The 57,529-nt window shown below is 44.8% G+C and overlaps 3 protein-coding genes across 6 annotated transcripts; 2 read left to right on the forward strand and 1 right to left on the reverse strand.

Moving 5' to 3' along the window:
* Positions 1-18,243: 18,243 nt before the first annotated feature.
* Positions 18,244-26,117, reverse strand: LOC143485181 (perforin-1-like). Of its 2 annotated transcripts, XM_076984486.1 has the most exons (7): positions 25,975-26,117; positions 25,048-25,119; positions 24,368-24,412; positions 23,366-24,159; positions 21,957-22,029; positions 21,145-21,715; positions 18,244-20,829 (listed from the first exon to the last, which is right to left on the reverse strand). In XM_076984486.1, exons 6-7 carry the CDS (start codon positions 21,678-21,680, stop codon positions 19,809-19,811), a joined length of 1,557 nt encoding a protein of 518 aa, XP_076840601.1. In that variant the 5' UTR covers positions 21,681-21,715; positions 21,957-22,029; positions 23,366-24,159; positions 24,368-24,412; positions 25,048-25,119; positions 25,975-26,117; the 3' UTR covers positions 18,244-19,808. The 2 variants fall into 2 exon arrangements, with proteins under 2 accessions (XP_076840601.1, XP_076840602.1); XM_076984487.1 differs by lacking the exons at positions 23,366-24,159; positions 24,368-24,412; positions 25,048-25,119; positions 25,975-26,117 and having other exon boundaries at positions 18,244-19,599; positions 19,989-20,829; positions 21,957-22,735.
* Positions 26,118-30,866: 4,749 nt separating this feature from the next.
* LOC143485182 (uncharacterized) lies at positions 30,867-33,640 on the forward strand. Of its 2 annotated transcripts, XM_076984488.1 has the most exons (8): positions 30,873-31,265; positions 31,759-31,820; positions 32,138-32,296; positions 32,414-32,488; positions 32,660-32,767; positions 32,885-32,959; positions 33,083-33,238; positions 33,362-33,640. In XM_076984488.1, exons 1-8 carry the CDS (start codon positions 31,046-31,048, stop codon positions 33,410-33,412), a joined length of 906 nt encoding a protein of 301 aa, XP_076840603.1. In that variant the 5' UTR covers positions 30,873-31,045; the 3' UTR covers positions 33,413-33,640. The 2 variants fall into 2 exon arrangements, with proteins under 2 accessions (XP_076840604.1, XP_076840603.1); XM_076984489.1 differs by lacking the exon at positions 32,660-32,767 and having other exon boundaries at positions 30,867-31,265.
* Positions 33,641-35,306: 1,666 nt separating this feature from the next.
* On the forward strand, positions 35,307-55,617 carry cspp1a (centrosome and spindle pole associated protein 1a). Of its 2 annotated transcripts, none has more exons than XM_076984074.1 (27): positions 35,307-35,877; positions 35,997-36,075; positions 36,187-36,290; positions 37,530-37,873; positions 38,022-38,117; positions 39,157-39,233; positions 39,306-39,402; positions 40,287-40,344; positions 40,542-40,846; positions 41,272-41,387; positions 42,428-42,515; positions 43,022-43,124; positions 44,004-44,151; positions 44,344-44,487; positions 44,612-44,724; positions 44,821-44,970; positions 48,236-48,403; positions 49,963-50,124; positions 50,360-50,426; positions 50,573-50,699; positions 51,031-51,161; positions 51,453-51,590; positions 51,890-51,930; positions 52,044-52,107; positions 52,811-52,884; positions 53,003-53,141; positions 53,265-55,617. In XM_076984074.1, exons 1-27 carry the CDS (start codon positions 35,791-35,793, stop codon positions 53,459-53,461), a joined length of 3,417 nt encoding a protein of 1,138 aa, XP_076840189.1. In that variant the 5' UTR covers positions 35,307-35,790; the 3' UTR covers positions 53,462-55,617. The 2 variants fall into 2 exon arrangements, with proteins under 2 accessions (XP_076840189.1, XP_076840190.1); XM_076984075.1 differs by having other exon boundaries at positions 48,236-48,379.
* Positions 55,618-57,529: the final 1,912 nt, after the last annotated feature.

The following is a 57,529-nucleotide window of genomic DNA, read 5'->3' on the forward strand; positions in this document are numbered from 1 at the left end:
GGAAACACTTCATAATTCTCAGCTCACACATATCACCTGTACATGAAAACCTATGACAGACACACATACACCCCCACGCAAGCAAACACCCACAGACACACGCACTCGTACGTGAACACACACTTTAGGGCTTCAGCTGTTCTATAACCTGACTGGTGAGATAAGGAATGGAATGTGAGAGGGGCAGACGGGCTCAGAATAGAGCGGTGCATACCGTCCCTCTCGTGGTAGCCAGGGGAGGGCACAAGCACACGCACACGCGTGTGCATTTCACACGCGCTCCCGCCAGCCCCTCCCACTCACCATGTGCGAGCTCTCTGCACCTAATGGGATGTGTTCGTACTAAACGCATGCACGTTCCCCAAGGTGGATCCTGCGTCCGAGCCACCCTCGCGCGTTAAGACGTGTCCAACCCGATGCCACTCGCTCGGCCCAAGTGGTAGACGAAGTGGCTTCTGGCAGCTTGGTGTTCATTATATAAGCATAGAGAGGGGGATATAACTGGAGACTTGTGGTGGGTCAGGTGCCCCACTCACCCTCTGCATTGCTCAGTGTGGCTGTTAATGAATGAATGACCAATTCACTTAAAAATATGTCAGTCAGTGTAAAGTCACTTTAGGGGCTTTGGAAGCCTGCGTGCAGATCATAACAAAAAAAGCCAATGATTGGCTACAAGTCAAGTGTTGCGGACAAATGGAGACCAAATACGGGTTTATCACTTGATTTAGATAAACCTGAACTTTGTTGAGACGGACTTTATTAAGACTTATTCGAGCTGAATCCTCTGGATCTTTACCAGCCTTCATCTGGCTCCACTTCCTGTTGCTCATCTTCCTCATCCTCTTCCTCAATTGCTCCTTTTTATTCCTCCTCTCCTACTGCTGTCGGGTGATCACTCTCTCCACTGACACGTTTTTAGAAGCTCCGGAGGGGTCAGCCGTGTTTCGGGAACACCTAGCACAGAGCCGAACACACACACACACACGCACACACACACGTACACACACGCACGCACATGCACACACCCTGGTGGAAAAATCCGGGTTAGCTGTTTGGAGGTGTCAGCACGGTGTGCGTGCGTGTCCGTCCGCTCTGTCCCCGCCACCGCGTCTATTTTTAAAAGCAGCGTTGGGACGAGCCGCAAGAGGAGGGCAGCGAAGAGGTCTTGCGTTCGCAAGTGTTTTAAGAGCGATATAAGACAGTGTTTTGAGTTGCTTGTGTGTGTTTGAGTTGTTTGTGTGTTGTTTCTGAGAATTAAATAGGTGTTCTAGTCTGAGCCAATTTGTCCATTGCATGCTTGTGTTTGCACGTGTGTGTGTGTGTGTGTGTGTGTGTGTGTGTGTGTGTGTGTGTGTGTGTTCGAGGTGAAGGTGACAGAGGCATTGCGTCTCTGTTGTGTGCTATTTGTTAAACCCTTCCCCTGTCGTCAGTACTGAAACCAACACGCATAGCTAATGCAGACATCCAAAGGAGACACTTCAAATACAGCAAACTCTGTCTCCATTTCCTTTATCTAATTTTTCTGCTTCAGTACTACACACACACACACACACACACACACACACACACACATATTCTTATGGCAACCCAGTGAGAACAGTGACCAATTTCCCTAAAGGCAAAATTATTAGCTAATGCTAATTTAAAAGCGATTTGAGCGGGAGCCCTCAAGGGCAAAGACAGCATGTAGAGCTAAATAAAATGAGCTCAGCGCGCTGCTGCAGGCTTCCTTGTAAAGTAAAGAAAGGCAGACCAAAGGGGGGGGGGGGGGGGGGGGGGGGGGGAGGGGCTTATAACAGATTTAAGCGGGAGATTGAGGGAGGTCAGGGGGAGTTAATTCTGCCAGTGTTGTTTCCTCTGGCTCCATTAGCAGTATTGACAGATCGGTGATAAATTCATTGTGTTCTCAAGTTTGTCTGCATCCATGGGTTCCGAGTCCTTCTGCAGGCATTCTGCTCGATGTACAGACTTCCTTTAACACACTGCTGAGCTTCCAGAACACACACGCGCACACACACACACACACATTCACACAGTAGCACTTACACACACGTTCACACAAACACACCTTCTCACATGCTTGTTCTCTCTCTCACACACACACACACACACACATACACACTCTTTCACACTATCTCCTCTCACACAAACACACACACACACACTTGCTCTCTCACCCACACCAACAGACACACACGCACACACACTCTCCCCCCTCTCACACACACTTAACGGCTTTCTGATCTTCGCTCGCTCAGAGCAGCTCAGGGCAGAGCTGAGAGAATTTAGGGGTGATCAGACAGAACAAGCAGGATGTAGTGGGAGCCATTGGGATGGAGGATAAGCCCTTTACCGCACCTCCCTGCTCACCTCACATCTGGCTGGGCCCAGGACCTGCACTCACACCACAGCATCACACCAGCACTTCCTCAAGCTCAAAGTCATGTGTTAACCACCACTGCCCTAGCTGGGCTTTGGCTCTTAACGCGCTGGCCTGGTCCTTCACGTGAGCCCTACACCTCTCTTCATAACACCCTTCTCCGTCTGCATGTCTGCACGATGCCTCCAAACTTTGTCACGGGTCATTTGTTGCCAGTGTTTATTTGCTATATCTAGAGAAGACATGGCTGCCCATTGTTTGTTATGGTTCTCATGGGAAAAGCTAACGGCTAAAAGTCTATGTCTAGTCCCCCTGTCACTGTGGTAACTAGCTTTAAGAGCTAACAGTGGGCTAATAATACACAGAAGAAGTGGTTAGCAACCAACTTTAACAGCCTTAATCAGCATGTTTTCTTGCCCTCACTGATGTCCCTTCTGACTAGTCTGTCCTCTCATGTCCCTTCTGACCAGTCTGTCCTCTCATGTCCTTTACAGGTTGTGGACTGGTGGCTGATGCTCCCGGGTTCCAGCGCTCCTGTGCAGCCTATCCCAGAATGCTTTGCTAAAGCTGGTAAAATGGAACCAAATCAACTGTTCTATGGATTTGGTCCCCTTCAACCAGCTGTAGCTGTGCATTAATCACTCCCAAAATGGACAGGGAAGTGTAAAGAGAAGACCCGCAACCACACACACACACACACACACACACATCGCACACACCTTAGCATCCGCCTCACAACCCCTGTCAGACTGTCCTGGGAGAGCTCCTGTATGGATTTGCTGATCCAGGCATGAAAGGCAGCGCCGATAGATTTGGACTCCCTGCTTATGATACCTGATAACACTATTAAGCCCTTTAAGGGTTATTAAAACCCACATTACCCACGTCACACCTCTCGCTATTTATATGCTATAATCTCTGATTATGTATTCAACCCAAATCTCTGTCGCTGGGAGGCGGGCCCACGGTGCTCTTTGGCTGGCCATTGATTTCTTGTCTCCGGTGAAAGAAAGAGAAGGGAAGGGGTGGCTGTGTGGAATGTGGGGAGGGCGGGGGTGGGGGGGGGGGGGGGGGGGGGGCTGAGGGGCGGGGCTGCGTGGGGTTTGTGGGGAGGTCTCGTGAATAAGTAAAGCCACTGCTCCTTCCCTTTTCCCCTCCCCCGTCCCTGCGCTTGTCGTGATGCGCCGTGATCAATAAAAGCTCATCCTGAGGTCCATAAAGTGCTGAAGTGGTTTTTCCTGTGAAAGTGTGGGAGAGGTGGGGGGGGGGGAGGATGCGCTGACAGACAGGCGGAAGACCGGGGCGGGAAGACCGGGGCGGGAAGACCCGGGGCAGGAAGACCCGGGGCTGCAGACGTGTGCAGCCGGACGCAGGGGCACATGCTGAAGTAGTTAGGCAACAACCCCAATGCCACTCTAATCCGAATCACAACAGCCTAAGCTACAACTCCGGAGGGCAGCGACATAATACCGGAAGATACTTGCCACGGTTTACACCCGCCACAATTTACGCCACGTTCGCCGCTTCGCTGTTGCCTTGTTCCCAGCCTCTTCCGTCAGCCATCGTTAAGACGCGTGGTCCGCTGATGGTGACGGATGTCTCGACGTGGGAGGGACGTCTTATCACACACACCCTCCGGGTGCTCCATCAGCTGTGAGCACAGTGATAGATGGACCACAACAGTCGGCCTCCACCTAAGCCCTGATGTCGGAGGAGGACAGTGAGACCATTTGGTCTGGATGAGAAATGGTGATCTGTGCCTTCTCTTGAAGTCTATGTACAAATTCCAGTACAAAACGACCCTATCAGGGAAGATTATAGGGAAAGATATAATCCTTCCAATTTTTAGACAAAGACATGTACTGATACTGGTGCTCTGACGAGTTGAATCATCATTTGACGTGCTTGTGTTCTGCTGGGTCTGAAAAACTGAGGATCAGTTCATTTAACGGACATATTACTGCATGGGATTAGTGTCTTTGTTTCATACAACACATGTGACTGACCTGTGATGAAATGACCTTTGATCTGTCAACAACATGTGCTCAGGAACACACACACTCTCTCTCTCTCACACACACACACTTGACTGTTTGCTCAGTTCGCCTCACACTTCACAGCTTCATTTGCACACACACAAACACACACTCAACACCTACACATACATGTAAAGAAATTACATCCATAAATAGACAATACATTCACGGCACAGAATCTAGCTCATGTCCTCAATAACTTCATACCTTGGATCACTAGTGATCTGCCATTTCATTTCCACCAACAGCACCAGATTTCTTTGTTAAAAATGTTTAGCCCAGTCTGTTAGATTACAACGAAAATATCAAATATAACAAAATTGTTTATTCTTTTTTTATTGTCAGTAAAAAAACATTTTTTTATGTTTTACACTCATGCATGAGATCCTGTGTATTAGGTGTGAGTCACTAGTACTGTAATAGTATTGTATGCGAACACTCGCGTGCTGAAGGTTTAGAGCTACAACCAGGGAGCTTTAAAGATGCGTTCACTTCTCATCACACGGATGTTCCAACAGAATCATGAAAACTGGATCACTTCAACTGCTTTTTTGCAATTTCACAGACAATCATTAAACTGCTTTCCACCAATTTAACAGACATGCTGTATGAATGAAAAATTATTTTATCTGTAACCAGTTCATGTTTTTCCCTTTTTGTTCACTGTTGTTACTGCAGCCTAAAGCTCCCAGCTGGCTGTGCGGTTCAGAATATTCATTTCCACTTTCTTTCCCTGAAATCCCTGATTGTGGCTGCGGGTCTTAAGCTGGTATTCCTAGACAGGCTCCTGTAATATCACTCATTCAGTCAGGCTGCTGTTCACTGAGTCAGCTTCCTCCGAAAGGACGAGATGACGTCTGCAAGCGCCGCTCAATAGACAAGACATACTGCACATGTTTCACCCTAACCCCTAGAATACAGCCAGACACCGCACACACACACACACACACACACACACACACACACACGGATTTATGTTGCAGGTGACTTTGGGAGCACTGTGCCAACCCACATAAAACAATAGTAGACATTTTAATATTGAGATGGAGAGTGAAGCTGGTTACCGTGGGGGTGGAACACACACAAACACAGCCAAGATGGTGAGGTGGAGAGTCCCACCTTGTACCTCACACTGCACTGATTCACCCCCCCCTCCCCCTGATGCCATGGTCCAATAAGCTGAAAGAGGGACGCTCACACAGGGTGTCCCCCTCTCACATGTCCACCCGTCCTAGACTTAGCCGTCTCTCTCCATTATAAATGTAAGAAATAACTTGGTATTTGTCTCCATGAAGAAATGAACTACACTAGTACACATACATATTATAATACTTGCAGATAAGAATTCTGACATCCTAGGGTCAAACGTAAGAGCAACAAAATCAATCAGTTCATGTTGCACCTGCCTGTTATATTTAGGAGAAATAGTATCTCCTTAATAGTCATAAATAGTATCAGTTTCATGATCAGATAAATTGCACAGGAAGAATCCAGTTGCCATATATGTTATAACTGTACTGTAGCTAGAGAGAGAGAGAGAGAGAGAGAGAGAGAGAGAGACAGACAGAGAGTATCAAAACTGTTTAAATGTAATATTCGCTTGGCCTACACTGACACTGACCTGCTCTGTAAAAAAACAAAACATATTGATTTATTTTTGACCCCCGTAGTTGTAAGTCCTTTCTAAAAAGGAGAGAAATATGCAGTGACTCTATCTGCCGTGTTATAAATAACGTATGTTTCATATGTGATCGACTGTACAGTCATGCAGTGAGCAAAGTGGAAGTCAATGGAGGCTCACACAAAGAATGTCCTCTCTGTCACCTCAACCATCCACAGCATGAAACTTCACATTCCACATCCCTACTCACACACTCTCTCACACACACACACAGCCCTGTGAAGAAATACGGGTTTATATACAAACTATCAATAATCTATCAACTTCTGCAACTATCAAAAAAAAACAAAACAAAAACAACAAAAAAATCTTCTTAACATCTCTTGTTCTGTTTAAGTGCAGTATTATAACTATTACAAATGTGTTTGTTAGTATTTTCTCTCATTATAAAGTGCTTTGCTAAAGCTGGCTAATGGGAAATACTTAAAATCCTTAAATTCAATAAATTCATTACACATCAGTGTGAACAATTAATTCAGTTTGGGGGCATCTCATCATGTCAAGTGATATGATTTCGTGGAACAGTTTGAAGTTTGGAGGTAAGATTGTAGAAAATCATGAATTGTTATTCTGTCTGAATGTGATGAAAATGTATACTTTGATAGTATTTTAGTATTTCAGGTAAAAAAAATCTAGAATGCTGTACATCTACAAATTACATTTTTTATCACTCAGGATTGAAACAAGACACAAAATGTATTTTTGTGTATTTTTAATGCATGCAATTAAATACTCTGTTCATAAGTGAAAGTAGGTGTACTGAAAAACAGCAGTGCACTGCCTTCCTGAGCCAGGATGAACATCTCGATATATCCAACATCTCGATACAGTACCAATGCTCCTGTACAGCTGCTCCAAATTAGACACTCAACATCATGGAGAAAAACATTTAATTGTAAAGGTTTCAAGATCCAATCAAACCAGTGTGTTTGTCTGCCACACTCACTATGGTGTGCTGGTCTCCAAGTCATTTGCATCATATGTGGTTCAACACATTCATGACTACCAGATCAAAAGTCAAAAGAAGGGGCTTAACAAAAGCCAGTTCACACCAGATTCAACCGGTCTGCAACCCTGTTAATATTGCCCCAGTTGTATGAATTCCAGTAAATGACCACAGAATAAATAAATAAATAAAAGCAGGAGGATGCTGAGGAGATATGCTGAAGGTGCTCAGTGTGGAATGGTCAGATGTTTTAGCCATAACCTCAGTGGCAGGTATTATACGTTTAAATCAGGCCATTTGAAATCAGAGTTTCACCATGGCAACTTCATAACTCAGCCCCAGTAACAATCAATAATGCAGAGGAACATTTCACACTGTTTTCTAACCTTTGTATAGTTACAGCAATTACAGCAATATTGCCATAGATGGAAGAGTCAATGCCAGTGACACTTTACTGAAGAAATGTGTCAGCACTATCGCTTTCTTTAGTCTAAGACATTCCTTGAGAGATTTCTTATTGTCATTTTTCCATAGAAATTGTGTTTCGGTTTATTTTGGATGATCAAAGGCCTACAACGCCATATGTATTATGACAAGGAGTCATAGTTCAGAATTCAGAAATTGCATGCTCTTTGGTCTCCATTTCTTTATTTTTTGTTTACTGTTTTGTATAGACCTACTCTTTTTTTTATGTTTTTCTATTACCGTTAAAATTATAGAAATCTCACATGCATTCGCATGTTCATTAATTTGTCGCAATTTGTCAGTTGGTTAATACGCACCTTCAAAATGTTTCCCTCATTATAATAACATAAATTACTAATAAGGCTAATGTACTGACTAATGCCTGCACAGCATCACTGCGAGCAGATGACTTCCACCGTTAAAACAGGAACGCAGAGAGCGACCGTGTAGGGTTCTACACAGAAGGGCGTGAACTCGAACGTAGAGCTGCGTGTCCGTCAGTAAACAGTTGACCTCCGCAATGGCGCCGTCTTTATCACCGTTTCCTTTGACTTGCTGGTTATATTACTGCAATTAACCTCACTTAGCCTGGGAACGTGGCCCTTCATGATTGCGAGGCTAATTCATTAGCCCCCTTTTTGTGCGACGGTGTAACCGACTGTTAATTGGAGTCCATGTGAATTAATTGGCCAGTGGCTTAAAGTGAAAATTAACGAGGAGATTGAGGCGATGCAGGCAGAGCACTAAACGCAAAGCAGCGCTCATGGCTGAGGTACTAAAACGCTTCTGCCGCAGGGCTTTATCAGCAAAGTAACTTGCACTGTTCACACACGCAACAGGAAGTGAAATTTCAGAGAACTGTTGCTTTAAAAATGCGGAAAACACATCCTACTGCTAATTTATACAGCGATTCGGCACAGTTCTGGTGATAACCCATAATTCTTTGGCATAAATTCACGTGGAGAAATTGCTAAATTTCCTGCTAGTACTGGACACTACAAATAAAATGGATACAAGACAAATGATGATGGTAAGACCCTGTAATGGCACATGGGCACATGATGACACAGGATAACACAGAATGACACAGGATGACACAGGATGACACAAGATGACACAGGATGACACAGCAAGACAGGTTAAAACACAGTATGACATAGGATGTCCTTTGAGCTCTGTTATAGGCTCAAAACTCCCACTGGACACACAGATAATGAGCATCAACTATACCAGAGAGGACAGTACAGTATTCAACAATTCACATCCCTCCACATTTGCATGCCTGCGTAAATGCACACACACACACACACACACACACACACACACACACACACACACACACACACACACACACACACACACACACGCACACACACACACACACACACACACACACACACACACACACACACACGTACAAGCAATGTAAAGTACACTTTATATACAAGCCTGCCCATTCTCTCTTCACCTAATCTCTCTTTTCTTGTAATGACCAAATGCCAATGTTTTCAATTTTCAACAAAGAATTCCAATAAATAAATAAACAACATACACAAATAAAAAAGTGTTTCAACAGAAGGCAATATTATACAGATACACAAAAAATACACTCACTGGCCACTTTATTAGGTACACCTTACTAGTACCGGGTTGGACCTCCTTTTGCCTTCAGAACTGCTTTAATCTTTCGTGGCATAGATTCAACAAAGTACTGGAAACATTCATAAGAGAGTCTGGTCCAGTGAACTCATTGTTGTGTTCAAGAAACCAGTCTAAGATGATTCACACATTATGCCATGTGATTGGCTGATTCAACATTGGCGTTAATGAGCAGTTGGACAGGTGTACCTAATAAAGTGGTCAGTGATTGTTTATTTTCCATTACTTGACAGTTCACTTTCACTAATCACTAAAAGCAATGTTATTGACTAACATAATCAACTCACAAGATGGAAAAAAAATCTATCAATAAATAAATCTGTAAGACAATGAAGAAAACGTAGAGAAAGCATGCCTAAAGAAAAGGCCTGCAACTACAAACATGGGTTAATATTTATAGTGATGGATAACCAAAGACTGTCAAGTGTCTTTTCCGTACAGTACACATACTAAAATACACTTCAAATGATCTTTCTGTGTAAATCAAACAATGTCACTTACAGCAGATTAATGAAGCATGTGAGATACCAGCTTGATGTGTTACTGTAAGACACACAAGCAGCAGAGTGCATACTAGTACCATGCTTAGAAGTGTTTGTGAAGTGGTGCCCTATACACTATCCCCTTAATAAAATATCTGGATCACTACATAGAGCACTATTATAGGGAACAGAATTTGTGAAACAGTTTCTTCAGTTAACCTACTGCTCACATTTGTAACAGGCCTGTGATGTGTGAGATGTCACCATCATCCTCATCCCTCCATCCTCTATCACTCTATCCTCCATCCCTCTATCCTCCATCCCTCTATCCTCAAGCAAACAACACAGAACACCATGGATATTCTTTGCCTGTCTAGGCTACATTATTTGTATCTACTTACTGAGGTGCATTGTGGGATTTGTTTTTGTAGTGCACTGAATATAACCACACTTTGTTGTCAGGCACCACTACGAGGTGGCAGAATCCTAAAGTAGTGCACTACATTGCAAATAGGGAGAAGGCAATGTCCATTTTAGAGGACACACAACTAAAGCTGTTATAAAGCTGTTATAAAGCTCCTAACAATGATCAGAACATTATGTCTCTCTCTCTCTCTTTCTCTCTCTCTCTCTCTCTCTCTCTCAGAGACACACACAGATACACACAAACAAATGGCATCTCTAGATTCTAAACCCAAAGCACCATGCCATGTCTTTCAGCCGACCATTGTGAGCACAGCCTCCCTAGAGACCCATGAGAGAGAGAGAGATAGGTAGATAGATGAGAGAGAGAGAGATAAAGTGAATGAGAGTCCAGTACAGACAGATTAAGATGTGAAGTGAGTGAACTCTGCAGTAGTCAAGCCCTCTGCACTATGTCCAACACATAGATAAAGAGAAAAGGGAAGGGGTGTGTGTGTGTGTGTGTGCCCGTGTGGTGTGCCCGTGTGTGTGTGTGTGTGTCCGTGTGCCTGTGTGTGTGTGTGTGTGTGTGTGTGTGTGTGTGTGTGCGTGCGTGTGTGTGTCCGTGTGCCTGTGTGTGTGTGCATGTGTGTGTGTGTGTGCGTGTGTGTGTGTGTGTGTGTGTGCGTGTGTGTGTGTGTGTGTGTTGGGAGGGCGTGGCTGTAGGAGATCTCCTCAGCGATGGACATTCCTCTGCAGAGCCTGAAGAGAGTGTGGAAGACATGCAAACACCACACCCACAAAGTCAAATAAACACACAGTGCCACTGCTAATGAGTGATTAACACACACGACCAGCACTGAGGGAACATTAGCAACAGCTGCAATAAAAATCACAAGTTTGCATATTACAATGATGATTATTCTGATGTATTCTGGGTAGCATGCAGGTGGAGCAGTGTAGCGTGTGGAGTGGGAGAAGATGAAGTAGAGGTGGAGGACCTGTGTGTTGGGGACGAATCAGCTTCAATACGCTTCAAAATGCTGCTCACAAGCTAAATCCTCACATTTTAATCTGAACTTTGAGGCGTATGCAAGGTTAAGTGCCTTGTCTTGCGTTTAAACACATCTTGTTGGCAAAAAATATTTATGCTAAATTAAAATTAAACTGGGTCTGCCTGCATCAATAAGCCTGTGTGATGTAGTGTAGCCACCAGTTCAGTGAGAATCCCTGAAAATCAGCATCATCCTGGGTCAGACCTACCACACAGTTCACGTAGCACACAGTTCACCTACCACACAGTTCACCTAGCACACAGTTCACCTACCACACAGTTCATCTAGCACACAGAGAACAGCTACGCTTGGTACCACCGGGCAATGGACTCACTGTGAAGTAGTAGATTAGCAATGATTCTTAATTTCAGTTCAAATCTCTCTCTCACTGTCTCTCACTCTCTGTCTCTCTTTCTCTCTCTCTCCCTCTTTCATTTGAGTGACCCAGAGAGATGAGGTGAGCAGACAGGCACTCTGAGAGGGAGAGAGGAATTAACCAAGCACAAACCTTTGTACCCCAATCTCCCCAAGCATGGCAGTCCTTTGGCACAGTTCTCCTTCACACACCAACTGCTGTGCATTAACACACACACACACACACACACACACACACACACACACACACACACACACACACACAACTTTGACTTAAATAATGTGCCCTTCAGGACATTTACATCTGTCTTTACTCCTGAAGACAAACAGCATGCATACGTGTGCATATATATCAGTCATTTGCATAATAATTTACCCTTACATTTAAAGATCATTTGCATATATTTATTGTTTATAAAGTCAAAAAACTGCAGTCAGAGGGAGACTGTGAGACTATCCAGTGAGAGTAAACTGTGGAGATTAAACCTGACAGTTACTAAGGTATTGAGATCAAGTAACAGAGCAAAGTGAGTGAGCAGCTGAGAACTTCATCTCCAGCGCTGGGTGCACACACACTGCTGAAAGCTGTGCAGATACACCTAGCCTTGATATGTCGAGCACATAGAAGCTGTGGCAGAAATGTATCAAATGGAGCGAAGAGAGAGAGAGAGAGAGAGAGAGAGGAAACTGAATAAGGTGAGAAGAGAAGGTGTGTATAACATGGGGCATCACTGCAGTCTTTCACATAGTCACACTAGTTGGCTGTCTGTGTGGAGGTGTGCAGACAGTGACCAATCAGAGGTGTTCTCCATCACAGGCTCCAGGAGAGGATGATGGGGCCTGTTTCTTACTATGTACTGTGGCACAAAAAAATCTGATACGCTGTCATGTCTGGCCCCTGACAATCATGTCTGTACCTTGGTTTTCCTCCATGTTTTTGTTCTCCACATGCTGTTTTGTTTTGGTTTTAGTGTTCACACCTTCTCATTTAAGTCCCATGTGTCACGTTGAGGACCCCGGCCCCTCCCTTTTGGGCGTGTGTCAACGTTGTCCACGTGCATCGTCTGCATCAGTGGTTCTCCGTGGTTGTGGTTATGTCGTGTGATAATCCGTCTCACCTGTGACTCGTCTCGTAATCACTTGGGGCTAATGTGGTTTGTCTATTTAATGTGCGTTCGCGCAGTGTCCTGTGCTCGTCGTTGTCTAGAGTTTACACGTTGCTGTGTGCATGTTGTGTGTTCTTCGTGCGCGGTATTGCGCAATAAACGTTATTATTAAAAGTGACGAAAGAAAAAGGAGGATTCATGTCTCATCCTTCCCTGCTCCGCCGTGCGTCACACCATGTCCATTGTTATTGATTTTACCTGTTTCTGTAAGCCCATTTAGTGCATTATAGGTCTGTGCTTATATATGTACACACAATGAGAAAAACAAGTATTTGAACACCCTGTGACTTTGCAAGTTCTCCCACTTAGAAATCATGGAGGGATCTGAAATTTTCATCTTAAGTGCACGTCCACTGTAAGAGACATAATCTAAAAATAATAAAAATCCGGAAATGCCAATGTATGATTTTTTAAATTATTTCTTTGTGTGTAACTGCTGCAAATAAGTAACACACAAAGAAATTATTTTAAAGTCATACTTTGGCAGGAGTCACATTGTGCATAATGAAGTGGTTGTAGTGGTGACTGGATGGATGCATTTTTTAATCAAGCCAACTGTTGTTGTCTTTTATCACCTGCCGGTGCTTATTGGCAAACTCGCTCTATCGTTTATGAAAGAGCGTTTGTTCTCTTTTGAAAATTTTTGACCCAAACATGAAAATGACTAATGCAGTTAGCCTAGCTGCTAGGCCCTAGCATCACAGCTCGTAAACACGTCCACTCACAGAGATCCCTGAGGAGGGAAAGAGACAAAAAGGCCTTCGTATTCGCCTCTCTTTTATGTCCTGAGGTGAAATCTAAATGGGCCTGTTCCAGCTTTGGCTAAAATCTAACTCCGAGTTGTCTTTCTATTCTCTTTTCATTCACCCTATGTCTGGGCCTCGTGTTCTTTCTTACACTTCAGCATAAAACATTCAGTGTGTTGTGAATTTCCTGGTCAAAGGGGAGGAAGAGAAAAAGAGTCCTGATAGGAATAGGGAAGAAATCAATAGGAAGCTAAATTGAAGAATCTCTGGCCATTATTTTCCCAGTTTCCCTGTGTCACCTGTACAGTCAGGTTTAGTAGCCTACTGAGGTACAAGCATGTTCTCCCCACCCCACACACACACTCACACACCTCAGTCTTGCTCACAGGCTAATTATAACATACTGGCATATCCTCTCACCTAACCGAGACTGTGTTAGGCGGGATTACCTTCAAACATAATCAAGGCTGTGTTAAACTAGATTAGCCTAAGCCCTGACCAAGGCTGTCTAATGATGGACTGGTCTAACAGCTAACCAATACTGTGTTAGACTGGACTTATCTAACACCTAACCAAGGCTGTGTTAAACTGGATATGCTTAAACCATAACTAAGGCTGTCTAAGTCTGGACTAGTCTGACCCCTGTGATAAGGCAGCAGGCCAAAGCAACACAACTAGAACTGTTCTATTTACATCCAGAACCGTCTTCGGTATGAAACCAGAGCAATTACACAGCACTGAACAGCAACATTCGCCCCACATTAATCCTGCACTAACCAGGCTGAAGCATTGCTATTGTCATCAGCATGAGCATGGGCGCACATACACAGAAACACACACACACACACACACACACACACACACACACACACACACATACACACACACATATATATACATACACACATGTGAACATTTAATAGGCCATTGGAGTTTATAAGCTCCAGCTGAAACTGTATGCAGATAGACCTTCAGTGCAACAAATCAATACAACAGCCTGATCGTTGCTCCATGCTTGCTGCTCTCTCTCTCTCTCTCCCGCTGAGCTGGTCACTCTCGGGCAGCCCTGACTCAAAGCACAGGTCATCAGCTAGTCCTGCTAGTCCTGCTAGTCCTGCGCTTGTCTACACTCACTGAATTAGAAGCTGCACAGTTGTGCCTTTGGTTCCTGACTAGTGTGACAGACACCAGTTCAAAAGCGAGGGCCCTCATTTTGAACATGTTCTTCCTTGCTTTTGGACTGCTTTCATTAACTTTTTTAAAAGTCATTTTCGACAATTAAATACAATGGGATGCATTGTGAATGCAGCAGAATAAATAACATGTTTACTTTTACTACCACTTCTTCTTATTATCCATCCATTCTCACCCGCTTATCCGGGTCCGGGTCGTGGGGGCAGTAGCCTAAGCAAAGAAACCCAGATGTCCCTCTCGCCAGCCACCTCTTCTAGCACTTCTGGAGGAAAACCGAGGTGTTCCCAGGACAGCCGCGAGATATAATCTCTCCAGCGTGTCCTGGGTCTTCCCCGGGGTCTCCTCCCAGTTGGACATGCCCTGAGTACCTCACCAGGGAGGCGCCCAGGTGGCATCTGGACCACATGCCCGAACCTCCTCATCTGGCTCCTCTCTACATGGAGGAGCAGAGACTCCACACCGAGCCTCTCCTGGATGACCGTGCTCCGTACCTTATCTCTAATGAAGAGCCCGGACACCCTGTGGAGTAAATTTCAGCTGCTTGTATTTGTGATCTCATTCTTTCAGACACATTCTCCTTAACATTACAGAACACAGGAATATTCAATCTGTTGTACTAATTCTCAAAGAATTAGGTTTAGCCTCTTCTCAAAGCTAGTTTGAATTGCAAACTACACAGAATTTCATTTGTTTGTTATTAAGTGATAACTTCATGGCGACATGAAGCAATTGTAGACTGCCCTCTAGGGGTGAAATTATGCTTTTATGTTTTGTTTCAATGTCTTCAATTCCATATAATGCCCTTTCTGCCTATGCCCAGTAACACTATCATTACCTGATCTATGTGTACATGTGCAAAACAGAGGAAGACATTTCCCTGCTTTTAAACTACTAACATTGCTTTATAGCTGAAAACGCTTCATTGCTGTTGCACCCATGAGGTTTGACTGATCTACTGATAAAGGACAGTGTTACTGAAATGTTAGGGAATCTCATTAATGCAGGTTAATTCTAAACAGAGCTTTACTCATCAAAAACATGACAACAAAAGTTGCTTTTTACTTTTTGGTGAGTTAGGGTGTGTGTGTGTGTGTGTGTGTGTGTGTGTGTGTTGAATGTAGGACCATTGTCTAAATGAGCCTGGGAAAAGAAAGTGTAAATGGAATTTAGTGTGTGTGTGCTCTTATCCAGAGCAACTGGCAAAGTGGCATCTGTCCACAGATAATGTATCCTTAAATAAGACAAATAGGTGAGAGTCTAAAAAACTCTAAAGTAAATGATGATGCCTAGATGGATAATATACAACACAGTGATAAAATACTTCATATATATGCTTAATAATTTAAATACTCTTGGAAGAGATGAACATTCAGGCAGCGATTGAAGACACTGGGGGACTGCAGCCTCTGCAGGTTTGTATCACCACCTGGGTGTGAGGACACCTGAACTGATATGAGGACACCTGCCCTGATGTGAAGACATGTTTGTCTTTCATGCATCTTGAAAATTGGATGGACAAGTGGACCATTGTTAAGTGCTGATGGTCTCTAGGTGCAGTTTAGCATTTGACCACTGCCATCAGGTAGAGAGGGGCTGGGCTGCTCTTGGCTTTGTAAGCAGGCATCACAGTTTTAAACCAGACCAGGGGACGCTCCAGTGGGGTGACACGGGCAAACCTCAGGAAGACACAGACAAGCTGTGTTGGGGCATTCTAGATCAGGGACTGATGTATACAGCCATATATGAGTAGCAGTGTTGCAGAGCATGTGAAGGACTGGACAAGCACCAGGGTGGTCAATTTAGAGGGGAGTAGTCATGTTTTTAGAGGGGAGTAGTCATGTCTTTAGAGGGGAGTAGTCATGTCTTTAGAGGAGAGTAGTCATGTCTTTAGAGGAGAGTAGTCATGTCTTTAGAGGGGAGTAGTCATGTCTTTAGAGGGGAGTAGTCATGTCTTTAGAGGGGAGTAGTCATGTCTTTAGAGGGGAGTAGTCATGTCTTTAGAGGGGAGTAGTCATGTCTTTAGAGGAGAGTAGTCATGTTTTTAGAGGGGAGTAGTCATGTCTTTAGAGGGGAGTAGTCATGTTTTTAGAGGGGAGTAGTCATGTCTTTAGAGGGGAATAGTCATGTCTTTAGAGGGGAATAGTCATGTCTTTAGAGGGGAGTAGTCATGTCTTTAGAGGGGAATAGTCATGTCTTTAGAGGGGAGTAGTCATGTTTTTAGAGGGGAGTAGTCATGTCTTTAGAGGGGAGTAGTCATGTCTTTAGAGGGGAGTAAGTCATGTATTCAGGATGATGTACAGGAAAAGCCTGCATGGTCAGATCAGGTTTGCAAGATGAGCTGAGAATAGACCAAGAACATAAATAACAACAAATAGTTCTCAGAGGGTAAGATGGTTAGAACACAATGAGAACCTGTAATTTCAGGCATATGAGCTCCGTCTTGCTGGGATTTTCCTTCAGGTGGTTAGCTGCCATCCATGATAAGATGTTAGCCAGACATGCTGTGATGTGACTGGAAACCTGAAGGTAAGTCAGTGAGAATGCAAGGATTAGATAAGGGTTGTCAGCATAGCAGTGGTAGGAGAGGCCCTAGGATGATGTTACATCAAGAAGAGAACCGACAGAGTAAAGAGAGAAGAGGAAACATTTTGTAATGTTGTTTAAGGGGAACCAGAAGGCAAGAGCAAGGAAGTGCAGTTTTTGAAGGGAAGTCAGTAGTCATAATCGAGAGAGCAGTCCAAAGTAGAGAACCCATTATGAAACAAGGTTCTGGGGATTAAACCGTGAAGACAAAACATCACAACTAAGACCCATCAAAGACAGACATAGTGCCCAAGGACACCACACAAACCTGAAGTAACAAAACTGCTCTGGTCTAGACGTTCTTACAGCATGAGCCAAAACAAGCAAATGTAAGGTCTAAAGTATAACAAAACCATTAATATCCCATTGACACAAGCCCAGTATAATGAAGTAGAGAAAACTCTTAATGCTTTAGAACTGAAATGTCATTAATTTATCATTGGCACAGTTCATAGGTGTAATACAAACGCCAATATGACGTTAGAAATGCTGAGCCTACAAAATGTTAAAAGTTACAATACAGCAAGATTCCATTCTACATGTAGTGGTGAAAGTCATCAGTGAGATCCATGTTGTGTGTCTGACCACAAAGTGTGCTCTACCACATTATCCTGGTAATCCTTGTCATTGATTTGATGTTAATAGCCTCTCAATTCAAATGACATTTTGATTAGATGTCGAACAAAATGTCAGTTCACAGTTAGCCCTTCTGAATAACATTGATTTTTGCATGAATGACTTCTTAGATATGATCTGGTCTTCTTAATGATGTTGAGTCTTTTTTAAGACACTGCACATAACACATTACCTCGATATAATTGATACAATTAAGTTATTGATTAACAAATTTGTGTGTATATATATATATATATATATATATATATATATATATATATATATATATATATATATATATATATATATACTGTATATATATATATATAGATCATTTCAATGGATTAGAATTTTCATTATAGAATTATATATAATATTAATTTTCAAACAGATTTCTCTCACTTTATAATAATATAGTGATAATAAGAACTTGTAAATATTGTTAACATTTCCAAACAGGCCATTCACTAGTCCATGAAAATATATAGTCAATGAAGAAAATAAACACATTCACAGCTGTCTGTTCTATCCCTGCACACTTCCACTGTAGGTCTCAGCTGTGTTTCAGCACAATATGCGGCAGCCAATCAGAACAGAGTGCATTTATGTATCCATTTTAAAGTTGCAGTAATTCTAAGGGATAGGAGGTTAGAAAACAACTACAGTTGTTAATGGAACATAAAGCAACAGAAACATTGCAAGTGAACATTAAAGAAAAAAAAATTAAAGTAGAAGAAAATGCACACAGGCCCTTTAAGTGAAAATGACTTCTTTAAAGGGGCAGATGGGGTCAGGTGTTCTAATTAATTGTTGGGTTGCCCTGCCCAGGGGCTGGGTGCAGCAAAGGGACTTAAATAAGACATTCCTGATAGCTACACTAGTCTTATCCAAGAGCATTTGTCAAAGAGATATATGCCTGTTGCACCTAATGCTGCACCTAGATGCGCGTCAATGTGAAACATGTAATAAAGACAGTTGCTAAGCTATTAGCATAAACACTACTTGCAATTCCTGTCGACAAGCTAACCCATTATCTCCCACTGAGGTACAAAAAAGCAAAGATTATTTCACTGACAGTGAAACACATAAATTCTTTGAATACTGTCATCTAAACATAGCAACGTAAAAATAAAACAACAGTTACCTTGAACAAAGGAGTAAGTTCTGTTAGAGAAAAAAAATCTTGCTCTGCATATTATTCTGTTGCAATGTGTGCATAATGGTACAATATGGCCCAATAAAAAAGATATTTTAGAGGACCATAAGAGTAAAGACAACTGTACTAGAAGGGATTAAAAAGTCTTTCTGAAGACAGGCCAGTATCTGCTCTTAGTTAAGCAGATGCAAATGGAAGACAGGTATGCTAACAGTTCTGATACAGTACCTTCAGCAGGGGCAGAAGAAACACACAACCAAGAACTTTGCAAAGTTTACGCAACCACCATAATAGTCTTTTATTGTGCAATTGTCTTATATTGTACTATTTGAGCTAGAATAGTATGTAAAAGTGCTGTCACATGTTCTCCTGACTGGCATGAAGCAGAGGTCAAGAGTTAAAGGCCCTGACCACTGGGGTTGATGAGACTTGTAGTTTATTTTTTCCCACCATATAAACTATGGGTTTTTTTGGTTGGTTAGTTGTGCTGTCTAGGAGTGTAGAGGCCACACTACTGCTAGGACTGATGCACGACTGCTATTGCGTTTGCCTTCATTTTGTTTCAGATTTTTTTTATACTTGGTGGCACTTGAACATTGCATGGGAAGACGTCAAAACATCTCTCAGTATTTGACCCTCCAGGTCTTGCTCATCTATCCTGCAACAACAATCAACTCAATATTAGACAATGGTTTTAATTTGCAACATAATGTAATTTGAAAATAATTTGCAACATAATTATAAAAATACCTGTTGATTTACTCTTTATTCTAAGTAGACATTCCAATTAAAGTACATAATATTGTACTGTAATTGTAAAGGCAATTGTAATATGGTACTGTATTATAGAGGCAATAAGATTTGTTGCTATGGATAAGGCCAGTAGATATCACAGAGAGACCCAGTCAGGTGCGGATCACACTCCAGGTTGAAAGAAATCTCAAATCCCCCACGCTTCAGTCCGCAACTGTGCCTATGAAACCCTCTTCTCAGACTGACCCAGCAGCCACCGAGGTGGTCATCATGGTGAACATCTTTATCCCATACCTCCAGTTTAAGGCCATGGCCGGTGTAGACGTTTCCAAAATCATAATACTTGTTCCACCATGGACTGTTTGATCTGATCCAGTGGGTTTGCCTGTAGTTTCCGTTGTACCACAGTTTGACGTAGCCCTCTGTCCGGCCCACCGGGTCCCCTTTCAGACCCCAAGCTCGGATCACGGTCACCCCCAGTACTCCTCTGCGGGCACTGAGGGGGCAGCAGTTTGGAGAGATGTTTGGTTTACTCCAACCACACCCTGGAGCTGTCTGTTTTTTCAGCTGTCCGTTTTCCGTGATGTATCGTTCTATGGCGGTTTGGAGGTTTCTTCTCACATTTGCATCTTCCACCAGAAAATGCAGAGGAAACAGGGAATAGGATATGATCTCCGGAGTATTCCTGAGGCTGCCAAGCCAAGCAGAGAAGCCTTCAGAGTTGTTTCTTGTCAATGAAATCTCTCCTAGCCATCCATTCCCACCAGAAACCATGGTCATGTGGTTCATATAGCCCTCACTGAAGCCCGTCATGCTGTCTTGGTTCCGCAAGATATTCTCACACTTCTTCCCAGAGCTGGAGGCATCCACTATCCCGAGCCCTACGTTCAGACCGACACTGAGACAGTCCTTCACCTCACTGGTGGACACACTGTTTAGGGTTGTCAAGCACGTGCGGATTGAGGTCACCCTCTTATACCTGCCGCCAAGATTCACCTGCCGAATGTAGTGGGTCCCATATGTGTCAATAAAGCTGCGATATTGTTGCATGGCATCTGTTGTGTTGCTGTTGGGGAGAGAGAGAAGGTGCTTGCGAAACTCTGGACTGAGAGGCGGAACGTGGGAGACTCGGTAACTGAAAATAGAGACAAAGGAATTTAAAAAATCACAAACCTGTTTTACTGTTTTATAGGTTGTTGGTCTTTCCTGGTTTACTACATTATGTCTGTTGCATTTCTAAAAACTACTTAGTTAAACCAAGCTAAAAAAAATACATGAGAGCATGAGATAACTCTATGATTAGACTTATTGTTATAGAAATGTCCATCACGTCAAATTTGCACCACTCACACATACAGTACATGTACAAACATATGAGTGCTTGCAAAGGGCAAGACATCAAATAATACAACTGAGGCCACGTAACTGCGGGCAGCAGTTAACCCCTGACCTGTAGTAAGAGCAGCTGAGCTCATGGGAGGAGAAGTCAGTCTTGTCAACTTCGACTCTCGACCTTGCGAACCTCGACTCGGAGGACCTGCTGCCTGCCAGCTGCAGCTCCACCAGGCTCAGCAGGTCCAGGTCCACCTTCCAGTCGTTCTCGATGGATCTGCTGGAGCTCTCCAACAGAGAGCCCACGGAGGAGAACAGGGCACTGGAGATCTCCAGGCTGCACCTGCTGAAGGCGCGCCAGTCCACCACGGAGAGGGGAAGCTTCTGCATCTGTGAGCCCAGGTGTGTGTTCTCACACAGCGTGCAGGAGTTGGAGGGGGTCAGGAAGGTCTGGGTGTCAGTCACGTACGCCCCCTTGTGCTGAAGCGTTACCACGTCAAAGCCCTCGCCGACCAAGTTGTGACCAGGCACAAAGGGAGCAGTGAAGCACTCCTGTAATGTGCCAGGCCTACAGCCTAAAGAAGCGTAAGAAATAACTAGAACCTGAGCACTAACCCACCAGAGCTGCAACATCCAAATGGGCTTTTCAGCCATTTCTGTTTTTCTTGCTCATTCAGGTCGATCCCAATCTATCAGAGACAAATTATAATATCATTATTCATATGGGAGATTTGTGCAAAGAGAAAACAAACTTTACTTTTAAAAGCTTTTAACTTGCATATTAAAGATCTCAATGCAGCTCGTTTTAAAAGTTGCAACCTCAATAAAAAATCAAATCACTAAGAACAAGAACAAACATTTTTATGTTTGAAATTATTCACAGCATAACATCAAACTTATGCAACAAATGCAGAGGAATGTGCTTCTTACCTTCGATATTCACAACCTTCTGCCTTTCCTTCATTTCCTGCAGCTCGCAACGACAAGTTTATCTCTAGCACACCTTGTGAAGTCAGGTGGGCAGGTGTGACAAACAAGAGATTGGGTTCGTTTAATGGAGTACACTTAAACAATCCCATTACATCACAACACGAGAGGTCAAGGTACAGAATGCTTTTGAGACCGTTCTGGGAATTGCCTTCGCAAAAGCTGGTTATTCATTGCTCAGGAATAAGAGTCTTTACAAGGTTGCCAGTTTCCTGTTAAATTCGGGCGCATGCCTGAGCTGTCTGTTCTTACTCAGAATGGACAAACATGCTTTGAAGCCTTTTAGAAATGATACATTCTTAGTACCGGACTCACAGGCCTGAAGACACACTGTGGTTATGCAAGAACTGGGATGGGGGCTGTGGATCTCATCTGCATGTAATTAGAAACGAAGGTACTTCTTGTCATTTTTTATTATTCTTCACAGTTTACTTGCAACCCATAGTTCCTTATATCAACATAAATGTATGTACGTATATATGTCATCTTCAAGTTCAGGTGGGACAAGTTTACTTTTGCATATGTGTATGTAGAAATAATGTGTGTAACGGGTTGAAATTGAACACCATAGGGCAGTGAACCTCTATGACCAGACTTGGCAATCTCCACATCGATCTACGTGTGCCACTTCTAAATTCTGAGTTGTGATTTTAGCAGAGCTGATCTCAGGTCAGAATTCTGCACCATGGAACGAACCACCTTACTTGCATGCCTCAGCTGCCAAAGACCCATATGAAAAGAAAATTGGTTGGTAGATGTCATTTTGTGTTTTAATCCCCACTCCCGATTTGAGGACGTAAAAACGTAAACAAAACGTAAACAAACACTGTTTGGATCAAGCTTATGCAGGGATGCTAATATGCTGTTTGAAAAGCAAATATTCTTTCAGTGCATTCATATGTAAATCTGCCTATAGGGCTATAGGAGGTCATGCTTGCACCTTTACTCTGTAACATTATGGGATGGCCTACCTGGCCTACCTTTGCACAGGGTGATCATGGCCTGTGCACTGCTGTGCTATGGCAAACTGTCTCGAATTGATGTCTAAACCTTAGACTTGTCCGTCTCCCAAAAAGCACAGCGTGCTCTAAGCACTGCATAGACTGCAATATGCATTTTAATGTTCAGACAAAATAATGGAATGCAGAATGCCACAAGCAGAACCCGGAACAGGCATGAGAGGTGGAGACGGTGAGCTGCAAGCCACTCTAAATGTGCACTGCAATCGCCCTGAAGTGGTCTACACAAGGAATCTGGCTGTGTGAAACCACAGGAAGTGAAAACACGTAGTTCGTAAGGATCTGCACAGGGAAGAATGAATCACTATATAGGAAGCTGGCATGGAGGTTTACCCATCAAACACTGCATGTCTCATCAGGATCTTGGGGTGAATTCAACCTGCTGAGCAACAAATGAGAATTATTTTTCTTGGCTAAAAACCATAAATGATATGGAAGTAACCTGTAAAATTAAGTTGCTAAGTCAGTTAGAAAACTAGTTTCGCATATTAGCTTGTACCTAGTTATTCTAGATAGACTAGCAGAACTCCATGTATACTTCTTAATTAACACCATATTTGACTGATTCCTCACTGAAGTCCAAACGAGGACTCATTTCTGCAACCATCTCTCCTTTTGGTTTGTTGGGAGACTCACTCCAACACAGATCATCCCTCTGGCAGGCCGCCATTGTCATGGAAGAGAGGATGAGCACGATCACTGTATGCTCTGGGAACGGGGCAGAGCGCCTTCTAGTGGAGGGCCTGGGTGCTGATGGTCCTGGGCATGCTGTGAGTTCAGGGGGAGAGTGGAGCCAACAACTCGAGCCATTAAAGGCTGTGGCTGCTGTGGTCAAAACTTTGTAGTACAAGTGCACCATTCTTCTAATCCCTACTCACCCTGTGCTATATGAAAGTGATAATCCCCATGATGGCCACATCATGTAAAAAACTAAAAGTATCCTTAACTGTGATTTTTGGTACAAAGCGTTTTTACGGCTATACCTGGTGAATCATTTTAATAAAAAACACAGATCCACTTACTGTAGCTCCTCAGTGAGGAAGTGGTGTTCTAGCTGTACACACTGCACACAGTCCTCAAGAAAGTCCTCCAGATGGTCCTCAAGACAATCCTCAACATAGTTCTCACTGTAAGTTTAAAGTCATGTTACTGATTATAAATCACAAAACCGAGTCATATGTGAGAAGTAGTTGACAGTAGTTATGACTACTACAATGTAAATGAAACAATTTTAATGCTCTCAAAATCTCGTTTTAAGTCATTCACACAGCATACAAATTGAATACGAAATATTCCGTATTCAGAATATGGAGTGAAAACATATGGAGTGCAAACCGTTTGTTCATCAGGGCAATTCCCATGACGTAATACGTGGATGTTCTGGGAATAAAGGTGAGATAAAGGAAACTGTAATTCTTAGAATGCATTCACCACTAATGCCAAGTAGAGGAGTCTCTCTCTATCTCTTTCTCTCCCTCCTTCTCTCTCTCTCCCACTCTCTCTCTCATTTCTTACAACACATTGATTTTTCAACAATATGTTCAAACTGCAGGAATGTGTTAGGAGGGGTGTCCCGTCCCCCCCCCCCCACAATCTGTGTGTGGGTATGTTTTTGCTTTATCACACTATAAAGATAATTATAGAACTCATTTTATAGAGCTATTTTATATTGCAACTTATTTTATAGAGCCGACTTATAGAGCTATAAAAATAATAACTATGATAGCGACTCTGAATGAATGTTAAATGAAAGTTAAATGCACAGATGTCACATCTAGCTCTGCCAGCTGGGGTTACTAGTCGTATAAGCGAGAGACAGAAGCAGACTTGGTGAAGAAGCTTTAATGAGGATGTCCAATGAGAACGTCCAAGCGAGGATGTCCAATGAGAACGTCCAAGGCTGGGACAGGGCCTTAAAGTCTGAATGATACAGGAGATCTTCAAGATCAATGTCCTCCACACACTTCAGGAAACACAATGAGTCAAAACCAAAGGCACTAGCAAACTGAACTAACCTCACAAACAGAAGGCAGGTGCGCAGAAGGCATCTCCAGGGTGATAGTGGAGACACTGGTGACAGGGAACAGCTGATAGGAATGAAGGGTGAAATGAGCAGAGTGAATGTACTGTGCACTAATCACACAGTTTGGTAAGGGCCTTCATTTTTCTAAATCCTTATGTGACTAATGAGATTAATGCTTAAGTGATCTGCCATGTAAAATACATGGGACAATTCCTGTCTGACCTCTAGTGGTCAATTTAAGCAAATGCGGTGATTAATGCGTAAGCCAGGGGTGGCCAACCCGTCAGAGACCAAGAGCCACTTTTTTTACTGTTACAGCAAAGAGCCACATCATACACATGGGCACGCTTGAACATCACCCATCTTTTCCTCTCTCTCTCTCTCTCTCTCTCTCACACACACACACACACACACACACACACACACAAAGAGACCTCTGCTCAGATTAATTGTTAATGTCACACAGTGTGGGGGCAGTGATGGTTAGGGAACCGGTCTTGTGTTTTCGATACCCAGGCCTGAGGTGCTCTTGAGCAAGGCACCTAACCCCAACTGCTCCCCGGGGGCCTACTCTGTTAAAACGTCCTCTGGTCATCTTCATATTTTTGTTCATTTTTTTCCCTGCCATTTTGAGAGCAAACTTGCCACAAATTGTTTATTTAAATTATCTTGTCCTGACTGGGAAGCAGTGTTTTCATCTCACGCACATGCGACGAAAATATCGGGGTGAACTCAAGCTAAGCGAACAGCACATTAAAAAACAAACACAAACTTCGATATAAACATAAGGCGTGATATGCTTAGTTTTGAAGCCTCCCTCAGTCGTCTGCGGTGCCTTTGCTGCACCTCGTATGTGGTTTATTCAAAAACGTGAGACAGAAACGTCTCACCAACGAGACTCAAAGCAGTCACTTCATACCGTTAATCTCCCGTTTTCCACTACGCCGGTTTTAAAAGTATTACCAGCTCGTTAGGCTTGTAAACAAACCGCGCAGCACGAAGATGTAGCAGTGTATCGCCCTCAGAGCTGATGAGATAACTGGGCCACAGCACAGACCGTTAGCGCAGGTGAGAGCGCGGACGGCTGGTGAGCCGCAGGTTGGCCACTCCTGGCTATCTGTCTTATACAATGCATGGGACGAGTCCTGTCTGACCTCTAGTGGTCAATTTAAGCAATTACAGTTTGAATACTTGACTAAGAAATAACCTCACAGGGGCTGCATTTCAAACCATTAACATGTTATCATTACATTTCATAACTTGGGATATTCGTAGCATATTTCAAAGAGCGTGGATCTTTCCTATACATAAATGATTATCCAGTAATTCCAGCGAAACCTCCTTTTTTATGGGAAAGACAAAACCTGAAGATAAAACACTCCCTTATTGAACTCAATGCAGATATATTATATATGAGACATATTTTCCCAAATCAGTGCAATTCAGTCCCACATTCTTTGCATTTTACAGCCAAACCAAGAGGCATATATGTCATTTTATGTAAAACATTCATTTTCACACAATGTCACAATAAACAAATTCAAAAGGACTTTTTATTAAAATAAATATTAACACATGTAAATAACATATTAACTATTTCAAATATTTATAGCCCAAGAACTGATGACTCGTCTTTGAGTCAAACATTTTTCACACATCTTTCCAGCCTTTTTGATTCATCAGTTATATCTATAACAGTAAAACTACCATTACCTTTAAAACAGAACAATTAAAACAATGCAGGGACCTGACAATCCACACAAACCACAAAACATCTGGCTTTGGACTTGGTGATGGCTGGTGTCTTACAAGGACTTGGTGATGACCGGCGTTTTACAAGGACTTGGTGACTTCCAAAGAATTTCCATTTTACTTACCAGTCCCCACTTACACTCCTGCATTAAACCAGCAATTCATTCAATACATATCAATACATTATACATTATCATTACCATCAGTGTCCACCCTGTTTCACTCACAAGTAATTTAAAACATTCATATAATCTTAATACAATGACTAACACACAAAAACGTCTAATGCACTAGCAGCTCTCACAGTCTGAGTATTCCTCCCAAGAATACTGATGGTGGTCTCAATCACTTCTCACTATGCACACAAAAGAATCATGACTTGCTGCCAATTAAACGTGGGCTTTGCAGAACTTTATAGATACTTTTCCAGGAGCTTCAGGTCAGAAGCTGTAACCTTACCATCCTCCTTAAGGGAAACGTCCTAAAGTGGGCTGAGGCAGCAGAACGGGCCTTTGATACCCTGAAGAAGCTGCTCACTTCTGCCCCAAATCGTGCTCACACTGATCCCCCCAGGCTTTTTTAGTAGGAGTGTGATGCATCTGAGATCAGAGACAGGCACAGGCTCCTAAACTTCACCCCTTTTTGTAATTTTTCCTTCACTTAGCCCAGCTGAAGGAATATTGTAAACCTGTCTGACGGGTGAAAATGAGTCAGGTTACATGGGCTTTGTTTTTCACATGGCTTCACTTCACACTTACTGCCCACAGTAGAAAAACACCCAGGCCAAAACCCTGGCGACACCCAAAGTTCCCATTCTATCCGGTCCATTCTTCCTCCATGCATAATAGTGTCCACTACATAGGCAATCACAGAGATCACTCAGGACCAGACTCAGAAACCCTTCCCAGCTGATGAGGGAATGAAGGAGAGTGGGTGTCCTCTTGTCTGTTTTTCCTACAGCTTTGCAGGAACCACGGAAAAGCCACTACCACGGAAACTACCGTTCTTAATCCAAGCTGTGTTCCATTTCTCAGAATCAGGGAGTCAATCCAAGTGTCAGGTTTCACACATCTACCACTTTGAGCCACTCCTCAGGTTTAATCTGGACGTCAGTACCTTTGTCATTTTTTTGTTAGACACATGGCCAGGCCAGGGTGTGCCCAACATTCACTGGTCAATGCTTAAACTAGAGTTGTAGGACAACTATGCTGCCTACACTACTTGATGTACTAAATTCTTGTGCCCTTTCAGTGTGTTCTAGGCTTCCAGCCACCATTCTTCACCAGTCAAGTGAACCCTCAGATGTCACAGCCATTGATACTTGGGTGCAGAGTGCTCAGACATAGGAGACCTCCAGAGAGCTGTCCACTACTAAAAAGTTATGACTGACCATCACTGGAGACCAGTTCCTAATTTGCGATTGAATCAACTAGTGTGGCTTTCCAGAAAGGGTCTGTGGCTCAAGCTGCCCTCCATGAAGCTACACACAGGGTTTATAGGTCCTTTACCTGCGCTGGTTCTATCCTGTTCCAAGTTAATCTTACAATAAGTCTATCAAGAATAGAAAATTAGGTAGTAATGTCAGCTTCGCAATTTGAGTAGCCCAAAATAGACTGGGATTCAGCTGACTGAACAAATATCAGGAGTTTGAACAGTTTCAAAGACAGATGACATTTGTATTTGACGGGTCCCCTTTCTGAACTATTAGCTAGGCAGCATGCAGGCCATGCACATGGACTGGTGAGCAAGGTCAAAAAATATAGAAAACACTCGAATGGAGAGACGGTGAAAAGGAAGACCCATCTAAGTGTTTCACCAAGTTCACTACTTATATAAGGTTATAGCAAGAGTTAGGAAAGCATGCCCAAGACAATGGACAATGCCGAAGACCTGACTGTATCTGTAGTGCAAGTGTCTGTAGTAGCTACAAGTACATGAATAAAAGCACTACCAAAAGCCGTGGTAAACACCCACAGCATTAGTGGAACCAAGTAAAGAGTCCTGCCAAGTGTCCTGGCACTGTGTGATCATATTGTTGCAAGCTGAATCTTTGGGCAGTAGTATGTCGAGAGCATTCAGTACTCTGAGTGTGGAAACAATGCAGTGTCCTCCAAAATATGAACAGAAAAGCATGACAAATTCCTCCAGCGGGTAGGCGAGAGAGCCACAAGCTACAATTTGAAGCTTAACTACGACAAGTGTGACATTCGTCAGTCATCAGTGCTGTATGTTCGGCATCTCATCACAGCTGATGGTCTGAACCGTGACCTGTCACAGGTAGAAGCCTTTCAGCACCGCTGGTATCCCGTTTTCCACTACACCGGTTTTAAAAGTGTTCGTGGCTCGCTAGGCTTGTAAACAAACCGCGCACCACGAAGATGTAGCAGTCTGTCGCCCTCAGAGCTGATGAAGTAACCGGGCCACGGCACAGACCTCTGCTCAATCGGACCTGGACTCAGCTCGGTTCTAATGGCCCTAGTGTGAGTGGGTTGAAGAGCCGTGGGTTGGCCACTACTGATCTATATTAACAAATTCCTGAAAATGTGTTACATTTCAGTATTCGTTCTACAATATATCCAGGTTGTTCTGCTGTTGCTTTCTCAATGAGATGATCTGTGCTGTAAACACCATAGATCTTCCTTAAATATTCTTTCTCATCCTTAAAGATCCTTCATTACAGTAGGAAAACCAGGTCACGAAATACTTAATACACCAAATACTGCTTTAGTAACACTGAGAAAGTGGAGAACCTGTTACTGTACTGCAGCATCGTTTTGTCTATCAAATTGGTAAAAAAAAAAAAAACAGGTTGACAGTAGCTCATACCTCAGCAGCTAAAGTGACCATATTCTCCTCCAACTCCACAACAAGCTACTGAGGTAGGCTATCAACCAGTCAATATATTTTGGCACCATTTCATGACTGAATTATGCAGTACAGCTATTTACACTAACCTAGCTCTAGCTTAACCATTTCCACCGGTTTCGCTTGTTAGATATATTATATTTTTGAATCCCAAAGGTTTATATAATTTAAAATACTTACCGATAGATCAGGGCCATCTTCCATCCTGGCCACCGACGACCAAAAAGAGCGAGGCAATGGTTAACAATTTAGAAAAACTGGACTGGAGAGACATGATAGGTTCAAGTATTCGTTTTATTTTTTTTTAGAAGTTTTTCTGTTTGAGGGGAAATCATTTAATACTAAAAACTCTAGTTTTTAAATAGTTTTTAGTTCTAGTAAAATCAATTGATTATTTTTCTGATATAAATGTAATTTTTTAAGATTAACACACAAATGTGTAGGTGAATTATGTCGATATATTACACGTGTGTTAAGTATCCAGGATTGGCACAAAATGTGTAAAAGTACTTCCGACACAGTAGACGTGTAGAAAAAAATGACACATTGGTTCTTAAGAGTATACTCGACAGCCCTGATGAAAAGCCTGCAAGGCTATGGCTTCCAATACAGTTTGTATGTTGTTATATCAAGTATGGTTAAGAGAATGCTGGCTAGGCCTTTTTCAGAATATGCAATATCTTCGCACACGTAAGGAACGTCTCACAGGGTTGCCAACTCTCACGCATTGAGCGTGAGACACACGCATTTGACTGTCCTCACACGCTCTCACGCCACACATCCGATTTCTCACGCCGAATACTAAATTAATACTTAATTTGTGTCCATTTTACACCCCGCCCGGTAACAATTTACGTTCGCCAACCAGCTTCACATGCGTCAGTTCCAGTTTTCAAAGAAAGTCTCAAACGCAACGTTTCTATCTCGGTTTTATGAACATCATCTTATCGATTTGTCCATTTATTCCGTGAATAAAATATGATATTAACAAGCATAAATAGATTTGATTTGCGATGAATACTTTGAAAGCAGAAAACCTGATAAAAGTGCAAAATAGAGCTTATCAAACATACAGAACATATAGAATTGAACCACTACGAGCCAAAAAAGGTGATGATTAAGAAAGTGAAACGTTTGTTCATAATTTTCTCTTAAATGTGGGTGTAAATATATGTTTAAAAAATAATTGGAGACCTGACGTGGCATAATAATGCATTTTGATGCGCGATTATGACATAATGCAATATAACAGATTCTAGAACTGGTCAGGTACGGTGGAATCATTTTTTTAGTCCAGATGACATTTCTACGTTTTCGACAACCGAGCTCTTGTGTTATTAAATAGTCCTCGTTACACTTATACAAAACAGATTATGGGTCAGTCCAAATCCCAACATAAGAAAAGTGTTTCTTCTGAAGAGCATGAAAAGAAAAAGCCTAGGATATTGGGTCAATATAGGAAGAAGAAAAACGGCAAGAACCGAGACCACATCTCTGCCAGAATCTTCACGCAGCTTTTGCTGCTGTTCACTTGCTGCGGTCGGAAGGGTTTGAAGAAACGGAACACCACCTCAGATGCGGACATACATAAGGGTAACAATAATGACAGCCACTAATTTTCTGATTAGGGTTAGGCCGACAAAAGTTATATGTGTGTTCCCATTCAATGTGCATTAAAGTATTCTAGAAAGTATCTCAGCAACCACGGACGTAGTTTTGGGGGGGGACGGGGGGGACATGTCCCCCCCACTTTTTCAAAAGCCGGTTTTGGTCCCCCCCAGTTTTTACAGTTAAAACCAAATATTTAAGTAGCGACGAAGTCATGTCCCCCCCACTTTTTAACGGTTAAAAAAACAATATCCAAATAGCGACAAATCTAGCACTAGGATCATGCAGCTCCGAGCCCCCCCCCCCCCCGCTCAACAATTTTTGTTCACAGCGCTCAACAATTTTCATTCAACCCCCCCCCCCCCCCCCCCCCGCTCAACAGTTCGCCACCCCAGGTTGTGTCCCCCCCACTTATGAAATCAAAACTACGTCCATGTCAGCAACGCTAACATAACATTTTCTGTTGCTTTTAAAACAGACACCAGAAAAAAATATGTGAAAAAGGATGGCTTGACTACTGCGAGTGTTGATCCAGACACAGTAAGTAAAGTGTAACCAAGACAAATGAACACATATAAAGTCATGCTAAGACAAGGGACAAAACATGCAAAAAATAAGAGAACAGATTTTCTGTTAATGTACTAAATCATAATGTTCTTATGTGATCTTAAATGACATTAGCAAATTTCACTGACAACCTAATATAACCTCTCCTATATAGGTTAGCTGTTAAACATATTTTTAGTTTTTCATATAACAGTACTGAACCCAAAAGTATCTTGTTTGTTACAAATTACATAGCCTATTTATATGTAAAATCTATCAAAATGTAATTATGTTTCTAATCATATCTGCAGATGGTCCAGGCTTCTTCGAGAAAAATGGAACCTGCAGATGTTCATTTTAAGATCACAGCTCCTGGAAAGAGTCAAACTCTGTTGACTAATAAGACTGCAGTTTCCTGTGCCAATGACTGTGATAAGCTGATTGAGGAGGTGGAGGCCATGTTTGCTAAGGTGAGCAAAGCTACAGTGCAACAAGCCTAACATTTGCTTTCAATAAACAGAATGTTATTAAATATGCATTTCAAGTAGATGTAATTAAATACCACTCAACACTATTTTTACTCATAGACTAATAAGACTGCAGTTTCCTGTGCCAATGACTGGGATAAGCTGATTGAGGAGGTGGAGGCCATGTTTGCTAAGGTGAGCAAAGCTACAGTGCAACAAGCCTAACATTTGCTTTCAATAAACAGAATGTTATAAAATATGCATTTCAAGTAGATGTAATTAAATACCACTCAACACTATTTCTACTCATATCTGCATGAGCTGGCTTCTTCGAGAAAAATTGAACCTGCAGATGTTTATTTTCAGATCACAGCTCTTAGAAAGAGTCAAGCTTTGTTGACTAATAAGACTGCAGTTTCCTGTGCCAATGACTGGGATAAACTGATTGAGGAGGCGGAGGCCATGTTTGCTAAGGTGAGCAAAGCTACAGTGCAACAAGCCTAACATTTGCTTTCAATAAACAGAATGTTATTAAATATGCATTTCAAGTAGATGTAATTAAATACCACTCAACACTATTTTTACTCATAGACTAATAAGACTGCAGTTTCCTGTGCCAATGACTGTGATAAGCTGATTGAGGAGGTGGAGGCCATGTTAGCTATGGTGAGCAAAGCTACAGTGCAACAAGCATAACATTTGCTTTCAATAAACAGAATGTTATAAAATATGCATTTCAAGTAGATGTAATTAAATACCACTCAACACTATTTCTACTCATATCTGCAGGAGCTGGCTTCTTCGAGACAAATGGAACCTGCAGATGTGAATTTGCTGATCACAGCTCCTGGAAAGAGTCAAGCTCCATTGACTAATAAGACTGCAGTTTCCTGTGTCAATGACTGTGATAAGCTAATTGAGGAGGTGGAGGCCATGTTAGCTATGGTGAGCAAAGCTACAGTGCAACAAGCCTAACATTTGCTTTCAATAAACAGAATGTTATAAAATATGCATTTCAAGTAGATGTAATTAAATACCACTCAACACTATTTCTACTCATATCTGTAGGAGGACCTGAATTCTTCAAGCCAAATGGAACCTGCAGATGTGAATTTTTAGATCACAGCTCCTGAAAAGCGGAAGCAAATGAGCATTTACATTGTCACGTCCCCCCCTACTGGTTGCCTCCGTCCACAGCGGCAGTTGTCTGGTTGTTGTTGTGTTGTGTTTGTCTCTCAGGTGGGCGGAGCCCGCGATCCGTCTCACCTGAGGCTTGTTTGTTTGTCTATGTATGTCTTGTCTTTGTACAAGTTGACCGCTGGTCATTAAACTTTATTAAACTTTATTAACCTTTATAATATATAATATCAGCTTTGCGGCACAGCCAGGGACTGACACTCAAGAATTACTCCTACACTTCGCTTAAAGTGAGACTGAGAGGCTTGATAACTAACTTTTAGTCTCAGCTTTTAACTAAGAATTATTTTAGACATAAGTCAATTCTTAGCAGCATTCTTAGGAGTAATTCTAAGAAGTTTGATAAATACGGACCCAGAAATACAAACTTAACAGCAGATACTTTTCTCAAACGTGGGGACTGCTTTTACCTCTTTACCTTCAGACATCTATTTGAGGAGAAGCCCACAGTTACAGTCTACCATCTTAGAGAAGATCTGTGCAGTTTTCTGGGATCAATTTACAGGATTATAATAGTTAACAGACAGAGAAACCTGAATTCAGAGTCAATGTAAGAGTACAACAACTATAAGATTGATCAGAGCCAGAAGGAAATACATACATAAGCAAAAATGCATACAGCATCTCATTGTGAAAGAACTGGTGGTGCTTCACAAACTGGACGTGGCATCAGGCAGTCTCTACAGAGTCAGAATATCAGAGATGAGGGATAGGAGTGTGGTTGCCTTGACTGCAGGTAGGTAGCGAGTATGTCCTCTGGTGGCTAGTCAAAGGTAGTGCAGGTGCTTTAGTGACAGCAGCTTAGTCACAAAATTAGATGTAAAGTAGCAAAGACAAATTAAGTTAGAGTGCTTGGGAGGGTCAGGGTCTGTAAATGGGACTACAGGTGGATGAGCAACTGTACATATAATGCCAATCTATAGAATAAAAATGCACCGTGTGATCGGGTGTGTGGGTGGTAGGGAAAATGATCATAAAATGATGCAATGAGATGCACCTCAGTTGTGTCACTGAGACTGCTGCTCTCACCATGTTCATGTTAAAAAATAAAATAATACACAACAGATATACACTCCCAGTATACTTACTGGCAAGGGTTACAAATGTTTACACTCCCAATATACCTACTGGCAAGGGTTTCAAATGTTTACACTCCTAATAGACCTACTGGCAAGGGTTTCAAATGAAATGATCCATCTCAGATCATCAAGAATTCTAAATAACAATGTAAACTATACTCCTGCCAACAAACAACAATAAAGGTACAAGAATTTACCAAGAAAAACAGCAAACTGCAAAACACATGTACATTAACAGCATTTAGTAGAAGCTTTTATCCAGAGAAACATTTTTAAGTAACATAAAGCAAACCCTTCACATGTTTATTAAAGCTAATGTCATTTCCCTTCCATACTGTTCCAAAATTCTTTATTGACCTTTTACACAAAAGTGTATACCCAACAAAAGTATTTTTCAAAACTGTAAAATTTCATCACTTTTCATCAAATTTTCATCACTTTTCATCTTTCATCACTGCTTAGACACACTACATTGCACACATTAAACTGGCATTAAATGTTAGTTTACATAGAGAAGACACTATATTTACATATATATGTATATATACCCCCGTGACCCCGACTAGCGGGATTAAGCGGTTCAGATAATGGATGGATGGATGTATATATACATTACACATTACAGCCTAGTTGTTTGCAGCAATGTAATATTTTAGGAGACGTTCAAACGTTTACAATAAAATACTTTTATTTTGAAAGGCAACCGATTGCTAAAAAAAACTTCCCACCGCCGCTATTACGCCAGATAACCAGCGAACCTGGCGCGGCGGACGAAGCTGCTGCTTTCAAATCTATTTATAGGTCTTCGAATAATGGAGGTCGGGACACAATTACAGAATGTGTGACTTTCTTCGACGTGTTTATGATTGCTCGTTGTCGTTTTCTAGTAAGACGACGTAGTTTTCTAGTACGGCGCGAACGCTGATCTGTGGATTATCGAACGTCTAGCAACTTTAAGAAGAGTGGTTAGCTAGCGCACGCTAGCACAAGCCGCGAGCGCTGTGTTGTATGGCGCCGTTGCCTGGATACCCTGGTGACGCTCCGTGCTTTGGCGCCTGTGTTGTTGGAACTCTACCACTGATGTAACTCGCATGTTTACTCTCTCAATCTGAACGAAACTATATTTGATCGTACTTCAGGACGCGCATTGGGTACATAGATTTATCTTCTATCAAACAGCTTTTAAAATCATTTGCTAGCTCTTGATAAACCGGTGCCAGTATGGGTGCTTGGAAGACCGACAGCTTTGCCCAAGAGAAGGCAAAGATAGCACCAGAAAAGACTTTCATACCTTACATGGACATGAAGGTGATTTATCTCGTCTCGTCAGAGTTAAGCTTGTGTTTGGGCTGTGTGATTCATTTTTGATTGAGCTTAGCTAAGTAGGCTATTCAGGGAATCACCAAACCTACATTTGCTTTTCTCAGTCGACTTTGGATAAAAGTACTGAGAAGGAAAACACAGAGCGGCATAGCAGAGTCACATCACACCCTGAGCAGAATAAAGGCGAGTTAAAGCATGAACTGTCTTCTGTTGTTTCTCACATACCCGGCTTTCCCTGTTCGTGTTGGACGCCGCGTTAGTAACATGATGCTCTGTTTTTGTTCGGGCTCTCAGAGGAGGCCCGTGGTCTGAGTTTGCAGTTGGGAGAGGAGTATGAGCGCAAGAATCAGAGGCTCAAGGAGGAGCTGCGATACGACTACAGGCGCTATGTGGCAGAGGTATGTGTGTGAGGGAGGTGTGTGTGTGTGAGGGAGGTGTGTGTGTGTGAGAGGGAGGTGTATGTGTGTGTGAGGGAGGTGTATGTGTGTGTGAGGGAGGTGTGTGTGTGTGAGGTTTGCATGTGTGTTAGGTATGCATGTGTCTGAGGGAGGTGTGTGTCTGAGGTGACACAGCTGATTAGCAGATGAAATGTAAAATGTAAATGTGCCATATTTTGTCAATTGTGATTTTTACACCACAATCGAAATTTGTCCTCCGCTTTTAACCCATCTGTGCAGTTAGAACACACACACACACACACACTAGTGATTACTAGGGGGCTGTGGATCACACATGCCCAGAGCGGTGGTCAGTCCTAGCCCGGCGCCCGGGGAACAGTTGGGGTTAGGTGCCTTGCTCAAGGGCACCTCAGTCATTCATTCATTCATTCATTCATTCATGGCCTCAGGTCTGGGAATCGAACCCACGACCCTCCGGTCACAATACCAGTTCCCTAACCACCAGGCCATGACTGCCCCATAAACAGAAATGTGTAACTCCCAACCCTGTAGCTTTCTCTTATTAACCGTAATAAATGGCATGACTGACCTGTTACTTCAAATGAACTGGGAATTGCTTGCTTGGATATATTTACACTGTTCGAGATTTGGTGTCCGATTGCAATTGAATGAGTTGACATTTGGGTGCGTTACTCTACACTAGAAGGACATTCTTCCTTACTCGACTAGTGAACTAGTTATTATGACCGGGATTTTGGCATGCTTTGCTGTCTGTCTGATATAAAACTATTTTTATAGACATTTAATTACAAACCACTAATTTCTCATTTGTTTGTAAATGTTGGGCTTTATCAGTAATGTCATTGGTCTTAATTCAGCCCAAGAAAGTCATCATAGGGCAGGACATCAACCTTTTCTTACCTGATAGATTGATCTGGGAGTCTTTGTGTTTTGTAATGTATTACTAATGGGAATCTTCTGTGGATTTGTTAGGCTTGTTTATGTTCTGGCTTTGAGGAGAGGTTGTGGTACACTTATGAGGGAATCAGGGACTAGTGTTGTCAGAGTGCCAGAGGAGCCACAGAAACACTGAACGGGTTTGAGTGAACTTCACCTCCGTGAAGCACGTTTTACCTCCTTTGTGACGGACACACTTTGGCTGTTGACTGATCAAATCTCTATGGGTCTGATGGCTACAGTGTTCCCTCCCTCATGTTTGGCGTGTCTGTATGGCTCCAGGCTGTAGGTAAGGACCCTTTAAGCACCGCTCCGTCGAACCGCCCACGTGCTCCTCTAGAGCCCCGAGGCCGCAGGGACATCCCGAGCCCAGAGAGGGCGCCCTCCCTCGGGGGAGAGGCTGGTGCTGGGATGGTTGGCCGGAGGCCACCCAGGAGACACTGGGAGGAGAGACGTGAGGACGGGAGGGCCGGCCTCCACGCAGAGCGCTACAGCTCTGAGGAGGATCTGCATTCTGAGGAACCGGAGGAGCTTAAGCTCCTCAGGAGGAAGCACAGGCTTCAGCAGAATCCTCCACAAGCTGGAGAAAGAAGGAGACAGAGGAGGCCTCGTCGCAGAACTCACAGGTCCCTCACAACACCAGATGACACATTTACACATGACTAGTCCTCAAGTAGTCTTCTAATCTTGTAATTATTTGTAAGTCCCTGCATAAGACTTCATTAGCATCCCTAGAGTTTCTCTGGTTAAGCTCTTTGCTGTCCCACCAAACAGAGCTGCCCAAGAGACCAAACTGGCAGCAGCTTCTGCGGTTAATGAGGATGAGGAGGAGGATGGCCGAGGGACCCCTCTGATGGCACTTAACACCAGGTAATGAGCTCCAGCAATTACAGGCGTTGGGTCTTTGAAGTTTAGGTCTTAAATGAAAAAAGCTGAAGAGGCTGTTCATTCCAGCCGAGAGCTGCAACGCATACATAAATCTGCTCCTATTGATCTGTGTCTGCTGTGGGAGTGGTGGTGGGAGGCGGGGCTATGTCTGCTGTGGGAGTGGTGGTGGGAGGCGGGGCTATGTCTGCTGTGGGAGTGGTGGTGGGAGGCGGGGCTATGTCTGCTGTGGGAGTGGTGGTGGGAGGCGGGGCTATGTCTGCTGTGGGAGTGGTGATGGGAGGAGGGGCAATGTCTGCTGTGGGAGTGGTGATGGAAGGCGGGGCTATGTCTGCTGTGGGAGTGGTGATGGAAGGCGGGGCTATGTCTGCTGTGGGAGTGGTGATGGAAGGCGGGGCTATGTCTGCTGTGGGAGTGGTGGTGGGAGGCGGGGCTATGTCTGCTGTGGGAGTGGTGATGGGAGGCGGGGCTATGTCTTCTGTGGGAGTGGTGATGGAAGGCGGGGCAATGTCTGCTGTGGGAGTGGTGATGGAAGGCGGGGCTATGTCTGCTGTGGGAGTGGTGATGGAAGGCGGGGCTATGTCTGCTGTGGGAGTGGTGGTGGGAGGCGGGGCTATGTCTGCTGTGGGAGTGGTGATGGGAGGCGGGGCTATGTCTTCTGTGGGAGTGGTGATGGAAGGCGGGGCTATGTCTGCTGTGGGAGTGGTGATGGGAGGCCGGTTTGAACAGGAATTCCATTGATGTTCACTGTTTCTGTGAGTCCTTCAGTAAAACGGTTAACCTCAGTCAGGATGGGTAAGCTGGAGGAGTGTGTCAGCTCCCTGTAGTGAGATTCACTGGACAGTCTGGCACTGCAGCGCACTGATCTGATGAGACTGGAACCGACCCTGCAGGCCACTCTCAAATGGCTCTCTAGGTGCTGCAGGGAGGTGTTGTGATCTGATCGTGTGGATCTGAGCCATTTGTGTGTGAGGTGTGTATGGGAGTGGCTCGTGGTTTACCTGCCTCTGTGGCATCACTGCAGTTCACAGGCCCCACCCCCAGCTCAGACCAGAGCCAGCAACAAGAACATGGCTGACTTTGCCACGGGACTCATCATTGGTAAGACTAGAACCTTTAGTTCTTCACTAACATGACTGCATGACTGCTCAATACTACTTTTCCAATACCAAGGTACCGTTGAGGAGGAGGAGGCCGTGAAGAGGAGGAAGGAGCGGTACAGACAGGAGCTGCTGGAACAAATGGCTGAGCAGCGGAAGAATAAGATGAAGTGTGTGCATTTACGGACACAAAGACGCGCGCGTGTGTGTGTGTGTGTGTGCAGGGAGACCTGTGGTGTGTGTGTGTGCTGTGACGTGTGCAGGGAGGCATACGTTGTGTGACTGATCGTGTCTCATTTCACGTTAGCCCATAATAGACAGCCAGCAGCCTCACCCTGATCTAGGCTCTGAAACTCCAGCTCTGAAACCAGGGCTGAATCAGAAATGGCTTACTTAAGCAGTACGCAGTACACTTAAATGTAGTGCGTTCTTTCTGTAGCCGACTGGGCAGCATGCATACAACCTCGGACATACTACGTCCGTCATCTTACCCGTGTCATATGACACATGACGTCACACTTTCATAGTTCTCCAGTTGAATCATGGGATAGGACAGTGGGCTGAAATCGCATACTTCAAATGGCTCCAGATTCAGTAAGCCATCTGGGTACTTTTCACTTACTGTTTAATGCCTACTGTGCATTCGGACACACTACCCTTTATCTCGTACTGCTCTGGTGTATAGGGGGGGAAGTACGGCATTTTGGATGGAGCCCTTGTCTTAATGTTAATTTGTTCCTTTATATTATGTCAGATAATTGTTACTGGCAAAGAAAAACCTTAAATCAGTTTATACTTATTTCATTACTTCCTGGTGTATTTTACAATTGTGTTTTAATTGTTTACCAGTATCATAAATACACAAGCTAATTGATTTGTAAAAATATCAGTGCGGTCCAGCATAGTTATTACTGAGTATACACTGAGTATCTGAGTATCAGTCATTACTGAGTATCCACACACCTCTGTAATGAGTTCCCCAGATTCATTGTAAGCTGTTGGATGGATTTTAATCTGAAATGCTGTTTGATTACATTGTCTGGATCTTTTGTAGGGAAAAGGAGCTGGAGTTAAAAGTTGCTGCTACAGGTGCCACAGACCCAGAGAAACAGGTACTGACGATCTGAAAGAAAAACCTAGTGTAGTGGTCTTGTGTGGCTGTATCTGCTCAGGAGAGGGCAGACGTGCTTTGTTTAAAGCTTTGCAACACTGCGAACACACTCCAGATTTATCTGATCTGTGATCTCAGTCAGTGATGCCTTGTTTTTCATCCCGGTACATGATGGTGTGCTTGTCTGACATTCCTCAGCCTGACCGCATCAAGCAGTTTGGTGCTGTCAGGAGGGACCACGAAGGCAGACGGCAGGACGGGCGTGTCCAGGGAGAGACCTCTCTGCGCAGGCCGGCGGAGACGGAGCCCCCCGAAAGGCCCCGTGTGGCCTTCCAGTCTCCCATCCTGGATTACAGTGCAGCTCTAGGGCACCTGGGTGACGCCTTGGAGGTGGAGTTAGGGGCTAGGCCAGGCGGTGGGGACAGAGCGGTGGGGACCTCCCCTTTTTCCGAAGACTTTCACAAGAGCCTCTCAGGAGCTCTGGGAGAGATGGTTGCCCCGAGGTACGCTTCATAACGTGTCCCCAAATTCTGCTGCTTGTGTTTCATTCACATGAAACATTTTCACTTCATTCTCGACACCAAATCCTTTGTTACATTTTTTTATGTCTGTTAAAAACATTTGTTCATTTTGGTTTTCCTCTGTGCATTGCATGAGTGTATCTTCAGTTTCACAAGGCGAGGACGACATATTTCCTCTGAGCCCAGTTCATGAGATTAGTTAAGCACTCGTTTAACACAGAGTGAATTAATTCTCCCTACATGACCATGTGAGGGAGCGAGAGCGACCCCTACTGGTCAAATTCTGTACCTCTCCTTCATGAATTAGAAATACAGGCAGTGTTTTTATCAGTTGACCTATGAATTTGAATCTGAAATGCTGATGAGTTAGTTGAATTCCTGGTGACCTTTGTGGGCTGTGGTGTCAGAGTTACAGAACCCCTGCCTCCACGGGCACCCTCTCTGTCAGAGGCCTTCAGCACACCATATGACGAGGCCTACTATTACTTCGGAGCCAGGAACCCCCTAGACCATAACCTCCCCTGTGAGTGCGTTTCACTTCATCTCATTTCTCTCACAGTTTTACCACATTAAACTGTCCGTGTTGCCCCGAACTGTCATATTTCTCTTACGTTTTAGAGTTTAGAGCAGGGCTATTCAAATATATTTTTCTGCGGGCCAGATTTGGCAGAGAGCTCTGACCTGTGGGCCAGACAATTTTCAGACCTACACCAATACTGTCATAGTGGATGTAAAATTGAAGCGAACGTAAATTGTTGACTGGGGTAGCGAACATAATTTGTTATTATTTATGGGGAGATGGGCCAGATCTGGCCCGCGGGCCGCCAGTTGAATAGCCCTGGTTTAGAGTGTAATTCACTAACCTGAACATGTGTAGCAGACCTTCTCAAGGCATTCGGCAGTTGAACAAAATGTTCTAGCAGGGAACGCTACCATCACGGAATAGTGATTTGGTGCAATGCAGAACCTGAATGTGAACAATGTAACTGTAACAATGCTGTAACGATGCAACTGTAACAATCCAGTAAGCCATTGTCAGAAAATGTGTTGGCGCTTGTGCCCTGTGGACTACAGGTTTTAATATCCACCTAGCAACGTCTCCTGTCTGGGACATTTTATCAGAGTTACCAAGTACCACCATCATCCTCCTTCCTAGGTCTTTGTGCTCATGGTGAACTATTGCTCCACAGAAGCACATGTGTTTTAATTCCTGCATTTTAATGTGTCTGGAATTGGCTCAAAATTTCGGCCGGTCTAGCAGTATGAGCCCTGAGCTGTCCTGACACCTCAGATGTTTAATATTACAGCATGGGCGTGGCTGTATTCTGCAGACTTGCTGACCCAGAACACAGCAAGACGCTGGGGTTATGGTTCATAAACCACGCCTTTCTAATCAGTTAAAATGGCCATTTGAATCAAGACAACTCATTGAAAAGGTCCTCTGTAGATACAAGATGTATTCATCTGTTCGGTCATCATGCATTGCATCTCTGCAGTCTTTTTCTGTAAAAAGTGTGTATGTGTTTGTTTGTTTGTTTGTTTGTTTGTTTGTTTGTTTGTTAGATGGACCTCCCACAGATGTAGTCCAGACATTGCCTGATCTTCCAGCTCGTGCATCCATCCAACAGCCTCCTGCTGGGGTCCTTGTGCAGTAGGTGCCCCTTCTTCTGCCTATCATTAAATAAACAATCCTGCATCTGCTTATTCAAAAACACTTTATCTTCACCACAGGGGGGCTTTCTGGGGCTTCAGCTCAGTATTTAATGAGTCCTTGCTTCGTGACCATAGATTCATCTTGGCCTTTTACTAAATGACTTTCACTTGATGTTTCTGCCTGAGATCCTGGCTGAACTCAACAGCCACATAGCATCTAGTGTGCTCATGTGTCTCTTAACACTTAAGATAAATGATTAATTGGAGTTAGTAGGAGTTGTTAGCTATGAACTATCCATTTGAATTTGAATACATTTCTATAGTCATGCTGTTTGGCACCATTCCACCACATTGTTGTTTGGGGTTAACAGGCTTCAAACTGGCTTCCTGGTTTAAGGTTATAGGCATTTTAATGAAAAATGTAAGAAATGTCAGAGTGTATTGCAATGATGTCTACCTCACCATTTAAACCCATAAGTGAGAGGCATCATCATTTCCTTCTAGATCATCTTCCCAGCATGGCGGTGCCCTGTCTGGGCCATTTTTAGCAGGGTACCATCAAACCAAGACTGCTGCTCTAAGCTATAAGGAAGCCCTCAAACAACAGGTACGCTGTATAAAGTGTAAACGATTGGCACCTCAGGCTTGTCAGTAATGTCTGTTTTAAATCATTAAATCATGTGAGCATGACACCCAGCTGTGGCATGCTGAATCGTGCCGGAGTACCAACTGATGAATGAACTGTGTTTTATGAACATTGTTTTATGTGTATTATGGATTGGGGCAGTCATGGCCTCTTGGCTAGGGAAACGGTCTTGTGACTGGAGGGTTGTGGGTTTGATTCCAAGGCCCTAGGCCAGGGGTGCTCATTACGTCGATCGCGATCGACCGGTCGATCGCGAAGGAAGTGTCGGTCGATCGCGAAGGAATGTGCGTAGATCGCGTCACATAAAATAGTAGTAGATGAATCGCACATCTGCACTGACGGTTGTATTTTGATTGACATTCACGGTAGCCAATCTGCAATCCACTCAACAAATTACGTTCGCCACCCCCCCCCCCCCCCCCGCTCAACAAATTACGTTCGCCACCCCCCCCCCGCTCGACAAATTACGTTCGCCGCCACCCCGGTAGATCTTTCTGACCTGGTCATCTTATAAGTAGCTCGCAAGCTGAAAACTGTGGGCACCCCTGCCCTAGGCCATGACTGAAGTGCCCTTGAGCAAGGCACTTAACCCCAACTGCCTGGGCAGCTGGCTAGGGCTGCCCACCCTGGGTATGTGTGCACCACTGCCCCCTAGTGATACTGGAGGGACAGGAAGCACTGAGACAGTTTAGTGAGTGCAGTGTTTGGTCAGGAAAAGGTCTGGCCAAGTGGCTTTAAACGTGGCGTCTCGTGTTTCACGTGACGTGTGGCAGCATGGTGTTGAAGCAAAAACATAACCACTGAAAAACTGGCAGTGATTTTAAATGCCCCATGGTGCAGATAGAGGAGGGGCAGGAGAGGAGGCGGCGTGAGAGGGAGGATCTAGCACGCTACAACGCTAAGCTGGAGCTGGAGATGAAAGCCTATGAACCCTGGGGCAGAGGAGGGGGCGGAGCTCCACTCAGGGACGACCGAGGAAACCTCATCAGTAAGGCCACTCCCGTGTGTGTGTGTGTGTGTGTGTGTGTGTGTGTGGTGTTCCTCAGCTGAGTGCTGATGGGTGCATCAACGTGCCCATGCTAACCACTCGTCCTCCTTTTACTCTGATTACGCTGAAGGCACATGGTACAACTGCAGTTCAAACCTTCAAGCAGTAGCTGTAACACTTGTCTGCTTGCAGGTGATCTGAAGCGCATGCACAGGACCAATGAGGAGGCGTATATAAACCCAGAGTCCCGCCCCCGAGCAGCAGTCAGAAGTGTAGCTGGAGTTGGGCCAATCCCCAGAGTGGAGGCCAGGGACGCTGACACACACAGAGTGTCTGGTAAAACCCCCCCCCCCCCCCCCCCCCCAAACACGTTGGTCCGCCCCGTATCAGAGTGTGAAGTAACGCTTGCTGCCTTTGCCTGTAGCGACGCCTCTTAGCTTCTCCTCGTGCTCTTCTTTAGGTTTCTCCTACACTCAACCTTCTCCCCACGCCAGAGGCAACGTCTTCACCCACCTCTCCTCCCCGCTTCAGCTCCAGGAGCAGGAGAAGTACAAGGAGAGTCTCAGACAGCAGGTACACCATCACATCCGTCACACCACCTCCACCCGCCGCCCCCGCACTCAACCTCTGACCGACGGGGTGGGCCTCGCTGGGTTTTGCCATGCACAGATTGAAGAGAAGAAGAAGATGGAGGCAGAGAGGAGGGAGAAGCTGAGGGTGGAGGAGGAGACGGAGGAACGGCGGCTGGCGGAGCAGAGAGCGCGCATCCAGCAGGAGTACGAACAGGAGCAGGAGAAGAAGAAGCGCAAAGAGATGGAGGTGCTCCTCCAAACCGCTTACCTACCCACACCCTGCCTTATACCCACTTATACCCATACATACTTACACCCCGCCCACCTACAGCCCACCCACCCTGCTCACACCCACTTACACCCATACATACTTACACCCCACCCACCCTGCTCACACCCACTTATACCCCTACATACTTACACCCCGCCCACCTACACCCCACCCACCCCGCTCACACCCACTTATACCCATACATACTTACACCCCGCCCACCTACACCCCACCCACCCTGCTCACACCCACTTATATCCCTACATACTTGCACCCCGCCCACCTACACCCCACCCACCCCGCTCACACCCACTTATACCCATACATACTTACACCCCGCCCACCTACACCCCACCCACCCTGCTCACACCCACTTATACGCCTACATACTTGCACCCCGCCCACCTACACCCCACCCACCCTGCTCACACCCACTTATACCCATACATACTTACACCCCGCCCACCTACACCCCACCGACCCTGCTCACACTCACTTACACCCATACATACTTACACCCCGCCCACCTACACCCCACCCACCCCGCTCACACCCACTAATACCCCTACATACTTACACCCCGCCCACCTACACCCCACCCACCCCGCTCACACCCACTTATACCCATACATACTTACACCCCGCCCACCTACACCCCACCCACCCTGCTCAGACCCACTAATACCCCTACATACTTACACCCCGCCCACCTACACCCCACCCACCCTGCTCACACCCACTAATACCCTACATACTTACACCCCGCCCACCTACACCCCACCCACCCTGCTCACACCCAATTATACCCCTACATACTTACACCCCGCCCACCTACACCCCACCCACCCTGCTCACACCCACTTATACCCATACATACTTACACCCCGCCCACCTACACCCCACCCACCCCGCTCACACCCACTTATACCCATACATACTTACTCCCTGCCCACCTACACCCCACACACCCACTTATACCCATACATACTTACACCCCGCCCACCTACACCCCACCCATCCCGCTCACCTACACCCCTACATACCTACACCCCGCCCACCTACACCCATACATACCTACACCCCGCCCACCTACACCCCACCCACCCTGCTCACCTACACCCATACATACTTACACCCCGTCCACCTACACCCCACACACCCCGCTCACCTACACCCATACATACTTACACCTCGCCCACCTACACCCCTACATACTTACACCCGCCCACCTACACCCATACATACCTACACCCCGCCCACCTACACCCATACATACCTACACCCCGCCCACCTACACCCATACATACTTACACCCCGCCCACCTACACCCATACATACCTACACCCCGCCCACATACACCTATACATACCTACACCCTGCCCACCTACACCCCACCCACCCTGCTCACCTACACCCATACATACTTACACCCCGTCCACCTACACCCCACACAGCCCGCTCACCTACACCCATACATACTTACACCTCGCCCACCTACACCCCTACATACTTACACCCGCCCACCTACACCCATACATACCTACACCCATACATACCTACACCCCGCCCACCTACACCCCTACATATCTACACCCCACCCACCTACACCCATACATACCTACACCCTGCTCACCTACACCCCTACATATCTACACCCCGCTCACCTGCACCCCTACATACCTACACCCTGCCAACCCCGCTCACCTACATACTTACACCCCGCCCACCCCGCTCACCTACACCCCTACATACTTACACCCCACCCACCCTGCTCACCTACACCCCTACATACCTACACCCCGCCAACCCTGCCCACCTACACCCATACATACATACATACACCCCGCCCACCTACAACCATACATATCTACACCCCACCCACCTACACCCATATATACCTACACCCCCCCACCCCGCTCACCTACACCCCTACATACCTACACCCCGCTCACCTACTCCCCTACATATTTACACCCCGCCCACCCCGCTCACCTACACCCATACATACCTACACCCCGCCAACCCCACTCACCTACACCCATACATACCTACACCCGCCCACCTACACCCATACATACCTACACCCCACCCACCTACACCCATACATACCTACACCCTGCCCACCTACACCCATACATACATACACCCCACCCACCTACAACCATACATATCTACACCCCACCCACCTACACCCATATATACCTACACCCCCCCACCCCGCTCACCTACACCCATACATACCTACACCCCTACATACCTACACCCCGCTCACCTACTCCCCTACATATTTACACCCCGCCCACCCCGCTCACCTACACCCATACATACCTACACCCCGCCAACCCCACTCACCTACACCCATACATACCTACACCCGCCCACCTACACCCATACATACCTATACCCCACCCACCTACACCCATACATACCTACACCCCACCCACCTACACCCATACATACCTACACCCCGCCCACCTACACCCATACATACCTATACCCATACATACCTACACCCCACCCACCTACACCCATACATACCTACACCCATACATACCTACACCCTGCTCACCTACACCCATACATACATACACCCCACCCACCTACAACCATACATATCTACACCCCACCCACCTACACCCATATATACCTACACCCCCCCACCCCGCTCACCTACACCCATACATACCTACACCCCTACATACCTACACCCCGCTCACCTACTCCCCTACATATTTACACCCCGCCCACCCCGCTCACCTACACCCATACATACCTACACCCCGCCAACCCCACTCACCTACACCCATACATACCTACACCCGCCCACCTACACCCATACATACCTATACCCCACCCACCTACACCCATACATACCTACACCCCACCCACCTACACCCATACATACCTACACCCCGCCCACCTACACCCATACATACCTATACCCATACATACCTACACCCCACCCACCTACACCCATACATACCTACACCCATACATACCTACACCCTGCTCACCTACACCCCTACATATCTACACCCCGCCCACCTACACCCATACATACCTAAACCCCACCCACCTACACCCATACATACCTACACCCCGCTCACCTACACCCACTATGCTAGTACATTAGTACAATAGTGTGCTAGTACATTAGTATTCTAGTACATATGCAGCGTTTCGCAGTGTTTCCCGTCTAGGGTGTAGCATGGAGTGTGTGAGCGCTCTGTTCCTTCCACAGCAAAGTGCTAAAAACCAGGAGGTGGTTCGGCAGGCAGAGGAGCGCCGTAGAGAGGCCGAGAGGAAGAGGAGAGAGGAAGAGGAGCGTGAGAGCAAAGCTGTGAGACAGCAGTACGAGGAGGAGAGGCAGGCTCGCCTTGAGCAGGTCAGGGACGCCCCTGTAGCTCAGGTGTGGTGACTCGACTACGTTAGAATGATTGCATTACCTGTCAGTAGGAGTGTGATGAGATTTCGTGTGACGACATCTCGCGCGATGTATCTCAGTGAGATTTCTCGTCGCGTTAAAAATCTGTCTTGCGAGATTTGTGATCCAGCAAGCAGCCAGAATTACGTCGAAAAATACAGGTAATACTATCGAAGATGCCACTTTCAAATCGTTTGTTTGGCAGCATTTTGGGTACCTGGCCGAAATGATAAATGGCAAGAGAGTGACTGATAAGACACAGACCATATGCAAAGATTGTATGAAAATAATGCCGTACACTGCGTTTAATATGAGCAGGATGCAGAGACATTTACAGCAGCACCACAGCTCAGTACTCAGATCAACATATCTGACTTGAACAGAAGTAGCAGGGACAGAAAGGCGCTTTGGCAGGTTGAGACGGCAAAGGATATCGGGAGCAGTGTGGGGAATATTCTTAAAAATGAACATGGCAGTGTAGTTGCAGCAAATTCAGTGACATACTTGGTCAGGCTCTGTATGCAATATTTGCACTCTGTATTGACGGAGAAGAACTTTTTGTTTTGCACATAATACAGTGAGTCCCCGCTTAACGACGGGTCTGGTTAACGACGGACCGGAGTTACGACCCGGAGGAGCAGTGGCAGCACAGTGGAGTGTTGTGTACGAGAACATTGTTAGTTTTTTCTATACTGTATTTACGATTAACAATTTACGGACTTTTCAGTCTCTAGCCTCGTCGTTAAGTGGGGACTCACTGTAATATTGTTTGCGCTTGAAAAAAGGAGAAATTTTTTTATTTATTTTATTTTAACTTTTATGAAATTTAATTTCAATTGTAGAGGAAGAAGTTTATTAAAAGTTCATGCTTACATCATGCATGTTAAGAGTTATAATAAAACATTTCAAAATGCATGTGTAACTGTAAGGAATGCCACCTGATCTTCCCTAACCAGCCCCACCTGCCCCTCATTACCACGCCCCCTTTCAGTCACACATATACACCTTCCCCAGCACGTCTCAGTCGCGAAGTATTGCCGACTCATGCCGCGTACCAAGCCTTTCTATTACCTGTCTGCTCTCCTGTGTCCTGACCCTCGCTTACGTCCCCGACCTTGTCTCCTGCCTAGTCCCTCTGTACCTCCTGACTTCTGCTCCCCCGGTATGACCCTGGACCGTCCTGACCACGCCAAGAAAACGCAGTTGCTACTAGTCGTAGAGCTCGTGATTCACCTGCCTGTTTCTGTACCAGCGTCTCATTTCAATAAAAGCGGTGTTCTTCCGCATTTGGATCCCTCTCTGCCTGGTCAATTCGTAACAGTAACTCAGTTAAATAAAAGTCTGTTGTCCAGTCATATAATTTGTCATTTTAGTTTTCTTAAAATCTCGTCTCGTTCTCGTGAACCCAATATCGTGTCTCATCTCGTCTTGTGAGTGCATCGTCACACCCCTACCTGTCAGTGGTGTTACCTGTCATAGTTATTAGTTGTAGGCAAATTGATGGCTTCTGCTCTGATGGTGTAAAATGTTTTTCAAACATTAAGGACCGTAGGTCAGAATCGCCACCCATCCCAGCATTGCAAAAGAGACTAGGCTACCAGCAACCACCTAGACGGCCCTCCGCGGACAGACGGCCCTCCGCGGACAGACGGCCCTCCGCGGACAGACGGCCCTCCGCGGACAGACAGCATTCTGCTGCTCACTCTGTGAGTGACAAACACACTGAAACATACGCACACATTCACATACACACGCACTAAACACACATTCACATTCATGGAGGTCGATTAGCCATGGCCCTGGTTTATAGTTGTTATAGTCTATAATAAGGATGTTATAATCGCGCTGCACACATGCACGTGTGTGTGTGTGTGTGTATGTGTGTATGTGTGTATGTGTGTATGTGTGTATGTGTGTGTGTGTGTGTGTGTGTGGACACAGGCCTACTCCATTTCTCCACCGGGATCCCCACCTGTGCCTGCACGGAGGAACCAGATCAGAGCTGCAGGTAAATCTTCTCTGAACATGACAGAACCACCTCCACTTTTATTCTAGGATTGTTTCAGACTAGCCTACATCTGATTTATTAAATGCACCATCTCTCAGCAGAGAATTACGCGTGTAAACCTACTCGGGTGTGTTTGTGTGTGATAGAGGAGCGGCAGGGTGTGATCAGTGAATTGTCAGCTCTGCGTAGGCGCTTGAGAAGTGAACAGCGTCGTTTGGAGGGGCAGTTACTGGTTCCCAGTATGGAGGGTCCCCCAGTCCGCCCCACCAGCAGGTACCTCACCCAGCCCCTCAGATAAGAGACACACAGCTGTCTGTCATCTTTGGTTTACATCCAAGTCTAATGTTTTGAACATGCTTTGCTGTGTAGATGTATCAAGGGTTCATGGAGAAGTAAAAATAAAAAATTAAAAGCTAAAATGAAATTAGCACAGTGAGCGTTGATTTCTTTTGGAGGTGCTCATATGTCCAGTGCAGCCTTCCTCTGCAGCTACGGTGTAGCCCAACATCTTTTTCAGTGTCACCTGAAACCATTATTTCTTGGGCAAAAAAAGTCTGTGAAATTCGGTCAGGTGTCCAAAAAATTTTCACGCGCGTGTATCCAGAGTGCGCCCCCCGCTGGACGTGTTTGACATGGCACGGCTGCGGATGCCGGTGCCGGCGAGGCGGCCCCCCTCCAACACCAGACCAGCTAACCAGTACAACGTCCAGGACTTCAACCAGCTCAAGTACAGAGGTGAGACTGCAGTAAGACAGCCTGCCATGTTCTCCCAGACTTACACTGCTGCTCTGCCCTTGACAAATGAGCAGATCAGATTCATATTCCATATAATCTATATCAGTGTAGCACCTACAGCCATGTTGCCGATATTATTACAGAACACAGTGCTGTTCCCTTACACTGCCCACGGTCAGGCAGGTCCTGGGTCCGTGTGTATGAGGGCTGTGTTTGGAGGGGGCATCCTCATGGCCTGGGGTCATCAATGTGATGTGTGTGTGTGTGTGTGTGTGTGTGTGTGTTTGGTAGAGAGTGAGTCTCGTAATGAGCTGCGGCAGACGTACCCTGAGCTGCCCAATGATGACGCCAGTCTGGAAATCCAGCAGCAGGCCCTACTGAGGGAGCAGCAGCGCAGAATGACTAACCTGAGGAGAGCCAAGACCAACGGTCACACACACACACACACGCAGAGAAACGCTCAGTGGCTTCATGACTACCAAAGCAAATAAAACTAATTTTGGACCAAACCTGTTCAGTTTTCATCTATGAATAGACCTCGTTAATGTACATCCTGGTAACACGGTGACATCTCATTAGCATGAAGGCTGGTTCTGTCTGTTTGGTAGAGGTGCTGGAGTTCAGCACCTGTTAATGAATCAAGCAGCTCTGCTCACTCCCTGACTGGGTGTTGTTTTCCCGTTTACACTTCACTCACTCACACACACACTCTCTCTCTGTCCCTCTAGATTACACTGGCCTGTCTTCGCCGATGAAGGCTGTTCAGCTGGTGAGTGGCGGAGTTGAGACGGGACCCTGTCTGTCCTGCTCCTGTGGGGGGTACTGCAGGTTGGCTGCTCTCTGCGCCCCTGAACACCGTTTCTGTTTCTCCTCGTGTTCCAGGACCTGAGGAACTCCGAGGATGAAGACCCGCATGGCCCGCTGGAGTCCGAGAGCGCTTTCATAGGTGAGCTCCTGTTCAACACATGCAACCTTTGAATGGGGAGTGCAGCTAAAAAGAAAAAGGAGACCAGCGCCCCCTACAGACCCACTGAAGCACAGGCAGGAGAGGGCGGGGCCACAGGCGGGAGAGGGCGGGGCCACGGGCTCTCTGGTCCCGTTCATACTTCCACACTGACTTTGGTCCACTCAGTAGTTGAGTGCAGTTGGACTCTTATTTCTGCAGTTCTTGTCCAGTCATGTCCAGTGAAATGGAAGGACCCCCACTGTGCTGACACTTATGAAATTAATAGAAATAAGACAAAATTCTGTTATTTAATTCTTAATAATGATAATCTTTATTTGTATAACACCTTTCATACATACATGCAACTCGGTGCTTTTCAGAAAGAAAATAAACATGATAAAATAGCAAAATATTTAAAATAATTAGAAAAAAGAAAACAAAATGTAAAAGAAGTAAAAGAATGTGATTAAGTAATAAACCATTAATAAATAATTATTAATTTGTAGGTTTAGGCGTTTAAAGTCTGAGCTAAACTTTCAAAAGAGCCATTTAGCATTTTTAGCTGTTTAGCATTGAGAAATGTGCAAAGAATATTTCTTGGGAGTAGAACCCTGGGAGGTTAGGAGCTGTTCAACATTCTTCTGCGAGAAACTGAGCGTGTTGACCCGGACGTGGTGTCGGCGCTGGTTTTGGTTCTGTGCAGATCCTAACGGTCCTGCATTTCTGAGCTCTGCACGAGAGAGAAGACGGCTCGCCCACAGGACGGACGGCGGAGACGTAAGTGCCTCAAACACGACGATGCGGAGTCCGTCGGAGGCAGGCGCTTTCTGTGAAGTAACATAGGAGGAGGTGGTGAGAGGCGTGGTGTGTGCAGTGAGTGTTGTGGTGTGTGCAGGTGGAGGAACACTCCATCAGGGAGGGGCGCTGGTCGTCTCCAGCCTCCGCCAGCAGCCTTCGCCTGGAGAGGATTCGCCAACGCAACCAGAGACGTCTGAGGGCGTTGGAGGACATGAACACGCCGGGCTGGAGGTCAGGTGAGTAGGTGGGCCACGCCTTGGGGACCCCCCCCGGAGGACCCCCCCCAAAGCAGGTGTCATGGGCAGCTGGATGGCAGCTTTTGGTTCCTGATGTTGAACTGGCGTCTTCTTCTCTCCCAGTGGAAGCATCTGATGATGAGGGAGATGAACTTTGGCAGCAGACTCCATCTCCGCCCCCCGCCGGACGCACTTCCACAGCAACAGTTGCCACGGAGCCCTGGCTACGTCCCAGCACCACGGAGACGCTGAAGAGGTTGATGGCGGGCCGCAGCCCCGTGCAGAGTGGGTGGGATGGGCCATCCACCTCTCACGGCTAGACTCGGGGGCGGAGCTCACGCTGGACAGCCCCTCCCCCTGACAGCACCACTGTGATCTGATCTGTCTAATTTGGCTTGTCAGCAGAAGAGTAGAACTATGTTAGGTAGGGTAGGACTGACCATCTTGCCAGCTAGCAGGACATACATACATACACACAACCCCTCAGCTCAACTGCTGTGTGTGGGTGTACACAGAGTTGTGAAAATTTTGAGTGCTAACAAACACCCAATGTAATTTGCAATTTTCTGAGTGAATAAATTCTATTTTATTTTTGATTATTGTTGCTCATCATGGCCTGGTTAGGGTGTACGGAAAGAAGACCAGCAGTGTACGGAGTTGTACAGATCATTTATTCCACATAGAAAACTTTACAGTGCTGTACCATTTTACCCACTTCTCCACGGTAACCGGGAAGCTTCTGGTCCTGTCTCCATGGTGAAGCACAGCTAACTTTCTTCATGGTGTTCTTTACAACACAGTCCATCCCAAATCCAAACCGATTTAAATATATTAGCTTCTTAATTTTGTACAAATACAGAGAAGCTTACATTAGAGCATAGCTATTCAACCAGAATAGCCAGATCCGGCCCTTTAATGAATTTGTACCGGCCCGCGGCCCATCTCCCCATAAATAACAATAAATATTTGATAAACCGCCGTAAAAATAAATAACATTTTATTTGCAACATTTTACAACACTGTGTGGCGCTTTATGGCACGTTGTGCCCCCCCCCCCCCGTCAACAAATTACGTTCAATTTTACATCCACTATGACAGTATTGGTATAGGTCTGAAAATTGTCTGGCCCACAGGTCAGAGCTCTCTGCCAAATCTGGTAGAAAAATATAGTTGAATAGCCCTGCATTAGAGGATTATATAGAGCGGTAATGAGAGTGCAATCATACTTTTGTTTTTCTTCAAGTTCCAGTTTAAAAGGATCCCAGTTGTTGCCTTCATGTGTCCTTAAAAAGCATCGGTACATATAAAATGGAATAATTATACAGTCATGGCCAAAAGTTTTGAGAATGATACAAATATTCATTTTTACAGTCTACTGCTTCAGTTTTTATAATGGCAATTAGCATATACTCCAGAATGTTATAAAGAGTGATCAGCTTAACAGCAATTAATTGCAAAGTCAATATTTGCCTAGAAAATGAACTTTATCCCCCAAAACACATTTCAACTTCATTGCAGCCCTTCCTTAAAAGGACCGGCTAACATCGTTTCAGTGATTGCTCCATTAACACAAGTGTGGGTGTTGATGAGGACAGGGCTGGAGATCAATCTGTCATGATTAAGTAAGAATGACACCACTGGACACTTTAAATGGAGGCTGGTGCTTGGCTTGTTTCTCTTCTGTTAACCATGGTTATCTCTAAAGAAACACGTGCAGTCATCATTGCACTGTACAAAAATGGCCTAACAGGGAAGAGTATCGCAGCTAGAATGATTGCACCTCAGTCAACTATCTATCGCATCATCAAGAACTTCAAGGAGAGAGGTTCCATTGTTGCCAACAGCTCCAGGACGCTCAAGAAAGACCAGCAAGCGCCAGGACCGTCTCTTAAACGTGTTTCAGCTGCGGGATCGGGCTACCAGCAGTGCAGAGCTTGCTCAGGAATGGCAGCAGGCAGGTGTGAGTGCATCTGCACTCACTGTGAGGCGGAGACTCTTGGAGCAAGGCCTGGTCTCAAGGAGGGCAGCGAAGAAGCCACTTCTCTCCAGAAAAAACATCAGGGACGGATTGATATTCTGCAAAAGGTACAGGGAGTGGACTGCTGAGGACTGGGGTAAAGTCATTTTCTCTGATGAATCCCCTTTTCGATTGTTTGGGACATGCTGGAAAACGGCTTGTTCGGAGAAGACGAGGTGAGCGCTACCACCAGTCTTGTCTCATGCCAACTGTAAAGCATCCTGAAACCATTCATGTGTGGGGTTGCTTCTCAGCCAAGGGAATCGGCTCTCTCACAGTCTTGCCTAAAAACACAGCCATGAATAAAGAATGGTACCAGAATGCAAGCATTGATTGTGCAAGAATGGACTGCTATTAGTCAGGATTTGGTCCAGAAGTTGATGAACAGAGCATGCCACAGAGAATTGCAGAGGTCCTGAAGAAGGGTCAACACTGCAAATATTGACTGCATTAACTCATTCTAACTGTCAATAAAAGCTTTTTTTTATTCCTATGATTGCAATTATATTTCTGTGATAACATCTGACAAACACACAAAAACCAGAGGGCAGCAGATCATGTGAAAATGTCATTCTCATCTTTTTGGATATTTGGATTTTGGGTGAAATTTCAGGATTAACCTATAATGCACTCAGGTGAAATTTGAACACACGTGTCCACCTGTTAAGTGTTTGAGTAGTTTTTACACTTCTCACTATTCTCTAACGAGCTTAACAGCAAAGTTCACAACAGGTGTTTGATCCATGAATCGACCAATACATTTTTTGTTTCAGTTAGGATGGTATTTCCTATACCAAAAAAAAAAAAAAACTTTCATCCAATCACAATACAATCCACCTTTTCCATTTTTTAAACAATATATCCCATATTACGTGCCCCCCCCCCCCCCCCAAAAAAAAAGACGACGCCTGACAGTCCATCAACAGTACCTCACCACTGTGAGGATTCAAACAGGATGTTCTCAGACGGATGTAGTCACTGAGCATGAGTGGTGGTGGTGTTACTGGGCAGGTGTGTCAATACAAAACTGCCTTACATTTTGTGACGAGCCCCGACTACTCGAAGAACAATTTATATAATAATCCAGTCATTGTGCCACTGCATGAACAACACAGGCCTAATTGACCGGCCATCTTCATGGATGACAATGCTCCAGCTCACATCATTAAGGAACGGGTGCTGGAGCCTGGGGTTCCTCAAACGGAGCAGCCTGCACGTTCTCCAGACCCAAAGCCCATAGATTTTGAAGTTTTTTTAGTAGCCATTGTAAATGTAAATGTGCCATATTTTGTCAATTGTGATTTTTACACCCCAATCAAAATTTGTCCTCCGCTTTTTAAAAGCCTATCCAGTGCTTAATCAAGGTAAGCTGAAAACAGAGCTTAGTCTCATCTACAGCAATGAAGAGTTCAAAGCCTGTTGTGGTGCTGTGAGCCTATTCCAGCTGTTTATGGAAATAATCTAGAAGAAGTCTTTTCAGAGACCATCACACTCCTGAAGATCCTGATTACCACACCCATGACCACAGCAGAAGCTGAACGGTGCTTCTCAACTCTAAAAAGGATTAAGACTTTTCTGAGAAACTCAAAGACCCAGGACAGACTGAATGCATTGGCCATGTTGTCAATTGAGAAAAGACTAGCAGAGGTGTCAATTCCAGGTTCAGAAAGTAAAAGTCCTCACCAGGATTTTGCTCAGGCTTCCTGGATTGTGTTGATTCCACTAATTTTACCTGGATTAATCTAATTGGTTGGTGGTTGGTTGTACATCTTTGTGAAGCCTTGTCATTCCAGTATTGAACATTTCTGAGGTTTTGGTTTGACTGATTCCTGCCTGGAGTTTCTTTTTTGTCACCTGTTGTCCTGTGTACGATCTCCAGCCTCTGACTCTGATTTTTGCCTGTTTTGTGCTTCTGTAGATCTGCAGATGGATCACTATGGATCTGTTTAGCACTAATGCAGACCAAATCAACAGGTCTACACACAAGTACAAACAACACTTTGCAATGTACCTAAACTTCTTCAAACAGGTCAAATTTTGTACCGCATCTCTGCATTGAATATTTGTTCAATAGCACCCTATACTGGTTTAGGTAGTGAAGTACAAAGTGATAAAAATTAATGTTGTAATGAATGAGTAGATATGACTTGTCCTTCACCAGCAAATTCATGATACATTGCTTTTTAGAGCACTGAGAATATAGAGCTTTAGCCTTTTGCAACAAATAGCTTTTTTCAACATATAAAATTGCAACTTCAAAAAATGTATGCATTATTCTTTTCACCCGCAGACATTGTTGTATGCAATGTATATTGTGTGTGCGCTGCTGAAGACGAGCAATAGAAAATGTGCAAAATATATCTGCACCAGT

This window comes from Brachyhypopomus gauderio, chromosome 21 (genome assembly GCF_052324685.1).
Source record: "Brachyhypopomus gauderio isolate BG-103 chromosome 21, BGAUD_0.2, whole genome shotgun sequence".
NCBI classification, from domain to species: Eukaryota; Metazoa; Chordata; class Actinopteri; order Gymnotiformes; family Hypopomidae; genus Brachyhypopomus; species Brachyhypopomus gauderio.

Bases quoted from the DNA above. Each gene is read 5' to 3' on its own strand.
- LOC143485182 (XM_076984488.1), top strand. From the start codon at position 31,046: ATGGGTCAGTCCAAATCCCAACATAAGAAAAGTGTTTCTTCTGAAGAG. The intron at 32,297-32,413 runs GTGAGCAAAGCT...TTTTACTCATAG, and splicing joins TGGAGGCCATGTTTGCTAAG to ACTAATAAGACTGCAGTTTC. The intron at 33,239-33,361 runs GTGAGCAAAGCT...TCATATCTGTAG, and splicing joins TGGAGGCCATGTTAGCTATG to GAGGACCTGAATTCTTCAAG.
- LOC143485181 (XM_076984486.1), bottom strand. From the start codon at position 21,680: ATGGCTGAAAAGCCCATTTGGATGTTGCAGCTCTGGTGGGTTAGTGCT. The intron at 20,830-21,144 runs GTCAGGGGTTAA...CTCTATTTTCAG, and splicing joins CTCAGCTGCTCTTACTACAG to TTACCGAGTCTCCCACGTTC.
- cspp1a (XM_076984074.1), top strand. From the start codon at position 35,791: ATGGGTGCTTGGAAGACCGACAGCTTTGCCCAAGAGAAGGCAAAGATA. The intron at 38,118-39,156 runs GTAATGAGCTCC...GCATCACTGCAG, and splicing joins CTGATGGCACTTAACACCAG to TTCACAGGCCCCACCCCCAG. The intron at 41,388-42,427 runs GTGAGTGCGTTT...TTTGTTTGTTAG, and splicing joins CCTAGACCATAACCTCCCCT to ATGGACCTCCCACAGATGTA.